The sequence below is a fragment of the Ascaphus truei genome, chromosome 3 (genome assembly GCF_040206685.1).
Source record: "Ascaphus truei isolate aAscTru1 chromosome 3, aAscTru1.hap1, whole genome shotgun sequence".
Taxonomy (NCBI): Eukaryota; Metazoa; Chordata; class Amphibia; order Anura; family Ascaphidae; genus Ascaphus; species Ascaphus truei.
Genome location: NC_134485.1, coordinates 161,448,842 through 161,520,930, shown reverse-complemented (window position 1 = coordinate 161,520,930; position 72,089 = coordinate 161,448,842). Strand labels below are relative to the sequence as shown.

Genomic DNA, 72,089 nt, shown 5'->3' with positions numbered 1-72,089 from the left:
TATTCCCGTCCCCCTCTTCATCATTATATCTTCCCCAGTACCCCTCATCATCATATCTCCCCCAGTCCTCCTCATCATTTGATCTCCCACATCTCCCCCTCATCATCATTAGAAGAATTAGAAGAATCATCACTTGAGGCAGTGGCAGAGCAGGACAACATGTGGTGAGGAGCGCCCTCTAGCAGCAGACACCAGAATAAGGCCTCGTTCAGGGTGCTGGCTTCGGAGGGAGGGTGTGCTTACGTGCGGGCGGCCGTCCGAAACAATGTATTTAAAGTTAATTGTGGTTGTCAGGGTAGCAGCTGCCCTGTCTCCGAAGTACGGAGTTGACGCTGGCTACAGTTTCAATAAACAACCCAAGTTGTTTTTTGAAGCTGCAGCAGCGTCACTGGTACCTCGGCAGCCAATGAAATCATTCTTGAGAATGATTTCAAGACAGCAACTTCGATCCCTAAGCTGCTGTCTGTAGCCCCGCCCCCTCCCTGCCTCAACTCTTGAAAACGTCTGCTGGGGAGGATGTGCACACATCGCCCAGCAGACTGCAGCTCGCACACGCGAACGCCCGCACCCTGAACGAGGCCTGAGAAAGACTTCCGGGTCAGACTGCTGGAGTGTGCTCATCCGTTGCCGTCCTGCTCTGCCACTGCCTCAAATGATGATTCACTTGAATCATCAGGACCCCTTTTATTTTTTGTCATATTTTGCAGAAAAATCACTCTATTTTCAGTAAAATTGGAGCAATTATAGGTCTATTATATTTAAGAATTATTTGATAATCTAATTAATATTCTTTGGAATTGGTGACCTGATAAAGTGCATAGTTACAAACTGGTGTTTAGCGAAGATGACAAGCACATTATAAAGTGCTTGAGACAAGGTAAGAATGATGGTCCAAAACGCTTACATAAAATGTTTCATGATAAAAAATGGTCACTAGAAGGACTGAAAAAACGAATGTGTCGTATCGTTCAAGAGTGGGAGCAGCTGGATCAACGTTTTATCGATTATGCAGTCAGACAGTGGCGTTCTTGTCTTCAGGCGTGCGTTTCAGCAGGAGGACATTTTGAACACACACGTTGAACTCAAACTTTAGAGCAATTTTAGTGTTTCAGATTAGATTACAACAGTTTAACACATTTACAAGCTACAAAGGAAAAACTCTGATTTCTTGTTTAATGAACATTAATGTATCGCAGTGGATCTGCTACTTGTTCACATAATAGTGACATCAATTTAGTTACCATCAGTGGATTGTCTACGTTGTGCTTCTTATATAGTGTTAATCTACATAACAGACCTACAATTGGGCACATTGTCATGGGGATGGAGTAAGAGATATACAAGATATGATGAAACTCGACAGGGGTCCCTTCTCTCCTGAACGTGGTGAATATATAGTGTGTGCTTGTTTCAATTAGATTCTTATACTGTACAGCATCTTGCATTTGTATACTGGATTGTAATATAATATATATAGATATTTTTATTTCCAGCTACAAATTGGAGGAGTCTCCCTGATAAATAGGCCACAAGGGAGGGGGAGGGGGGGGCAGTAGGAATCAGGACTGCCTGGACCTGTCCTTAGTGATCTGGAGCCAGGTGGTCCACCCTGGGGAGAGATGAATCAGAGAGGCAGCTAAGCGTGCAGAGTCCGGGCATGTTCCTCAATCCATTCATTCAGTGGAGCGAGTGAAAAGCTGCTGATCGCTGCCATTGTGACTCACAGGCGATGTGGGAAACCGGAGCCTCCGCTGGCTGCCAAGAGATAAATAGCCCCTGACAGGTCATCCTCTGCGCGTACATCTCATCGCATCTCACACGAGGCGGACTTCCGCAGGTCTGTGCTGGCTCGCTTTCCTATGTGCGATCCCTAGAAACCAGCCCCTCCTCCTGCATCATCTTAATCCGTGTATCTGCTCATGCAAAAAAAGAAAATTGCCATAGGGTTGGAAGGGTTTTCTCTTCTTCCCATTTTAACTGTTTCACAGCCAGGGCAGCTATTAGTACGGTTGATGAGAAGCTTTGCTGCAAAGGAGGGGAGGAGAAAAGGAGGTGATCTGGTGGGTGCAGGAGATGAAGCCACAACACCCTGTTAATCTGGTGATCTAGAAATCATTTTGAGCAATTTTGTCAGGCGTTACCAGTGAAACCTAGCTGGAGCTGTGCATTGAAACTCTTTCCACGTAATTGAAGAGTTAATGGGACACGGATATTTCCAAATAACTTGATTTCATCACGATCATTAAGGATATAGTAGGTCAAAATAAAAAATCGAAAATGATTACACCTGCCAGTTTTAACACGACAGGGTTTATTTGCCAGCTCCTCGGCAGTGATGGGGTTAAGGAGAAGGTTGAAGTGGAATTTGCACTAATTTAAAACGCACTATGTATTTTTTTTATTTTGTATTTTCTGTAATGCAGGAATGCTCAACTCGTCCTCAAGCAACCCCTCCCAACAGGTCAGGCTTTAAGGATATTTCTGCTTCAGTACAGGTGTCTCAATCAGAGGTGATTGAGCCACTTGTGCTGAAGCAGGGATATCCTTAAAATCTGACCTGTTGGGGAGTTTTGAGGACTGCAGTTGCTGTAATGTATGCTTGAGTACAATTCTCTAGAGCGCTTTTACGCCTTAGATGAGATGTGCAAATTGTTCGCAAAACCAATTTGGGGGATAAAAAAAAAATCTCCCACTGCTTTAACTCTTTAGGTGATTGAGGGTTTGGCAGTGCATGGCAAAAAGTCTGCAGTGCATCAAATATTGTGCAGTACGTTGTAGGGTTAAGTAAGCTATAGAAAAGAGTCGGAAGAAATATATCAGATGTGCTGTCGTATCTCTTGTTATTTTTCTTTGCAATGGTTAAGCCCCGGTTGTTCTTGAATAAATGAATATTTTTGTTGCAAACTCACTGAGCACTAATTATGGCAAAAAGGAAATGTGCAGATATTTTCACCCGGAGGTATGAGTAAAAAGCGGGTGTTGGTAACACATGGTAGTTGCACAAAGTATTTTGCCTCTGCGCTAAACTATCTCCTCCGGTGGAGCAGAGATTGAAATGCTATGGATAGTTTAGCAACACTAATTACGTGAAAGAGCTACGTTATATAGGAATTTGAAGTGATTTTCTGAATTTCAGTCATCTCACAAAGCACGTGTTATTAAACACTGTGGTTGCATTGTGCATGTTTCTCCGTACGGCTTTAAACCCCTTAGTGCTGGAGAGTGATTGCAATGCATTACATCTGAAGTGTCTCCTGCGTTGAAAAGGCTTGAGGTGCAGATTCGCTGCAGGCGTTTCTATAACAGTTTATCTAAACAGAATGTTTGCGGGTTTTTAATCAGATGATTATACTGGGCATTTTTGCTATACTTTTATTTTAAAGCGGCAATTTTCCCTAGAATCCTCCTATGGGAATTGTTTACTAAAACCTCCCGGATGCCCAACTGGTGAAAAGTCTGTGCAAAAGAATTGCACAAGATTTAACGTTGATGAAAATGACTCTCGCTTATTTTGCACTGGTTTTGAAGCAAGGAGACTTTAGTAAATAGACCTTGTTGGGTTTAACACCTATAATGTTAGTCTCTTGCTTCCTGAGCAGGTTGTGTGTGTATATTTATTTAACACACACACACACACACACACACACACACACACACACACACACACACACACACACACACACACACACACACACACACACACACACACACACACACACACACACACACACACACACACACACACACACACACACACACACGTACGTTATGGTGAGTGACAAAAACCCTCCACAGCAAAGCAAATATGCAAATGTAAATACAACTGTATGCTCATCTGCATGTCTTAGGCAAGTCTGCAACCCTGCCTTTCCCCATTATCACCCAGCACTTCCACTGCAGCAAGGGATTCTGGGAAATGGCATGCAAATGAGCACACAGTGCCACTTTTTGCTTCAAAAACCATTTTTAACATGGTTCCCTATAGGCTTAAGCTTGCTGCATGGTCACAGCTTTGAGCACAGCCAGGGTTAAGGTGCATACCCAGAAAACCCACCCACAGACAGCTTTTTTTTTTTTTCCCCTCCCGAGAGGGTTGGGGGGTACCCTCCCCTCTCGTTCATCAGATCCCAATCCACTTCAGTGGTTCGGGTGCATGCCCTTGGACTGTCCAACCGAAGTCAGAGCCGCCCTCAGAACGGGTTCCCTGAAGATTTCAGCCCGAAAGCCTAGGTCTCCAGGGACATTGATGCCTTCCTCCGTTAGGATTCAGGACATCCGTCTCTTCCTCCCCCTGGCCCGAGGCCCGCAAGGGAGTTTGCGTCATCTCCCCTCTTTCGAGGGTTGTGCGGGTGCACCCCAGCCCCGAAGGGCTGGTTGTTCGAATGCCATACCCCCTTAGCCGGAAGGCTCAGGGGTTCTGTGGTCCGGGGCCTGGACACCACCACTCAACGAGCTAGAGGGCCAAATGTTTGCCACAGACCTTTCCTACTGAAGCTCCAGATAGGATGGTACTGCATTTGGTGCTGTTTCAACCTTAATGGGTCTCATCAGTGTGGGGTTGGTTAACTGGGTATGCAGAGAAGATAAGGATGGGGTTTACCATACTGAGTTAAGTTATGGTGAGTAAAAAAAAGTGACAAAAACCCTCCACAGCAAAGCAAATATACAAATGTAAATACAACTGTATGCTCATCTGCATGTCTTAGGCAGGTCTGCAACCCCGCCTTTCACCATTATCACCCAGCACACAGCACTTCCACTGCAGCAAGGGATTCTGGGAAATGACATGCAAATGAGCACACAGTATATATATATATATATATACAGGCAGTCCTCGTTTTACAATGCTTCGCTTTACAACGAATGGCTTATCCAACGCTATGCAATGCATACCTATATTCATTTTTACAACGCCAAAATGGCTTATCCAACGCTCTTACGTCGCTTTGCAACGTCGTGTATGTGTGTATATATATACACATTCACATAAACAACGTTGCAAAGCTTCGTAAGAGCGTATATATATAATATTATACTATATAATATTATATTATACTATATAATATATTATTTATTATGTTATATTATATATATATATAATACAGTATATACACTATATAATTTATGTGTGTGCCTGCATAAAATATTTGGTGTATTTTAGTGTTAAAAATGCCTTAAGGAACGGAACCTTTCATTTAAACAGTGTTCCTATGGGAAAACGTGTTTCGCTTTACAACGTTTTGCTTTACAACGCCATTTTGAGTAACGCATTGTGTCGGATAACCGAGGACTGCCTGTATAAAATTTATTTTTAATGAATGTTTTTTGTTTGTGTTTAAAAATCATGATTTGTCTTCATCTATAGCTAATGAGATTACCATGGTAACTTTCAGACTGCACTGGGCTCTAGAGAGAGTTCTATTTTAACCTCCTTGAGTATAAGATTTTACAATAAAGAGTGTTGAAAGGGCATGAAGAGATCTCTAAAAGTACAAAATAAAATGCAAAGACAATGGTGAACAGCATGGGATGCTGCTTTAAACTATTTGTTGCTTAGAGGGTTGCAAGGTGTGTGAGTGTGTGTGATATAGATATATATACAATTAGGTCCGGAAATAATTGGACACTGATACAAGTTTTGTTATTTCGGCTGTGTACCAAAATAAATTCAAGCTACAGTTAAATAATGAATATGGGCTGAAAGTGCAGCATATCAGCTTTCATTTGAGGGTATTTACATCCAAATTGGAGGAAGGGTTTAGGAATTACATCTCTTTAATATGTAGCCCCCTCTTTTTCAAGGGACCAAAAGTAATTGGACAATTGACTCAAAAGCTGTTTCATGGACAGGTGTGGGCTATTCCTTCGTTATTTCATCATCAATTAAGCAGGTAAAAGGTCTGGAGTTGATTCAAGGTGTGGCATTTGCATTTGGAAGCTGTTGCTGTGAACCCACAACATGCGGTCAAAGGAGCTCTCATTGCAAGTGAAACGGCATCCTTAGGCTGCAAAAAAAAAGAAAATCCATCAAAGAGATAGCAGGAACATTAGGAGTGGCCAAATCAATAGTTTGGTACATTCTGAGAATTAAAGAACGCACTGGTGAGCTCTGCAACACAAAAAGGCCTGGACGTCCACGGAAGACAACAGTGGGGGATGATCGTATGATCCTTTCCATAGTAAAGAAAACCCCCTTCACAACATCCAGCCAAGTGAAGAACACTCTCCAGGAGGTAGGCATATCATTATCCAAGTCTACCATAAAGAGAAGACTTTACGAGAGCAAAAACAGAGGGTTCACCACAAGGTGCAAACCATTCATATGCCTCAAGAATAGAAAGGCTAGATTACACTTTGCCAAACAATATCTAAAAAAGCCAGCCCATCTGGAACAGCATTCTTTGGACAGATAAAACTTAGATCAACCTGTACCAGAATGATGGGAAGAAAAAAGTATGGAGAAGGCTTGGAACGGCTCATGATCCGAAGCATACCACATCATCTGTAAAACACGGTGGAGGCAGTGTGATGCATGGGCATGTATTGCTTACAATGGCACTGGGTCACTAGTGTTTATTGATGATGTGACAGAAGACAGAAGCAGCCGGATGAATTCTGAAGTGTATAGGGATATATTGTCTGCTCAGATTCAGCTAAAATTCAGCGAAGTTGATTGGACGGCGCTTCACTTTACAGATGGACAGTGACCCAAAACATACTGCGAAAGCAACCCAGGAGTTTTTTAAGGCAAAGAAGTGGAATATTCTGCAATGGCCGAGTCAATCACCTGATCTCAACCCGATAGAGCATGCATTTCACTTGCTGAAAACAAAACTTAAGGCAGAAAGACCCACGAACAAACAACAACTGAAGACAGCTGCAGTAAGATTCTGGCAAAGCATCACAAAGGAGGAAACCCAGCGTTTGGTGATGTCCATGCATTCTAGACTTCAAGAAGTCATTGCCTTCAAAGGATTCTCGACAAAGTATTAAAAATGAACATTTTATTTATGATTGTGTTAATTTGTCCAATTACATTTGAGCCCCTGAAATAAGGGGATTGTGAATGAAATTGTTTGCAATTCCTAAACGTTTCATACAATATTTTTGTTCAACCCCTTGAATTAAAGCTGAAAGTCTGCACTTCTATTGCATCTCAGTTGTTTCATTTCAAATCCATTGTGGTGGCGTACAGAGCCAAAATTATGAAAATTGTGTCAGTGTCCAATTATTTCCGGACCTAACTGTATATCTATCTCTATATCACACACACACTTCTTGAGCTGCGCCCCCCTGCCCGGCAGCCGCTGCATTTGCGCCCCCCCTTCAAGGACTCAGCGTCAAATGATGTTGTGGGTCATGTGGCGTCACATGACCCTGCGGCTTCATTTGACACCTCGTTGCCATGGCGACACATCAACGAAGACCCAGCAGAGAGCAGGTATGTGAGTTACAGAGGCCTCACGCCTCCCCCGGCATGTGGGGAAAAGCACGGGGCCTCTGTAACCGCCGCGCCCCACTTCCCCCTAGAAATAATCGGGTGCACACCCCTGAACTAATAGATACAGAGCAGACTGCTTCTCCCAACAGAGCAGACTGCTTCTCCCAGCAAACAAACAAAGAAGTTATCTATTGGCGCTAAAATCTATTAAATGGTGAATAGGTGACTTATAATAAGTGCTAAAATAATAGTGACAATTCAAACTCTTAAAGTGAATATGTGATATAGTGAATAAACATGATAAAATAAAATGCAGCTTCAACCCTTCATGTAGATTGCTTTTCCTCAATCCAAAAATGTCAGGTATCCAGGATGTTTGTGGGGAGCGCAAATATATATGTGGAAAGAAAAACACAAGCAAAATAGTGCAAATATGCCTTTAAAAAAAAAATGGGTATTCAGTGAGTTCTTAGTAGAATTCAGAGAAATTTGTACTTACAAATTTCCCAAAGTACACATGTACATAAAGGTATCTTTTATCTCGAAACAGCAGCTTTCACCGAGATGTATGTATGTGTGTTTGTGTGTATATATATAGGTTCTGTTCTATTCCGATAAGGTTCCAGTATATATATATACACACACAGTGGTCGACAAATCACCAAAAAATCTACTCGCCCAACAAAAAAATCTACTCGCCACCTAGTACCAAACGTGTGATGCCTGGGCCAATAGGAGCTCGCCACGATGTTAAATCCACTCGCCCGGGGCGTGCAAATGTATAGGTTTGTCGAACACTGTAATATATATATATATATATATATATATATATATAGCAAATGTAAATATACTGTATGCTCATTTGCATGTCTTAGGCAGGTCTGCAACCTGGCCTTTCACCATTATCACCCAGCACACAGCACTTCCACTGAAGCAAGGGATTCTGGGAAATGACATGCAAATGAGCACACAGTGCCACTTTTTGCTTCAAAAACCATTTTATACATGGTTCCCTATAGGCTTAAGTTTGCTCCATGGTCACAGCTTTGAGCACAGCCAGGGTTAAGATGCATAGCCAGAAAACCCACCCACAGACAGCTGTTTCGACCTTAATGTGTCTCATCAGTGTGGGGTTGGTTAACTGGCTATGCAATGAAGCGAAAGGATGGGATTTACTATATATATATATATATATATATATATACACATACATACATCTCGGTGAAAGCTGCTGTTTCGAGATAAAAGATACCTTTATGTACATGTGTACTTTGGGAAATGTGTAAGTAGAAATTTCTCTGGATTCTACTAAGAACTCACTGAATACCCAGTTTTTTTTGAAAGGCATATTTGCACTATTTTGCTTGTGTTTTTCTTTTCACATATATATCTGCGCTCCCCACAAACATCCTGGATACCTGCTTCTCCCAGCAGTCGTACGCACAGACATGCTGCACTGGGAGATGCGTACAGTCTCCCAAGATTTCAGAACTCTCCCAGTAATTTGTGAACATCTGTCCAGTTTAGACTTTAACCTTTTCAGTGCCCTGGGGCCCGTATGACATAGCTCCACCATCATTGACATCTTTCTTGTTTTTAAGGGAGATTGTGACCACAGCTCTCGGTGAGCTAAGATCACGATCGGAACTGCATCAGGGCAGATAGTTGTCATGTGATCACTACATTAGAAGCCAGGAGGTCCGTGGCACATGTTTCCGGAAACCTTCGTGCCCCTGGAGGGTTAACCATTTGAGTGCTGGTGGGGCCACGGGGCCACGTGACCGCTCTTGGAAACGGTCACGTAACCACGATGGCCCTTAACCTGGAAACGGAAGAGAAATCCTTCTCTTCCATATCCCTTCACTGCAAATTGTATCCCGTGCTCCACAGGAACGCAGGACTCCATATAACCGGGGTGGTGGGGGGAAATGCTTTCCTCAGTCAGGACGTAGCCACAACGTCACAGGCCCCTGGAGTGCAGGACACCATGACATAATAACTGTCTTGGGGCACCCAAAGGGTTAAAGGGACACTGGGGATATCCCGTTACACATGGGCCAGTCCAAGTCTCAAGATATATCGCATTATTGCAGTCTGGTGGTTGGACATTTGCACTTGCCGTTCTAGCACTATATATGCGAAGCGCAACACTGCTATAATATCTCTCTCTATCTCATAAATATTACTTGTGAGCACATTCACATGTCTTAGACAGGTCTGCAACCCTGCTTTTCGCCATTATCTCCTAGCATACAGTGCTTCCACTGCAGCAAGGGATTCTTGGAAATCACATGCAAATGAGCACACAGTGTCACCTTTTGTCTCAAAACCATTATTACATGGAACCCTTCAGCCAATGATTGCTGTTTTAAACACAGCTTTAAAACATAGCCTGAGATGAGATGTAAATCCTGTGAACCCACTCACAGACAGAGTGTTTCGACCTTGTGGGTCTCATCAGTGGGAGGTTGGTTGTACTGTCTTTGCCATTTGAGATACTGAGTAGGTCTTCACCACACATTATTTAGGTTATGGTGGGTGAAAAGGTGACTAATAAAAAAAAAGCTGTGTGTGCTGTGCACGCGCATAGTAAGTGAAACTTCTTTGTCAGCAACGTGTGTGTGTGTGACATACAGATGTCATTATTTAAACATACATGGGTAGTAGCATAAATGAATCGTGTATGCTATAGATATTATATATTTTGCTGTGGTGCAGAGCTGGCTTAGGGAGAGAGGATGTTGGGATCTTGCCTGGAAAGTTGCACGAGCCCCCCATGCAGAGCAGCGCTGCGCACGGTTACCATAGCAACGTGACAACTCAGCCGGCCCGCTTCTCCCCGGCCTCCCACTCGCACCGCTTACCGTCGCTCTCCCAGGTGCTGCCAGCCCCCCGTGCCTATCCTCGGTGACCCGCAGCGTAAGCTCTCCCAGTCCCCCCCTGCCGCCGCCTTCCGCCACCGGTCTCGGGCACTACTTGGTCAAAAATTTAGCACCGTGCAAGAGAAACTGGCGAAGCTACGGGTGGCGCGATGGCTCAAGAGTCATCCTCCTCCAAACCGCTCCGCCTGCTTCTTTAAACAAGATATCTGCAGGGTGTCAGGGGGGGGGGTGCTTGGGTTTGGGTGGGCGCTTGGGTTTGGGTGTGGGCGGGGCTAAATGAGATGGGGTGGGGCTTTGACATCTTTCACCTTTCACTCACCTTGGGGATGAGGCCATTGGGGCCTAGAGTATGTACAGGTATCAAGGTAAAAGAGCAATTCTTTGACATCCAGTCGTGTGGGGGGAACAGCGCCGCTTCTGCGCATCCGTCAGCGTCGCCATCACAACTGCGCATGGCAGCGGGCGGGGAACGGCGGCCGTTAGGAGCGGCGCCGGCGGCTACCGTCGCCGCATGTCAGCAGCCGTGTGGGGGGAGCGGCGGCCGTTAGGAGCAGCGCCTGCGGCTGTCGCCACCACCGCCGCATGTGACAGCGGGCGTGTGGGGGGAGCGGCGGCCATTACGTGACGTCACTTCTGTTTCACATTTCGTCTCCATCTCTCCAGTTTTGTCCCATCATGACTAGGTGCCACTAAAGAAGTTTCACTTCAAAAACCCTCCCCCGTATAAAAATATTACTTTTGAGCATGTATGTGTGTGCACAACACTACATTGTTAATATTAACGTAATAGGCTAGACAGCCATTCCATAGATAATGTTGAAGTGAAAACACTTGTTGGTGCAAACCACTATCAATTTCTAATTTACATCCTAAATTTACTTAAATGAACTGTTCTAACATGTAATTTTTTCTCATCCTGTTCTTATATCAAAAGCTGTTAAAATAAGATGGCTATGCACTGCATTTGTGAAGGATTGTGTGTAAGCACAGCACTGCTACTTTCTTAATAGTGATGTTTTTTAATAGTAATTAGGGGTCTCTCCAAATACAATTTGGTGAGCAGTAAAATTATATTTATACATGTATTGGCAGTAGGATACATTTTAGCTGCACACAATGCATACAGAAAAGACTACTAGTGCTCGACATAAGTATACTTCTGTAACTCTACTTATTTACTGTATTCATGAAGGAGATCTGTATTTCAAGCACATTATAAAAAATGTCTGGCAGCATGGGAGTAATGAAGTGTTCCGCCATTTTGTTTTGGTCATGTACTACGTAGCAATTTATTTTGATCAAATTTGCTAGTTTTTTGTAAAGCATATAAAACCCCTTATCAGAGACATGTGGCAAGGAAATTATGGCAACCTGTAGATCTCATACTGATGTTTATCAGGGAGAAGGTAGAAAAGTGTACACGTATTTCCGAATTACTTTAAAAACAAGTTACAAAACAAAGATACAGATGGACAATTTCCTGATCAGGCCATCTTGGTCCTTTTTAGGGTGTATTGGCCTTTTTAACTCTTAGTTCTGTGTATGACCACACCACGTGTTGCTTGATGGCAAGCAGAACTAAACTGCTGAAACCTGTGCTGACATTAATGCGCGAAACAAATGAAAGCGCCATTTTAAAGGCGTAGTCCCATTTCATAAAATAGAGGGATCCTGGTTTTCCGTGTTTGAAAAAATAATCGTTGTTTATTGTGGGTGGGTGTTTTCATTTTATTTAAAAATAAAAATAATTCAGTGTTGGCAATGAAAACAAATTGACACTTCTTTGAATTTGGTATTTTATTAGGGTACATTTTGTTAGTTTTCTTCCATCCCCCCACCCCGTGATTCCCTTATCTTCTACCTGTGGATGGGCTGCCAGCAAGAGGTGGAATTTAACGGGAGCGGATGCTTCATTTCTGGTGTTAATCGGTTTTAACTGAAAGTGCAAGATCAGTCAGTGTGTTTTTTTTCCGGTTACAACCGGAATCCCTAATAAAAAAATAAATAATAATAATAAAAAAAAAATATATATATATATATATTATACTTGTATTATACATATATATATATATATATATATATACTTGCAGATTAGCCCAGTAGTCATCCTTGCAATATCAATGCTTAGCGTTTATTTAATGGATGGCATTTTTAGGTACCCCATCAAAATATGTTGCATTATGGAAAACTACTGGAGAATATCACAATGATGTAAGTGATTTACGTGAAACAAAAAATAAAGCAATTTTGTCTTTTTTTTTTTTTGCCTTGCTGACTTTGAGAGCCACAAATCTCCAGTCTAAGAGCTATATACAACTGAAAAAGGATTATTTATGAATTACGACTTTCCAGTCTCCCAGCCCCTCCACACACACGGAGTATAAGGGCAGCGGAGGCGACGTACGAAGAGGAGAACGTAGGGGATGGATAGGCACAGCAACCTGGAAAGACAGAAATAGTCTTGTGCAACAGCAAAAAAAAAACAATTTAGGGCTAGAGAGAGCAGCAAGGCGGTTTTACACACTGGCACTGAGCGTTTAATCTGTACAGTACAGCGCTGCATTTATATCACTCCTTCCCGTGCCCATCTGTCTTGTACTGTATGTCTACTCTCTGGGATCCTCTCTTGTCTCTATTAGTGTCCATAAAAAGAACTGTCCTGGGAAGACCCTGATTTAAATCACTGTGCCAGCCCCTTGTGATCTTAAAACAAAGTAACATTATCTACCAATTGAGAACCAAAATAAGTTCTTGGGGGCAGAAGAAACCCAATGTGCAGTGCTGTGTACACTGTAATGCTAAATAACCTTTTTGTTATTCTTGAGCACTTATTTAGTAAGAAGCAGTGCATTTTTGGGTACTGAGACTTGCTTGTTTACCAGATTTAATTACATCCATGTACAGTACCTATGTGATAATGTAAAGACGCCAGGATACAATGCTTCCGAAAACGTCCAAATATTTATTCACGACATTAGTATTTATAAAAAAAAAAATTTTAAACAACGTTTAAACCCACAAGGGTCTTTCTCCGTTGGATGCTGCAATCACACGAGTGCCTAATTATTACAATCATTTAAAAAGATGTTTAAAAAATCAAAATTTTCTTGTTAGTCCATGCACCACGCACTATTATTTATTTACTTTTTTAATATTCTGCACAGCTCGGAATTGACACGATTATTTTTCCACTAGCATTGACTTTGTTGATGCTGCCGTGCCTGACATTGGTATGTGCATGCTAATGTATGTTATGTATGGGCTGGGAGTCACAATAGCTTTCAACTGGTGAGGTAGAGGCTGGGAAGCAGGGTTTGTTATCAGGCTCTTGACAGTGCTGACTCCAGCTGGTCAGCTGCTCTTCACATGAGGATGGGTGAAGGGATTCTGCTCTTAAGGAGGACTGTAGCAGTTAGTGGCTGATAATGCTATGAATAGCTTTGCAACCAGGGAAGCTAGCAGCACCATGCCTTTGCAAATCCGTTACCTGTAATTCTGAAGGCAGAGAGGCTACAAAATAACCTGCGTGTGAAGAGTATGGTTATTGCCCTTCAAGGTGAATTAAGTAGGTCCGCTCCACATCTGACGTGGTATTTGTGGCACACTGTTAGTGGCGTCAACATAACCTCTGTATAAGGAGTCGGTGGGCAGGTCAGCAATATCCTTTTGTCCATTCCTTCTCCTCATACGGCCCATTTTCAATATGCTGTGAAATGGATTTCCACTGAGACGGAAGAGCTTGTCTCCTTTCGAATGAATGGGACTGTAATCTTCTCCAGCACAGAATTGATCGAGCATTGGATCTGTCCGTCTGTCTCCAATTCAATCAGCACAGTCAAAGATTCCCAAGATACTTACCGGTAAAGGTTGCGTGTGGCAGTCCCCTCCAGGAGAAACAAGATGGCAGGCTAATAGAAATCCACAGCGTCACTAGTTGTGGCTTCTTATTGGCCCATGTGATGCAGGGGATTAAACAATGACTAGTAAGCAGGGGGTCCTGGGAGCTGAAAATAAGGTGGCTCAGCTGCAGAGACCCACTGGTTCCCATCCCATCCCGGTAAAAAGGCTTGGGTGGAGGGACATCTGTTTTTTTTTTATTTTTCTTTCCGGCAATTATACGACTAGGGATTTTCCTGAGACAATTCTAGACCGTTCCACCAAATTTGGGACAGTTGCAAACTGTAACGCTTGCGCTCACCACGAACAAGGCGGGACCCCGGTACTGAGGTGGGAAAGTATGAAACTACGCACCCACAGCAGCAGAGGCACACCTGGAGGGTGGATAGTCAAGATATCCGGTCTGGATTGGAGAGAGTGGGTTAGTCGTAGTACTTGCCAAGGTCGTAGGTAGGTGCCAAGTGGGTAGTCGAAGTCCGGAGTGCCGTTGTCTAGGGTCAGTGCCAGAAGAGTAGTCAGATGTCTGTGAGCCGTGGTCAGGGATGGAGAGTAATGGAAGGTCAGAGGCAAGCCGGGGTCAGTAATCCAGAGAATGGTCCAAAGTCTAGCCGGGTCGGTACACAGGGAGACAAGCGGCAACAAGATTAAGCAGTGCACAGGGAACACAAGGTCACCTATGACTATGCTCAGACAAAGTGTGAATGCACTAGTTGAGCATATATAGCAGGAGGTAACCAATGGGACAGAGGGGAGGAGCAGAGGTGTGTGCACAACGGATGCAGGGATAGGCTGTGAACGGTGCATGAGACAGGTGAGGGTGATCAGAGTTGACGCGCAGCTGGAGAGCGGTGCACGCACGTCATGAGTGCGCAGTGGCCGCGCATCACAAGCAGAGGGGCGGATCCAAGCTCCGTGGAATTCCTGAAAGCCCTCCGTGGGGGCATGCGTGCGCTCTGTAAGGTGCGCGGGAGGTTGCACAGCAGGGGGCAAAGAGGATGCACGCCGCGGGGGATGTGCCCTGAGAATTCTTGCAGCAAGAGGCTGTGCAGTGGAGGGAAGGAGGGAGCGTGCCACGGGGGACGCGTTCCCGTTTCCTTACACAAACCTTGATTGCGATGGGTTATCAACAGTGGCGGGTTTCCCATTATTCCAATTGGCCCATGCCTAAATCGCCAACATTTTAGTCCGGCATGTGCGATTCATGCTTTCCGGCCATGCATGGCAACGGGACAATGCTGAGGTGGAGGGCGGCACCAGGTAAGTACATAAGGGCGGCAATTTTTTAAATCCAACACTGGTTATCAATATTTAATATATATATATATTTTAGCTGTCTTTCATTTGGTGCATTCACTGTCTATTTTACTGGAATCTGCAATAACCTTACCAGTAAAAGCAAGAGCTGTGGAGGACTTCCCAAACATCAACCCAGGGCAGGTTACTACTGGAAAATCAACAGACTTCAGTGTCCCCCTGGGTACAGTCACAGGACCCTCTTTATTCCATGGCAACTGGGTCTCTCTGGGATATCTATGGTTGAAGGAGCATCTCAGTGACCATGTCTCTGAGTTTGAAGCAGGTGAGCCTGGTTTGGATCTCAGGTCATCCTGGGACCTTGCGCAAGGTCAATTTACCTCCATTTGCCTCAGGCACCACAATCGTAAATGGCGCCTGCAAAATGTGGTGTACATTGTCAGCGCTATACAGGGAGGAACAAATATATACGGAGCAACAACATTCATATTTACAGTTCCAATTAGCAACATATATTGGAGTTGCAATGAATGGAAATCGCTCAGCCATCTAACTCCTTAATAATTTCTAATGTAATTTTGATAATTTAACCTATTGAGTGCCTGAGGGGCTGCGGCACCAGAGTGCCATGGCTATTCCGGCACTAGCAATCGCGTGACCGCTGATGACGGAACGGAAGGGGAGAAGTCATGCTCTTCCTCCTGTAAGGAAGCGCAGAACACGATCGCCCCTACAGAAAGAAGCAACTAGATTAGGATGTACCTACTACGTCATGGTGTCACGATGTGCTCACCACAAACAAGGCGTGACCGCGGGGCCGAGGTGGGGATGGATATAAACACCACCCACAGGGCCGTCTGGAGTGTAGGTTGGAGTGGTACAGATAGTCAATATACTTGTCTGGGTTGCAGAGGTATGGATCGTTGCAGGTACTATTAGCTGAGGTCCGGGTTGGAAAGAGGAGAATAGTTGTTGTATGGTGGCGAGGTCAGGGTTGGAGAGGTGCGGATTGTCGAAGATAGCATGGGTCAGGAGAACCGAAAAGTGGAGTCCAAAACAAGCCGGGTCAATAAGAGAGCTGCAAACAAGAGGACAAGACAAGACTGCAAGGCTAGGAAGCAATGAACACAACGGAACATTGCATTATGCTCCGCCAATTTGCCAGTGGGGCAGCTGAGCATAAGTAGGAGAGAGCAACCAATGAGAAACCTGTAGCATGGAGGTGCGTCAACAGTGAGGATTGTGGTTGGTGAATTCGGAGCAGGAATCAGGTGAGATGAGGATTCCTGACGAGGTCTGAGGAGAGACCTGTGTGCGCCAAATGCGTGTCCCTGACGTCAGCGCGATCTCGAGGCAGAGGAAGGGCCATTAAGCTCGGAGCTGGTTGTGTGTGTGCGCACGTGAGGAGTTTGACGGGTGGTCCCAGCAGGAGAGGCGGAACCAGCAGCGGAGTAGGCGGGAGCCTCGTCAGTGAGCAGGGGTGAGTGGGGAGTGTGCCGAGGATGGCGTGACTCCCCGATCCTTACACATGGGCCCTGGAGCAGAATAGGACATCTCGCCGCCGCCATTTAGCTACAGATGGACATCTTGCTGCAGCCAGTTAGCCGTCACCACGAAAGTACGTGTATTCGCATTTTGTGTTGTGGGGTTAGGCTTTTAGGGTAAAGAGACTGGGGTTAGGTTTTTAGGGTAAAGCATTTTTAGGCTAAGGGTTAAAGTTAAGGACTTTCCTTGGTTGTGAAGTGACTGGTGGCTAAATGTCCCTGCAGCGAGGTGAGTGCGGCTAAATGTCGGTGGTGACTCGGTCGCTGCAAAACGGCTGTGGCCAAACGTCCTAGACCGCCCCTAGAGTGCCAGACCCCATGACATAGTAGCTATAGCAAACAGCAACCAGAAGGTTGAGATACGTTTAGTAAGCTTGAAAATCAAGGCTGGCAAGCCCAACTCAAATCAAAACAACTCCAAAACAAGGGTGAAGAATAACATCTGAAGTTGCTTTCAACAAATAGTTCACTATGTCATTGCGATTTTTATTTTACTCCTTTTTAGTACTTGGATTTCTGCCAATTCAGCACTGTGCTGGTGCTTTTTGGAAACATGTCATTCACACTGTGATTCATTTCGGTGTTGCAGTACATTGACTTCCATGACTTGCCATACTTCATTAATGTGCAACAGGTCCACTTGTAACCGGAGTAGACTGTAAACCATATTTAAAATGGTGCCCAAAAGATTTCTGCTCTGTCTATATTCAAGCGCAGTACCACTACTTTTCAATGCCTGCTACAGATGTAGCAGACGTTACCTCTACCATTAACATGGTGCATCGCGTTAAAGCTGGTGCATTTATTTAACAGTGGCATTATTGAGGACACGCTTTATTCTGTGTTTTGCGTTCACGGGTGTAAGGACGTCTGCCGGTTTAGGAAATTTGGTCGCTGCCATTTTGCCGTGACCAAGTTACCGCCGGTGTTTAACAGCAAGTGACCTTGCCCGCGGTCCATTTCGCCGCTAAGGTAAATCACTAATCTTAACCAATAATACTATGCTATATCTTGCCCAAAGCGCTAAAACCTCTTTAAATGAACCCCCCTACCCTAACCTCTAAAATCCCCAACAATAACCCCCTACCCTAAAACTTACCTTACCTTAGAAGCGGCGAGGAGGGGGTCCAGCAATGAAGGGTCCCTCTGCGGCCAAACACCGTCAGGGATTTTGGTCACGACAAGACGGACGCGACCAAATGTTCCATTCCAACGTCTGCTACATCTGCACCTTAGACAGAGAGACCATCTCATGGTGGAAAAAGTGGATCTGCCTGTAGCATCCGCAACGAGATTATTATTTTTTTTTCCATTCTGATTCAGATTCCCTGCATGGTTTTGTAGAGAAGCCGCACAGAGCGCTGTACTGAAATGGAAAGGGTAGAAGAGAGGGAGTCAATTAGGCAGCTCTTGAGAGAAAGGAAGCTAAGGTTATCAGTCATTCCAAGTGAGTCATTATGTAGGACCTTCTGGGTGTAGTTAGCATATTCAGGTACATCAGTCTGAGGGATGACTAGGGATTTGTCTGCCACTAGGAAAATAAAGGCTGGGGTGGGGGGGGGGAGTTAAGGCAGCGCGATCTTGTGTGTAGAGGATAGGGGGATAGAACATAGCAAATAAACCTGGTCTATCTGTAATTTGCTCCCAGACATATAATATAGAAACACAGGGAAGCGACCCTTGGCAATGAGTCAAAATGCATACATGTTCAGTGGGATTTCATGCACAGGTTTTAAATAGCCTCTCTCCCCACGCATTTCACTCGCTAAAATTTGATTTCCTGCTCGCCTCCTCGCCTGTTTGAAATAAATCTGGTGAATTGCTAATTATGCCTTGACGAGCGGCTTGTACAACAGTTATGGATCTCCTATAAGAGTTGGGGTATCAGAAGACCTAATCAGATTTTTAGAGGGCTCCGGGGAAGATTGCAGGCAGCTTATAGTTCACAGCATTACATTACACTCTCTGTTAATGAGATATAGGGGAATATATATAAATATAGATATATATATATATCTATATATATATATAGATATATATATATATATATGTATATATATGTGTGTGTGTGTATATTAGTATGTTTGTATGTTTTATAAAAGTGTGTGGCATACATATTTACATATCTGTGTGTATATTTATTGCTTTTATATGTATTTTTATATAAAGAATTTGTGCATCAAATCATTATTGCCATAGTCCATGTTAAGGGACCTAAGTATTTCACAAACTGGATAAAAATGTACTATATGCATAGTTACTATGATATCAATAATATTTGTTTCTTGTGTAATGTGTACAATATACGCAGTACTGCACATGGAATTTTACGGGCAAGAGTCCCTCTCAGACACGGGTAAACCGAGTGACTTGCCCAATTATTGTAAGCGTTGTTGCCATATCTTAAGATAGGGGTGCTCAACTCCAGTCCTCAAGCCCCCCAACAGGTCAGGTTTCAGGATATCCCAGCTTCAGCACAAGTGGCTCAGTCGGAGACTGAGCCTCTGGTTGAGCCACCTGTGCTGAAGCAAGGATACCCTGAAGACCTGACCTGTTTGGGGAGGGTGGGGGGCTTGAGGACAGAAGTTGAGCACTGTCTAAAGGTATATTTGAAACCGTATGTTCATACAGTACCAACAAAAAAACCTATCTATAATGGGGTTAATGTTCTGCACATGTCACACTCCTGCTGTTGGCAGACCATATGATATTTGGTGGAGACATTCGTTGCAGTCTCTAGACAGAAACCGTACTGGTTAAACTTCCCTCGTTTATGTGAGCACCTGGAACATGCCGCCTGTTATCGCCTTTCATGTCTCCAAACGTTCAATGTTGTTCTGCTTTGCCCTTAAAAGACAAATTTGTTCCTGTGGGAGCTTATAAGGTGCTAATTATCATTTTTTTTTTTTGCCTTAACAATTGAGCATCATATGGCTCGGCTATTTATGCATTCCTTATCCGCTCTAGTCTCACACTGTTTATAAGCCGCGTCTTTCCAGAGATCTGAATGGCACCGTAAGATTGTTTGTTTGTTTTTGCCCTTCCAGCGCTGATGGAGTCAAAAGCCACAGCGTGCGTTTTTTTTACATTTATTTAGCCCGGAGTGGGTTATGGTCCGTGAAGCATTTTTAAGATCTTTCACCCCTCTAGCAGTGGAGGAGTTAAGAAGGCAATGAGGTGTCTCAAAAATATTAAGGGGTTAAGAAGTCCAGGCAGCATCTGCAGACCAGTGGTCTGTCCAGCACTAAAGTCGCGAGGAACGTCATCTGAGCATTTCACAATCTTCACCGCTGAAGGGGTTAAGATCGATAAGCAGCATTGCTAAATATTTGTAGTCGAGATGAGCTCTCAACGCACCAATTCTCTTAGTGAAAATTCAGATAATTAAGAGGGTGATCCAGAAGACGTCTGTTGGGGCCACTAATGACACAACTAATTATGAGGGAGCAAATGACATGGGTGACTGTGATTTAAAAAAAAAAAAAAGAGGTAGGCTCTCTCGCCATGAGGGTGAGCTGAGAGGCATGTAGTTAATCGAATCCTTCCCTCACATATTGTATGTGAGCCATTCTGACTTCCCATAATCAAGTGCCCAGGGCGATTAGTAGGTGGTAATGAGAATCCCCTCTGTTCCCCCCACCCCCGCCCATGTCTGCTACTTCCACATTATAGGGCTGCCAGGAATTTCAACTTCCTTCTTCTCTGATCACCTATTGTGAAATCGCTCGCATGATCACGATTCATTTGAAACCTCCAGTCACAACATCTGCCGTTGTTTCGCCTGCTTTCCTCTGTGTCTCAAATCCTCATTAGACTGCAAGCTCCTGTGAGTGGGGAGGACCTCGCTGCATCTGATCTGTGGCTGTCGCTGTTCTGCATGCTGCGCCTGCTGCTGCGGTATTTCACACCCGATGGGACGCGTAGGAAACCTTTTTAATAAAAAATGAAATGATAGCTAATACCCCTGGTTAGCTGTAAACCCTTTTTTGGAGTGCAGGAAGGGGGCTGCGGCGCCCGCTGGCACATCACTAATTCTGGAAACCAAAGAGGAGTCCTGGTAATAAAAATAATAATATGATCTTGTATAGTGCTGCTAATTTTACATGGCGCTTTACAGAGACATTTTGCAGGCACAGGACCCTGCCCTGTGGAGCTTACAATCTGTTTTTGGTGCCAGAGGCACCGGGAGATAAAGTGATTTGCCCAAGGTCACGACACCAGGAATTGAATCATGCTCCCCTGTTTCAAACTCAGTGCCAGTCAGTGTCTTTACTCCCTGAGCCACTCCTTCCGTTTCCCGGTGTGCCAGGTGGTGTTTGGCGTGCAGAACGCAATCGACCGGTTTCTACAAATCAGAAAATGAGGAAATTGAAAGAGGAAATCTTAATGTATTTAATTATTGATATCTTAATTTCATGCTCTGTAGCTGGAGGATGAGAGGTTAAGGTGAAATATGAAACAGATTTTTCACTGAAAGGGTAGTGGATTCATTGAATCGCCTCCCAACAGCGGCAGTGGAGGATAATACAGCAAGGGGAATCAAGATTGCTTGAAATACACAAGGCTATACAGCAAGGCACCGGGTTCCGTTCCAGGGGCCCGCCTTATAGTGAAAATCGCCGGAAAGCGGATCCGGTGATTTTCACTTCTGCGCATGCGCAAACCGCCATTTTTGCCGTTCTGCGCATGTGCAACCTATGGTGTGCGCGTGCAACCTATGGTATGCGCGCGCAACCTGCGGACTGCGCATGCGCGCCGGGCGCACCCGCTGGTTCTGCGCACGCGCGATTTTCAAAACCAACATGGCGGCCCCCTTCTCGGTGCCGCCGTATCAGCGGATCGCCGTGAAGCGCCGAGAAGCGGGGCCCTGCTGTACTAAATATAAAAAGGAGTCTTCAAAGTGTACTCGCAAGAGGCTATATGGATTCCTTGAATATAATTAATGTTTTTGATTATTATTATTTTTTTGTGCCACTTTCTATTCCTGAGATACTGCATCCAGAAAAAGCAGGACCGGTATAAATGTCCACAATGGAGAAGACTGAAGTCAAGCAAAAAGATAAATACGAATGGCTCTTATTTTCAGCAATTTTCAACAATAGGGGAACAAGTTATTCTTGGGGAACAAAGCTTCATCATACAGTAACATTAATTTAACGTTTAAATGCAGTTAATAATTATAATGTGTATTTTGCATAGCACTTTTCTTATGGTTGTATGCGCTTCACAATGACAATTTAGCGCACGGTGCGCAGAGCTGCAAATATAATTTTACAGTCCCTGTCTTGCAGAGCTTACAATCTAGTGCCTGAGGCACAGCCAGATAAAGTGACTTGTACAATATCACCACGCCAGATGGCCACAAAATATGAATGAGCCCGGTGCCTTCATAAGAGCCGTATCTGCACAAAACAAACCTATTTTGTTTCGTTTGCATATATTTAAAAAAAAAAAAAAAATAGCAGCGCAGTGTCTCACAGTTCACAACATTACGTGCAACAAATGACAAGAGGTAAATTGCACTTGACGAACGCAAGGAAAATGTCACGCTAATTATGTGACAGTGCCCTTTTCTTTCACATAATAAATACATCCCCCCCCCCCCACCCCACTTCCTTTTTCTTCCCCCTCTCGTTCTGCAAATTCGTCTTCTGCAACAGCCCATCTCTATTCTGTCCGGAGAGAATTCTTCCATGAGGTCTCACAGGGATACCTTTTCAATTGCACGATTTGGGCTTCCACTCCCTCTACAATAGCCAGGATTATTGCCTCGCAAGCCCAGTTTCTGAAGCGTCTCTTTGCAATTTCTATGACGTGACATTTCAACAGCTCATAAAAAACACATGACTGCAGCCGTGGATAATGTGCAAATTGTGCCACATTGTGGCTCTTAAGAGGTTAAGGGTTAAGTCCGGTTAATGAGGCCCTGGTATTCCTCCACAATAGTCCTCTTTATAATCTTTGTTTCTCCGCCACACTGACTGTTTCTTTCTGTTTCAAGACACGCATTTGGTATGAAGCAATAGCTGCTTTGTCTCGGGCTCTCTGTATATAGGAAGAAAGAGGGACATATTCCTCCCCCCCCCCCCCCGAATATTGCAGTTAAAAGTACAACATAATGTAAGCGCTCAGCCATGTAACAGCTTGTCTGAATATTTTAGTAACTGTTTTGCAAATCAAGATGTGAAAAACACAAAAAGAAATGATATATTACATTTTTGTAGGTGCTCACTCCGTCCAAATTATATCTTTTAAACCAAATATATGGGCGTAAAACACTTTTTCATCCTCAGTCTATTAGAAGTACCTCACAATTACACCTTTAAAGTAGCACGTTTTTGTAATTCCCTCCCTTTTCTGTTTACATGGGTGAAAGTGCTATATTCTGCAATCTGGCATTTTGGCCACGGCCGTCTCGTCGCGGCCCAGTCTCTGCCAGCATTTGACCGCCGAGGGAACCTTTGCCGCAACCACTCAGCTGCTGTATACTCGGCCACCGGGCGCTTCTCCAAGGTAAGTTAATTTTAGGGGTTTTAGCGGTTAGGGTAGTGGTTCAAGGGTAGGGAATTAGGCTAAGGGGCTAACTAAAGTTTTTAGGGTAAGTGGTTTTAGGGTAAGGTGTAGCATTGGTATTAGGGGTTTTCAGGGTAAGGGTAGGATGTTACCTTGGTGGCGAAATGGCTGTCGGCAACGAGATAAGTGGCAGCTTAACACCAGCGGATATTTGGTCGTGGCAAAACGGCCATGACCAAATATCCTAGACCGCTACATTCAGCTCCAGGGACCCTTTGGTTTCCTGAGATACATGCAGATAAATGTAGGGCATTGCTGTCTCCTGCAGGGGAATCAAAATGGTGGATTGAATCGCCTGTGTCACGCAGACCAATAGGAAGGTGCCTTGTTATCCGCCAAAGATTTAAAAACCAGGAAGACGCGTGCTCATATATATAAAAACCAGGAAGAAGCGTGCTTATATATATATATATATATATATATATATATATATATATATATATATATATTGGTGAAAGGCGGGGTTGCAGACCTGCCTAAGACATGCAGATGAGCATACAGTTGTATTTACATTTGCATATTTGCTTTGCTGTGGAGGGTTTTTGTCACTTTTTTTACTCACCATAACTTAACTCTGTATGGTAAACCCCATCCTTTAGCTTCTCTGCATACCCAGTTAACCAACCCCACACTGATGAGACCCATAAAGGTTGAAATCGCTTCTCGGCCTTTTGGCTAAGATCAAGCGAGATGAGTGCTCCTCTTGACCTGCACAGCTATGACCAAATGCAGTACTATCCTACATGGGGTTCCAGTAGGAAAGGTCTGTGGCAAGCATTTGGCCCTCTAGCTCGAGAGGTGGTGTCCAGGCCCCGGACCACAGAACCCCTGAGCCTTCGGGCTAAGGGGGGATGGTATTCAAACAACCAGCCCTTCGGGGCTGGGGTGCACCCGCACAACCCTCAAAAGAGGGGATATGATGTGAACTCCCTTGCGGGCCTCGGGCCAGAGGGAGGAAGAGACGGATGTCCTGAATCCTAACGGAGGAAGGCATCAATGTCCCTGGAGACCTAGGCTTTCGGGCTGAAATCTTCAGGGAAACCGGGCAAGGAGGGCGGGTCTGACTTCGGTTGGACAGTCCAAGGGCAAGCTCCCTATCCACTGAAGTGGACTGGGATCCGATGAGCGAGAGGGTGTACCCTCTCGTGAGGAAAAAAAAAAAAAAAAAGCTGTCTGTGGGTGCCTTGGCCCTTTGGCTTAGATCAAGGCGATATGAATGCTCCTCTCGGCCTGCACAGCTATGACCAAATGCAGTACCATCCTATCTGGGGCTTCAGTAGGAAAGGTCTGTGGCAAGCATTTGGCCCTCTAGCTCGTTGAGAGGTGGTGTCCAGACCCCGGACCACAGAATCCCTCAGCCTTTGGGCTAAGGGGGGATGGCATTCGAACAACCAGCCCTTCGGGGCTGGGGTGCACCTGCACAACCCTCGAAAGAGGGGAGATGATGCGAACTCCCTTGCGGGCCTCGGGCCAGAGGGAGGAAGAGACGGATGTCCTGAATCCTAACGGAGGAAGGCATCAATGTCCCTGGAGACCTAGGCTTTCGGGCTGAAACCTTCAGGGAAACTGTGCACTGAGGGCGGGTTTGACTTCGGTTGGACAGTCCAAGGGCAAGCTCCCTATCCACTGAAGTGGACTGGGACCCAATGAGCAAGAGGGGCAACCCTCTCGGGAGGGAAAAAAAAAAAAAAGCTGTCTGTGGGTGGCCTCTCAGCCTTTTGGCTAAGATCAAGTGTAGGGTCTGTCCTGTGAAGGATAGACCCGTCGTGACTGCACTTGGTCCTCTGGTCATGGCCGGGAAGTGCGGATATGTAACCCGGGCTATTTTATCACGGCACCCCAGGAGTGGTTAACCTGGTGGAGTCAAGTGTTCCCACACGCACTTCGACTTTTGCACGGATAAATTTGCACACCCCTACATTTTTCTGCACTGGCACCCCTTATTGCCTTCCGCTGAGGGGTAGCCATTATTTTTTTACCCGCCAGGCTTCCAGGTCTGGCGTGCACTTGTGCACATTTTGTCGTTTTGTCTGAGCACTTCCTGCACTGCATCACACAGCGCACTGGAGCACTCCCACCATGGATTGTGTTTTTTTATTTTTGGGTTATCAGTCACCTATTTTTCTTCGGAGAATTCAAGACTGTGTGCTGGTCGGTGGTCGCCATTCCCTCGGGAGAAGACTGCGGTGGGCGAGTAGGCGTGAGCTGAAAGCCCTAAAGACCTGGAACCTCCTGCTGCGCCTACTGCACGGGGAGGGGATAGGATGGACGTCGGATTCTTCGGATGACGACGTCGGTGTAACATCAGGACTTTTCCTGGCCCTCGTGGCTGAAGAGGACTGACTATGTCATGGACTTGCAGCTCTCCGGAGCCTATAGTCACAAGTTCTGCGCACCTGGTCTCACTTGACCATGAGCACGGTTTTTAGAGGTGAAATCACTTTTTCACCACCCGGGCTACAAAAAATAAAAATAAAAAGCTGTCTGTGGGTGGGTTTTCTGGGTATGCACCTTAACCCTGCCTGTGCTCAAAGCTGTGACCATGCAGCAAGCTTAAGCCTATAGGGAACCATGTTAAAAATGGTTTTTGTCACTTTTTTTACTCACCATAACTTAACTCAGTATATATATATATCTCTGTCTCTGGAACTAAAGGGTCCCAGGAGGCTGAAAATAACGTGGTTCAGCTCCGGGGGCAACATGCATCCCATCCTGGTGAAAAAAGGAGGGGTGAGACGCTGGTGGGGGATATCTGCTGCTTTAAAACAGACAACACGCATTTCCTGACACAAAATATCATTATCTCCAATGCAGGCTGATAAACCTAATATCGGAATATTTAATACCACGAGCCATTAAAAAGTATAAAACCTCATCATATTTTAGCGTTTACTTTCTAAAACATGAAAAATGAAGGTAACAAGAAAAATACTGTAAGTCATAAAGTGATATGTACATATCCTCTTTGATTGAAGAAAGACAAAAAGACAGATGTATCAACGTAAATCAAGTGCAATTAGGAGTTGGGGTTGACTCGTTGCTCCGTTCTGCTCGCCTTCGCGTCAAATGTGTGAAAGCGTTTGTTACATCTGACGCAAAAAGACCTGGCGGCTTGTATTGACGCAAATGCAAGATACAAAAGTGACGAACAATAACCCCGTGTTTGCTACATCTCAATTGACGCGCAAAAAGCGTAAAACTTGGACCAAAGACCTCGATACAGATGTAATAAAGCTTACCGACTTCGTTGTCGCAGCCCGGTGGGTCTGACACAGCTGTGGGGATCCCATTCAGAAGCACGGTCCCCCTGCAGCGGCAAACGGTGCCCCCGGCCCTGCGAACTTTAGATTTTCCCTCCGGGAACAGTAAGTCTTGCTCCATTTGTACATTGACGCAAAGAGACGCGAGATAAGAATGAAGCAATTGTTTTTTCGCGTTTTATATTGCATTTGATTTATCGGCACAAACATGGGTTTAAATGCTCGCATCTAGAACTTCGACGAGCACTTTATTTAATGAGTCGTTGTGATACTATTTCGTTTTTTTCGTTAACCGCTGACAATTTACAGGATATAGAAACAGATGATGTTTAAATACAGCAGAGTATGGTTATAATCCCTTCCTGGAAGAATTAACATGCCTTTGACGCAGGTGAAACCGGTTTGACGCCCATTGTCAATTCTCCTTGAGGGCCTGGGCAAGTCCCACTTTATCTGTCTATGCGTCAAGCACCGACATTAGTTTTTGGCTGCAAGGGCAAGGACTCATTGTGCCTGGAAAATGCTACGTACAGCTCTGCATACAGAGGCAGCGCTATGTGAGAATCAAATAATATATCACTAATGTCATTGTAACTGCACAGAAGGGAAAATGGTACAACGTCCCCTAGGCACAGCTAGTTTCAGTCATTTGCGTAGGCTTAAGCACCATTACTGCTGCTGCTGCTGCTGCTGCTTCTCTGCGGAGACCCAGAAAAAAATCCATTATGGAGCACCACGAACAGTTGCAGTTGCTGACTGTGTGGTATCTGCTTCATATCAATGTTAACCTTTGTCAGACAACAGAACCCCTATTCAATATGCTGTGAAGATGTCTTCCCTTTGCTTAGGAAAAGATCAGCTGCATTCATGTGAATGTCTCAGCTCCATTTAGTGGGCTGAAATCTTCTTGGGCAAGGGGAATATGGCTTCACAGCATTGAGTAATGAGAGAGAGAGATATATTGTGTGTGTTTCTCCTAAACGGCTACTAACATGTCTGTCGTATATGCAGGGCCCCACCCTGGGTTGCTACAGTATGGGGATCTAGACGTCACGCAGGGGTATTTAAGGAGAAGGGACTATTCTAGAAGGTTAGGTTCCCGGAGGTCGCGGAGCCTCTGGAAAAATAGATAAGTATGTTTATAAACAGCGGCGGATTTAAAAATCTGCCGCCCATATGTACTGCTGTTGCGGCCGCCTCCTTACCTGCCGCCCCCCTCCTCCTTCTGAACCTCAGCATCAAATAATGCCGCTAACGCCACCAACGTAACGTCACAGCACGTCATGTTACCATAGTATCGCAACGTCATGACGGCCTTTGCTGCGATTTCGTGTTGCCTTGGCAACGAGATGCCGTGACGTCATTTGATACTGCGGTTCAGAAGGAGGAGGGGGCGGCAGGTAAGGAGGCGTTCGCCGCAACAGATAAAATGACTTCCCATTCGGTCCGATAGGCCAGAGAGCGCTGCAAAAGTATGTGGGGTGGACATTTTTGTCGCCCTGGCCGAATGGGAAATCCGCTACTGTTTATAAAGTAATAGCATTGGCCCCTCTGTTTATGTTGTAGAAAGGGACCATATTCTTTAAGTTAGGATCCACAAAAGGATGAATGGATTCCTGAATGAGAAAGAAAAAGGAATACGGCATGCTACAGGAAAGCGGGTTCCCGGGTGCCGGCATATAAACTCTAACCACGAATCAGCACTAATATTGATCATGAGTGTGTATGGAAATGGCAGTTCTCAAACAGGCAAAAGGGGTCAAGTAAGGAAGACACTCCAGGATTCCTGTAGGGGCCAAGAGTACTCTAATACTGATGATGATTCCGACACAATAAGGGGGCTGGGTCCCACACCTACTTGGAGCAACGAAGTCAAAGTAGCTTCATTTGAGTGTTAGGAGTGCGCACTGATGGAAAAACTATTTTCATGTATGTCTGTTATAGTAAAAAAAAAGTTGTACTAGATTTTGTGTGTATGAGCTGTCCTTGTGCTTGGGGACACATAAATGACTGTTGTACTTCAAAAGTTACTGTCCCCTATTTATAATGCAACCTTGCTGTCTCATCGCCTAGCCACCTGAATCCAGCACCTGAGTCAAGGTAGCCCATGCCGAGAAGCCATATATATCACACCGATGTAATCCCCCTCAGAAAGTACTTGAAAAAGACAGGTAACTCAATGTATTACTTCCTGGCAAAGCATTTTTATAAATAAATTAAAGCCGGGCAGGGAGGGTTACAAATATATTTATGAATACTAAAGCAACATTTCATGGTGGTGGATATTTATATATTTAGTCTTATCTGCCAGCATGCATTGGTGTTTTCATTTCTCGTTAATAAGAACTCCACATAATACGAAAACAAATCTAGGTTCTGATTAAAATAAAGGGGGATGGAGGGGAAGAGGTAGAGCCAAAGCATTTGCCTAATTGTGGTTATGCTTCGCAGCACCGCTGCACACACTGATTCCTGTTTTATCGCTCACACTCCACACGCAAAATGTCTCTGTTCTGAGAATGCGGAACCCGGCGAGGTGGGGAAAAGAAGGAGAATTGAAGGCTGCAGATAAAGACAGCTGTGCGGAAGGACAGATGTGCTCTAGGGCTGTTTTGCAGCGCCGTACCAAATCCCTGTGAATGAGAGATTTCCGGTCGGCTCGTTCACTTGCTGTCCTGCCCTTGAACTGACAAGTAAATATCTGCCTCCGAACCAGAGAGTAAATCAAAAAGGAAAAAGACGTTGGAGGAGAGAGAATGAAAGGGAGAGAGCGGAGGGAAAAAACCCAGAACGAAGGGAAGATGGAGTGCCGAATCTATGTTTTAGATTGGATAGGAAAGGTTTAGGAATTGCCCTCTCATGAAAATAAATATGCTGCAGCTGCATGATGGAGTATCTGAATACTATGGGGCGGGATTGTTGCTGTCAGGTGTAGCGGTGAAAGAAAAGCAGTCAGCCATGCAACGCCATGGCCATCGTTTAAAAGATTTTGATTCAACAGTCTAAAACGGGGGTGGCCAAGTCCAGTGCTCTAGGGCCGTCAACAGGTCAGGTTTTAAGGGTATTCATGCTTCAGCACAGTTGTTGACTGAGCCACCTGTGCTGAAGCAGGGATATACTTAAAACCTGACTTGTCGGTGGTCCTGGAGTTAGCCCCGCTGGTCTAAAATGTTTTCTTGTTTTTTAAATGTACAGTAGGCCCGTAATCTTAGCTGCGCAAATTCAACAGGCAAGTTTAGACGTGTCAACTGTCACTGATTTGTATTCGCATAGACTTCAGTTACATTTTACTTAAAAAAAACAGTTCTTTTAAAAAACGTCATTGCTTCGGAGGGGGCAGAGCAGCCAAAATTATTTCAGTCTTTGGGGGTTGACATATCTGCTGGTTAAATTAGAAATCACCCCCCCCCCCCTCCCAAATAACACATTTGATTTGATAACATATGTCCTGGTGTGTTCAGACAATCCTCCCCTATACTTTTTTAGCCCTTACAATACCCTTTAATATAGTACCCTGTATGTTATAGGCACTTGCTTGTTTTTTAGGGTAAGTCACGTGGGGTCTAGTCGCGTCATGTGATGGCTACTACAGCGATCACATTTCCTAGACGGGGAAGTGGTCCAGTGGCAATCTGGTGCACCAGCACTCTCATAGTTAATTTGTGTCAATGGCCGCAACCATTTTAAATTCCCAGTGCAGGGAAATTTCTATAATAGTATATCTGCAGAATGTGACTTCAGAATTGAAACGGCAAATGTTCTTCAATAGTAAAAAAAACAAAGTGTGTGTCTGTGTGTCTGTGTGTCTGTGTGTGTGCTGGAGCCCATAATGCAGGAGATAGAGGATCATCGGCATGAGTGGCTCAAACTTGCCATCACTGGCTATCTTCAAGCCAAGACCAGTTACGCAGAATTCGTGACGGACTCTAATATTTGTTCAATCATGAGGGAATGGAGTATGTATTTATGTATGTATGTATGTATGTAGAAGTTCACCAACAAGCAGGTGCCCCTAAGGTATACTCTGTTTGGGTGAAGGACTTCAAGGGACGGGCTGTTAAGCCTGACCCCAAGTATTATAAATAGTTTCTACACTCTGCCAGTTACAGAATTATAATGTGTATCATCGCTGTAGTCAGTGAGTGATTTAGATTATATGTATGGTTATGTGTAAACCTGTGTTATCTTTCAGGTCCTGGACTAATAGATGGAGCACCAAATTTGGTCGGAAGCGAGGTCATTGGGGCTTTCACCCAGGAGAGAGTGTAACAAGACATACCCTTTCTGCCTATCTTTCCCCACCCTGTTATGTAAGTCCTGCTAGCTGCAGGCTGTAAGGGGTTAATCTGTGGGCCTGTTGACCCCCCACCCCTCATGCCCCTCTTATGAGTGACAGAAGTAAGGTGGCGACGCATGGTCTGTGTAAGCTTATCTGGTATAGGTATAGACCATGAGCCCGTCCCTTCTTGTTCCTCCTAGGAGGGAGTGGCAAGTTTAGTCCTGTTCCTGCTCTGGAGGAGAGAGGAAGCAAAGAGCTGTGAGTCTCTCCCATTCTCTCCCAGGGAACATCTGATTCAGCCACAGAGGCCCTGTAAGATCAGGGGCCATCACCATCCAGAGGTCTGGGACCTCTGAGATTCTGCATTGCTTTAAGGAATATCTACTGTGGATGCATGCCATACAATAAAGACCTTTTGTTATCACACTCCTGTCTAAGTATCAGTCCTTGGGAAGGAGGGAGACGGAGACCCTGGAACTCACTACGGCTGGAGACACTAACACCAATGAGAAGAGAAAGACCCTAAGCCTGTCCTGGTCTCCATACCATCGCAGATCCAACTCAGCTTTCCTGATACTAACAGGTATCCGCACCACACACAGGTAGCAGAGGCTATGCCCCTCACACTGGGGGATGGGGGAGGGAGGGCTTTGAGGAAACAGTGCTACAAATCCATGTATCTGTATGAAGCCTTCTACTGTTGCCAGGTGTCCAGTATTGAACCGGACTGTCCTGTATTTGAACACTGTCCAGTAAAAAGGAGGTAATACTGTATATGTATGTGTCCGGTATTACCTCTCTGTACATAGTGACCTGACAGACTTGGGGGGCCATGGGATTTCCCAGAGCAGGACTGTTGCTAGGGGGCTGGGCAACTTTCTCCATCCTGATTGGCTGCTGCTGGGTGATGCAGCCAATCAGGAGGAAGTGTTAGGAGATTGGAATTGGGGGTGGGGCAACGAGAGGAGTAAACAGCATGGAGCGGAGAGAGGTGTGTGTGTGTATCTCACCTTTCACCATTGTGTACAGTATTTTTCGAGAAGCCACCTGGCAACCCTATGTACATACAGTTGGGTCCGGAAATAATTGAATACTGATACAAGTTTTGTTATTTCGGCTGTGTACCAAAATAAATTCAAGTTACAGTTAAATAATGAATATGGGCTTAAAGTGCAGTCTATCAGCTTTAATTTGAGGGTATTCACATCCAAAATGGAGGAAGGGTTTAGGAATTACATCTCTTTAATATGTAGCCCACTCTTTTTCAAGGGACCAAAAGTAATTGGACAATTGACTCAAAAGATGTTTCATGGACAGGTATGGGCTATTCCTTCGTTATTTCATCATCAATTAAGCAGGTAAAAGGTCTTGAGTTGATTCCAGGTGTGGCATTCACATTTGGAAGCTGTTGCTGTGAACCCACAACATGCGGTCAAAGGAGCTCTCAATGCAAGTGAAACAGGGCATCCTTAGGCTGCAAAAAAAAAAGAAAATCCATCAGAGATACAGTGGCGTGAAAAAGAAAGTACACCCTCTTTGAATGCTATGGTTTTACATATCAGGACATAATAACAATTATATGTTATATTATATGAACAACAACAACACATGACATATTACACTGTCGACAAAAATAAAGCCAAAATGTGTGAAAAACTAAGTATACCTTATGAATCAATAACTTGTAGAACCACCTTTAGCAGCAATAACTTGAAGTAATCGTTTTCTGTATGATTTTATCAGTCTCTCATATAGTTGTGGAGGAATTTTGGCCCACTCTTCTTTACAACGTTACTTCTGTTCATTGAGGTTTGTGGGCACAGCATTTCAATCAGGGTGAGGTCTGGACTTTGACTGGGCCGTTGCAACACTGATTCTTTTCTTTTTCAGCCATTCTGTTGTAGATTTGATGTTGTGCTTGGGATCATTGTCCTGTTGCATGACCCAATTTCGGCCAAGCTTTAGCTATCGGACAGATGGCCTCACATTTGACTCTAGAATACTTTGGTATACAGAGGAGTTCATGATTGACTCAATGACTGCAAGGTTCCCAGGTCCTGTGGATGCAAAAACAAGCCCAAATCATCACCCCGCCACCACCGTGCTTGACAGTAGGTATGAGGTGTTTGTGCTGATATGCTGTGTTTGGTTCTCACCAAACGTGGGGGTGTGCATTATGGCCATACACCTCCACTTTGGTCTCGTCTGTCCAAAGGACATTGTTCCAGAAGTCTTGTGGTTTGTTGAGATGCAACTTTGCAAACCTGAGCCGTGCTACGATGTTCTTTTTAGAGAGAGGCTTTCTCCTGGCAACCCTTCCAAACAAACCATACTTGTTCAGTCTTTTTTCTAATTGTACTGTCATGAACTTTAACATTTAACATGCTAACTGAGGCCTGTAGAGTCTGAGATGTAACTCTTGAGATTTTTGCAATTTCTCTGAGCATTGCACGGTCTGACCTTGGGGTGAATTTGCTGGGACGTCCACTCCTGGGAAGATTGGCAACAGTCTTGAATGTTTTCCACTTTTGAATAATCTTTCTCACTGTAGAATGATGGACTTTAAATTGTTTGGAAATGGCCTTATAACCCTTCCCAGATTGATGGGCAGCAACAATTGCTTCTCTAAGATCATTGATGTCTTTCCTCCTTGGCATTGTGTTAACACACACCTGAATGCTCCAGACCAGCACACTGCTAAAACTTCGGCTTTTATAGAGGTGGTCACACTTGCTGATGATCAATTAATCAAGGGCATTTGATTAGCAGCACCTGTCTGCTACTTAGCATCTTAATTCCTATGGAAGCAGTAAGGGTGTACTTAGTTTTTCATACATAGCTCCTCCATTTTGACTTTATTTTTGTTAAATAAATCATGACACGGTGTAATATGTCATGTGTTGTTCATCTGAGGTTGTATTTACCTAATTTTTAGACCTGCTAATGAACAGATAATTGTTATTATGTCCTGATATGTAAAACCATAGAATTCAAAGAGGGTGTACTTTCTTTTACACACCACTGTAGCAGGAACATTAGGAGTGGCCAAATCAACAGTTTGGTACATTCTGAGCAAAAAAGAAAGCACTGGTGAGCTCTGCAACACAAAGAGGCCTGGACGTCCACGGAAGACAACAGTGGTGGATGATCGTAGGATCCTTTTCATGGTAAAAGAAACCCCTTCACAACATCCAGCCAAGTGTAAAACACTCTCCAGGAGGTAGGCATATCATTATCCAAGTCTACCATAAAGAGAAGACTTCACAAGAGCAAATACAGAGGGTTCACCACAAGGTGCAAACCATTCATAAGCCTCAAGAATAGAAAGGCCAGATTAGACTTTGCCAAACAATATCTAAAAAAGCCAGCCCAGTTCTGGAACAGTATTCTTTGGACAGATGAAACTAAGATCTACCTGTAGCAGAATGATGGGAAGAAAAAAGTATGGAGAAGGCTTGGAACAGCTCATGATCTGACGCATACCACATCATCTCTAAAACACCTTGGAGGCAGTGTAATGGCATGGGCATGCATGGCTTACAATAGCACTGGGTCACTAGTGTTTATAGATGATGTGACAGAAGACAGAAGCAGCCGGATGAATTCTGAAGTGTATAGGAATATATTGTCTGCTCAGATTCAACGAAGTTGATTGGACAGCGCTTCACTTTACAGATGGACAATGACCCAAAGCATACTGCGAAAGCAACCCAGGAGTTTTTTAAGGCAAAGAAGTGGAATATTCTGCAATGGCCGAGTCAATCACCTGATCTCAACCCGATCGAGCATGCATTTCACTTGCTGAAGACAAAACTTAAGGCAGAAAGACCCACGAACAAACAACAACTGAAGACAGCTGCAGTAAAGGCCTGGCAAAGCATCACAAAGGAGGAAACCCAGTGTTTGGTGATGTCCATGCGTTCCAGACTTCAAGCAGTCATTGCCTGCAAAGGATTCTCGACAAAGTATTACAAATGAACATTTTATTTATGATTGTGTTCATTTGTCCAATTACATTTGAGCCCCTGAAATAAGGGGACTGTGTATGAAAATGGTTGCAATTCCTAAACGTTTCATAGGATATTTTTGTTCAACCCCTTGCATTAAAGCTGAAAGTCTGCACTTCTATTGCATCTCGGTTGTTTCATTTCCAAATCCATTGTGGTGGCGTACAGAGCCCAAATTATGAAAATTGTGTCAGTGTCCAATTATTTCCGGACCTAACTGTGTGTTGCACATTTTATGAAGTTCTGTACTACTTTTTAGCGCTGATATTTTTGACGCAAGACTGATTTGAGAAAATATGTTAAAGGTGCAATTCTCCCCCCCCCCCCTAGTTTTTTTAATGCCCTTTAACCCTTTGGGTGACCCAAGATATAGTCACTAAGTCATATGAACTGTCAGTCTGTGGTCATGTATTGACTACATCAGCGTTTCCCAAATGGTGGGTCGCGACCCGGCACCGGGCCACGGCACCAAAATTGCCGGGTCACAGCGAGGCTGGCTCCCGTCTCCCGTGCTCAATTTAAAAAAAATGGCGGCGATTTCCCCCTGCGGTGCCGCGCGCTTGCGCAGGGCCTGCTCCCTTCCTGCCCCCCTGCTCCCTTCCTCCCCCCCGCTCCCTTCCTCCCGACCGCTCCCAACGTGGGACGGAGGAGGAAGTACCAGCTCCTCTGCGGCCCGCACGTTACGTGGGACGGAGGGGGAAGTTCAAGCTCCTACTGTGGCGTGCATCCCCCCGCAGCCAGCTTCCCGAGCTCACCTCCCGTGGCACCCCCTCCCGAGCCCACCTACCGTCCCCCCAAGCCCACCTCCCGTCCCGGGCAGCAGGGGATATCGGGGGCAGCAGGGGAAAGCGTCCGGCGGCAAGGTAAGTCACCCCACCCAGTCACTGCCTCCCACCCAAGTGCCCCTGGTCCCCCTTCACCCACCCAAGTGCCCCTGGTCCCCCTCCCACCCACCCAAGTGCCCCTGGTCCCCCACCCACCCAAGTGCCCCTGGTCCCCCTCCCAGCCACCCACCCAAGTGCCCCTGGTCCCCCACCCACTCAAGTGCCCCTGGTCCCCCTCCCACCCACCCAAGTGCCCCTGGTCCCCCTCCCACCCACCCAAGTGCCCCTGGTCCCCCACCCACCCAAGTGCCCCTGGTCCCCCACCCACCCACCCAAGTGCCCCTGGTCCCCCACCCACCCACCCAAGTGCCCCTGGTCCCCCACCCACCCACCCACCCAAGTGCCCCTGGTCACCCACCCACCCAAGTGCCCCTGGTCCCCCACCCACCCACCCACCCAAGTGCCCCTGGTCCCCACCCACCCACCCAAGTGCCCCTGGTTCCCCACCCAAGTGCCCCTGGTCCCCCTCCCACCCACCCACCCAAGTGCCCCTGGTCCCCCACCCACCCAAGTGCCCCTGGTCCCCCTCCCACCCACCCAAGTGCCCCTGGTCCCCCTCCCACCCACCCACCCAAGTGCCCCTGGTCCCCCTTCCACCCACCCAAGTGCCCCTGGTCCCTAAAAAGTGCCCCTGGTCAGTGCCCCATGTCCCCCACCCACCCACCCAAGTGCCCCATGTCCCCCTCCCACCCACCCAAGTGCCCCTGGTCCCCACCCACCCACCCAAGTGCCCCTGGTCCCCACCCACCCACCCAAGTGCCCCTGGTCCCCACCCACCCACCCAAGTGCCCCATGTCCCCTCCCACCCACCCACCTATGTGCCCCATGTCCCCTCCCTCCCACCCAAGTGCCCCATCCCTCCCACCCACCCACCCAAGTGCCCCATCCCACCCAAGTGCCCCATGTCCCCTCCCACCCACCCACCCACCCAAGTGCCCCATGTCCCTTCCCAAAGTGCCCCATGTCCCCTCCCACCCACCCAAGTGCCCCATGTCCCCACCCACCCACCCACCCAAGTGCCCCATGTCCCCACCCACCCACCCAAGTGCCCCTGGTCCCCTCCCTCCCAAAAGTGCCCCTGGTCCCCAACCCACGTGCCCCTGGTCCCCTCCCTCCCTCCCAACCACCCAAGTGCCCCTGGTCCCCTCCCTCCCAACCACCCAAGTGCCCCTGGTCCCCTCCCTCCCTCCAAACCACCCAAGTGCCCCTGGTCCCCTCCCTCCCAACCACCCAAGTGCCCCTGGTCCCCTCCCACCCACCCAAATGCCCCTGGTCCCCTCCCTCCCTCCCACCCAAGTGCCCCTGGCCCCCTCTCCAGTCACTCACATCCGTCGTTGCCTTTAATTCACTGTTTGTGTCTGTGTGGGTATAGGGGAGAGCGAGTGTGTGTGGGTATAGGGGAGAGCGAGTGTGTGTGTGTATCTGTATCAGTGTGTGTGTGTATCAGTGTGTGTGTGTATCTGTGTGACTGCGTGTGTATCTGTGTGGCTGCGTGTGTGTCAGTGGCTGCGTGTGTGTGTCAGTGGCTGCGTGTGTGTGTGTCAGTAGCTGCGTGTGTGTGTCAGTGGCTGCGTGTGTGTGTATCAGAGGCTGTGTGTATGTATCAGTGTGTGTGTCAGTGGCTGCGTGTGTGTGTATCAGAGGCTGTGTGTATGTATCAGTGTGTGTGTCAGTGGCTGTGTCTGTCAGTGGCTGCGTGTCTGTCAGTGGCTGTGTGTGTGTGTATCAGTGGCTGTGTGTGTGTGTATCAGTGGCTGTGTGTGTGTCTATGCAGGCCCTATAGGCCAGTATAGGCGATAAAATTTTTAGTGGGTCACAAAGGAGAAGTTCAAAAATAACCGGGTCACGGAAAAAAAAGTTTGGGAAACCCTGGACTACATCATGCCCAAGAAGGTGTTTCTCTTTAGCTAAGATCGCGTCCTGTGTTCCCGTGGAGTGCAGGACGCAATCTAACCAGTAAGGAAACGAAGGAGGAGGGTCTCCTCCTCTTCCGTTTCCTCAAATGGCCACCACGGTCGCAAGACCGCTATTGGAAGTGGTCACATGACCGCACGGTGACAGTGTTCTCAGCAACCACGACCGCTCCAACACTCAAAGGGTTAAAGCAGATTACCAGTCTTCATTTTGTTTGTTTTTCTTAGCAGTTTTTTATTTTCATTTTAAAAGGCCTAAAGCCAGCTGTAGAGTGTTCCCATAGCAATTGCTGCTTTTTATTCTCACTTTCCCCACTTCATCAGGCGGTACAGACCTGTTTGCCATGCCGGCTACAAATAATCTTATCAGAAAGAAATGTCATCTTCATTTTCTTAGATAATGTTCTTTGTGGTCTACTAATGACACTAAGTGAGGAGGGACTAAGCAGCCATATTAATTTAGGTTTGGGGCTCATTGTTTTGGAATAAAATGCAGTTTAAAAAAATAGGGGGGGGTGCAAACAGACCTCCTACTGTACAGTATTGTGAAGAAATCGTCAAAAAATAAATAAACTTGCATGAAGAACGTTACTTTTAAAGAGGGGCTAAGAATAATAGGAAGGACGTATACCGGGACAGGAAAAAAGTGACAAAGAGCGAGAAAACGGGGGAGAAATGCAGGCAGATTCCATGCATCAATAACCCAAATAATATATTCCACTTAGATCTGGGAGCTCCGTTGTTGATTTAATGATGCTCTAACTACGTGATTTGCCTTAGTAGAACAAGCTGGATATTTGTGGACTTCATGAGGCCCAGATAGCAAAAAGACTTCGATCACCCTTATTAGTTTCTTTGAGGAGGTAAGTAGGAATTTAGACCAGGGTATTGCCGTTGACACGGTGTACTTAGATTTTGCGAAGGCTTTTGATACAGTTCCACACAAGATTAGTGTACAAAATAAAGCAAATTGGATTGAAAACTGGTTGAAGGACAGACAACAGAGAGTTGTCATAAATGGAACTTTTTCAGGTTGGGCTAAAGTCGTGAGTGGAGTACCTCAGGGATCGGTACTGGGACCCCTGTTTTTTAATTTGTTTATCAATGACCTTTAGGTTGGTATTGAGAGCAAAGTCTCCATCTTTGCTGATGATACTAAATTGTGTAAGGTAGTAGAATCCGAGCAGGGTGTAATTTCTCTTCAGAAGGACTTGGAGAGACTGGAAACTTGGTCAGGTAAATGGCAGATGTGGTTTAATACAGATAAATGTAAGGTTATGCATTTGGGAAGCAAGAATAAACAGGCGACTTCCAAATTAAATGTGGATTACATAGGAGAATCCTTGATGAAGGATTTAGGAGTGCTTGTTGACAGCAGACTTAGCAATAGTGCCCAACGTCATGCAGTAACTGCAAAGGCAAACAAGATCTTATCTTGCATTAAACAGGGAATGGATGGAAGGGAAGTAAACATAATTATGCCCCTTTATACAGCATTAGTAAGACCACACCTTGAATATTGAGTACAATTTTGGACACTGTCATGTACGGCACACCTGTAAGTAGATGACCAGCTTATGGGACAAGGGTTAATACACCGCTCTCTAGCTCAGGGGTGCGCAAACTGGGGGCTGCAAGATTTTCCGGGGGGAGGGGGGTGGCGTTTACAGAGGTCCAGCACTCTTCCCCAAAGCATTATAATTAAATGCCGTGTGAGCGCACGTGAGGCTTTGTAACTCCCTTACCTGGTCTCCGCGGGGGTCACATGATAGTGTGTTGCCATGGCAACCCTACGCCACATGACGTTATGATGTCAGAAGACGCCAGCGAACAGGTAAGGGGGGGAGAGCAGGCAGGGGGGCAGCTCTAGGTGGTAGACTTTTCACCTTCGCAAAGGTCTCAAATTAACAATATCTCTCCTCAATCTGTCCCCATATACCATCTGTCACGAACAGCACGCACGTGACTTAGATATGCAACCAGGGTTAATACACACAGCTACTCTAGCCAACTCGCCTTTCTTCTGCACACAATACTTTCAATTAGTTAATATTAACCCCTGTCCCATATGCAGGCCATGTGCTCACAGGTGTGCCGTACATGACAAGTGGTGGAAACAGTGGGATAACAATTTTTTTAAATTTTTGTTAATATCCCTGTGGGACAAACAAAACACTAAAAAGTGACGACCACTGCAGTAGAATTGAGTGTGGCTTAGCCCTGGAAATTGTCCGTGGGTCAAGGAACCCAGGACTATCAAATTCTGAGGACTCCAACAATTCTCGGCTTGCCAGTGCCCTAGCTGTATACTTGCAAACTACTCTCAAGTACCTAGGACCAGTAGATGATGCAATGCGGTTGCAGGTCATCATCCAGTTCCAAGAGCGTGAGACTGAGAGAGAGACAAGCTTTCAGAACGCAAAGCAACGAGATATGCTGCAGAACGCGAAGCAGAAACAGAGGAAACTGCCGAGTGCAAGAATGAGAGAGAAAGATACGCTGCGAATCTAAGGCACCAGCTGGAACTTGCCAAGCTCCAGAGGGAATCGCCAGCACCAAGCAGCAGAGATTCCAGACCTTCCAAACCTCGTATGGAGCATTTCCCAAGCCTGGGAAAAGATGGGAACCTGAACACTTTCCTGCGTGGTTTTGACCTTCAGACTGCATCAATTGCCACGTGATCAGTGGTCAACATATCGTATCCTAAATTGAATGAAAGAGCCATTAATGTCTTCGCTGATCTTCCTGCACAACTTGACAAAGATTATGAGGCACTCAAAGCTGCATTGTTTCACCATTTCAACATTACCCCTGAAATCTACAGGCTAAAGTTCTGAGCACTTCAGCGAGGTGGTACCGGCGGCTTTTCTGAGGTGGTGGGGTATCTGACATCTTTTTTCAAGTAGTAGGTTGGGGGCCTGGAAATTGAAAGCTTTGAGGAGTAATTGTGCCTCATAGTTCATGAGCAATTTTAAACCCTGTACCCACCTGAAGTGAGAGAGTGGGTTAAGGACAGAGGTCCTAAGTCAGCCACCAAGGTAGTCCATCTTGCAGATTCCTAGGTGGCTAACAAGAATCCAATGGTTGGGAAGGAGGTATATCCAGAGAAACCCCGCAACAACCTCCTTTTAAGCCTGCTAGGGATTCATCTCGGGGAGGGGGGTTGGATGGTTCGCCCACCTGTGCAGGGGGATACCCACCAGTATTTTACCTGTCAATAGCAGCGGCATATCAGCACCAACTGCCCAGACAGGAAGAAGCCTGTCACTGTCTCTGGAGGGTATCGCCCCTCATGAGCGTGCCCAGGCAGTGCCGTTTTAACGCATGGGCATGCTGGGCAGTTGCCCGGGGGCCCCACGAGCATAGGGGCCCCATGCTAATCTATGCACAGACCAGAATTTAACACTAATTTTCCGATCACCCGCCTCAATATTCAAATCTCCCGCTAACTTGGTAGAAGGAGAAAAATTACGACTTGTAGTGGAGAGTTGGCAGGGCCCAGTGCACTGCTTTGCCCGGAGGCCTATAATGCTGTTAAGACTGCCCTGTGCCTATGTGGTGTCTGGGATGGAGGAGAACAGAGATGCCCACTTGTAGCCAGTCACTGTGGGTCAGAGTCTGACCCAAGGACTGAAGGACTTGAGTGCTACGGTTACCCTGGTGCAGCCAGGGGTGGTGGGACCTAAGGAAATCATTCCTGGGTGGACTCTGCAGTTGGGGATGGCGGGAGGAGGCCAGGATGATTTGCCTGTGGCAAAAGTTTACCTGGATTGGGGTGCAGGTAAGGGTATGCAGGAAGTGGGGATGATTGATGATATTCCTGCTAATGTGTTACTAGGAAATGATCAGGGAAAAAATATTTCCCTGTATGAGACCACAGTGACCCTACCACAGGCTATACCAACACAGGAGCCTGCGGCACAAGTCCAGGTACTGACATACACCGGGGCTCCGGGGGAGGTGAGTGATGAGGGTTGTGCCGAAGTTTGGGACACTGGGGACCTCCTATTAGATCCCATCATCACAGATTAGACTGTCCTGGGGGACCTGGGGAGTAGTGATGTGCCAGGACAAACCCATACTGCTGAGGAAGTGAGGCAAAGTCAGGCCTTTCAGAATGCCCAGGAGACAGACCCTACTTTGGAAGCCATGAGAGGTCTTGCATTAAAATCCCTCTCTGAGTCGGACAAGGGGCGGGTGTACTGGGATAAAGGGATGATGTACAGGGAGACTGCTCCTAACAGCAAACAGGAATCCTGAACTGCTGACAAGCAGCTGCTAGTGCCTGGAGAATTTCAGGAACAGTTACTATGGATAGCTCATGAAATCCAATTGGCAGGACACTGGGGTGACCAAGACCAAAGCACAATTAGCCCATAACTTTTACTGGCCTAACCTGGGTACAGATATGGCTGTTTACCGTCACACCTGCCATATGTGTCAAAGGGTGGGGAAGATTGGGTATAACGGTTGTGCCCCTTCCAATCATAGGGGAACCCTTTGAGCGTATAGCAGTAGACATTGTGGGTCCCCTAGCTATTCCCAGTAGCTCCGTAAATAAGTATATCCTTACTGTGGTGGATTATGCCATGAGATACCCCGAAGCCGTAGCCCTCACCTCCATAAGGGCGGACAAGGTTGCAGATGCCTTACTAGGCATTTTTTCAAGCGTAGGGTTCCCTAAGGAGATGCTCACTGACCAGAGCATGCAGTTTATGTCCAATCTAATGCAGAGTTTCTGCGAGAAAATACAGGTAGAGCAGCTCAAATCCAGCCCCTACCACCCTCAAACCAATGATCTGTGTGAGAGATTTAATGGGACCCTTAAACAGATGCTGAAAATATTTGTGGAGTCTCAGGGGAGAGACTGGGAGAGATTCCTGCTTCTCTCTTTTTGAGCTATACGGACACAGGGTCCGGGGCCCCTTAACTTGATCTGGGAAGAGTGAAAGGGAAAATTAAACACCCTGAATGAAACATTTGTAGTGGAGTTTGTACTGAAGTTTCGCGATAAGATGCAGAAACTAGTGGGGTTAGCCAAGGTGAACCTGGGGGATACCCAAGACAGACAACCGCTTGTATGACCGAACTGCCAGGGAGAGAGTATATATCCAAGGTTGCCACCTTCTACTGAAGGCCAACCCAGAGAAAAAATGTAAAATGTTTTTCTCTCACCTGCAGTGGCGGCGTGTCCCAGCATCCTCCTGCATATCCCCCCTACAACTCCTATAAACATGGCTGCGTGGTGTAAAATGATACCGCGTTGCCATGACAACGGGATGCTACATGACATGATGTTTCGCGGCGTCAAGTTGTCATGGCACCGTAACGCCACGTAGCATCCCGTTGGCATGGCAACGGTTGTCGCATGCCTCTGTGACACGGTGTCCCGTTGTGATGGCAACGCGGTGTCAAATGACGCCACACAGCCTTGTTCACTGGAGTTGCGGGAGGGAGGGGGGATGCAGGAGAATGTCGGAGGATGCCAGAGATGCCGCCGTACTCCGCCACTACAGGTAGTTTCTGGGTCAAACCCGGAGTGGTGGCAAACCTGTATATAACATAGGTCAGAAAGTGGTTGCACTCATTTCCCTGTGGCAGAATAAACTTCAGGCCGCTTGGGAGGGGCTTTTTACGGTGCTACTGCGCCTGATCAAAGTAAATTGCGTAGTGACCCAGGAGGATGGTAGGAAGCGACAGAAGGTGTGTCATATTAACATGATCAAAGCCTATCATGCACTGACCTCTTGCTTGACTTATTAGCTGCAGCCAAAAGGGGATGGGTGAGTACAAGAGGATGATGTCACTGAGCAGCTCACCGAGTCTCTAAGGATCAGCTGTACAGTATGCTACAACCCTTTGAGCCCATATTTACAGGGAGGCCAGGGAGAACTGCCTTTGCTACACATGCAGTATATACAGGGAGCCAAACCCTCCTCAGACAGACAGCCAGCCTCCAGAGTTTCCATGGAAGTGTAGCAGGACATAAATAGGGAGATAGGCTAAGTCCCCGGCGGCGTGCACGATACACCAGACACTAACCTCAATCAGGCAGGCCCCAGTGTGTTCTCGCGTGTTGACTCACAAAGTGCGGTGGCGTGTCAGCCAACAGGGGACACAAGAAATGTGTCTTCCTTCCCGTGCGGCAACGCATCACGTGGTTTGCTGGGAGCCAAAGCAGGGCTTGAGGAGAGGCTTCAGACTAATTGCTTTTTGACTCCTCTTTCCCCCGGATCGCATACAATAATGCATTCTGAACTGGTACAGCAGTCTTCCCAAATTAGTTTTTAGACATTCAACAGCAAGTGTTTGCTATATTGTCAGACGGCTATGAACGAATGAGCTAGTAATTAAACCGTACTGTGTATTTCTGTGTTATTTTATACGGACTTTTGGGCTGAAATCAACAGACTTTTTAATAGGTCCAGCCCCAGGTCTGACATCGCCTCTCCTGCACAGGATGAAAACAGTTATCCACGCCTCCCATCGCTCCCTACAGATCGCAGATTGTGGTTTTAAGCTGTGCAAGTGCCACCAGGCGAGCGTGCAGCAGGCCAACTCCGGAGCCATAGAAGACATGCTGGAGCTGTCGGTAATTAAAAAGTTTTGGTCTGCCCCAGTAGTCCTTGTACCCCAAAAGATGGGACCACCAGATTCTGTTTACATTACCGAATGACATCACGGCTTCCTATTGGACCGCAGGGCGCGGGATCTTTGAATCTCTGCCATAATGTGATCCCTGCTACCCAGCTGGAACTGCTACCAGCACCACCTACGGGGGTCTGTATCTATGGAAGTAGGGAATCCCCAAAGCTGAAATTAATGGGGTTCAGCTCCGCAGACCCCACAGCTTCAATCCTGTGTTTAAAAAAAAAAAAAAAAACAATTTGCCTCTTTATACATGCTATTAGAGAAGAGATAACCATGGTTCAAATGAGTATCTCCAAACTTGCATTATCAATACCTGCCGTAGACCATGTGTTTATCATTAAAAATCCTCCAGGACACTGCGTAGAGAAAGCGAACCGCAAATACAATGAGCAACTGGGAAAAAGTGCAACTACTTGCCACTTTTTACATGACTTCCGCTCCTCGCTCCCTTTTGATAAAAAGCCCTCTGTGCTGAACGAGCTTCACCTCTCCCTTTATGCTATTTCTACCCTCTTGGTCAGGGGTGGCCAACTCCAGTCCTCAGGGGTCACCAACAGGTCAGGTTTTTCATGATATCCCTGCTTCAGCACAGGTGGCTCAGAAAGACTGAGCCACCTGTGCTGAAGCAGGGATATTCTGAAAACCTGACCTGTTGGTAGCCCTTGAGGACTGCCCCCCCCCCCCCTCTCTAGGTCTACATGATGCTGCTCTATAATAATACCGAGACACTGGCTTCAGAATTGCATGTGAAGACCAAGCCTCCATATTTCCAACCTTTGGATAAAGACTTTGATGGGAGTACCGCCCCCACACCTTTTGTTGGCCTGAAAGATATCAGTGATTTGTAGCGTGTCTGAATACAGAAGGAAAAGCAGTGGGTGGGTGGATGATAGGGGGAAGGTATTCTTTTTAGCACCAAACCCGTTTGCAGGGAGTAGAAAGCGCGATGCCTCATGCTACACACATCGCAGATAGAGCCAAAGGAAATTGGAGCTGACACCCTTTCTGTTCAGTGTTACTGCGCGCAAGACAGCTACGGTGGTTTTCTAAATCAGATGGTGATTGAAGATACAAATGTATTTCTCTCTCCTTTATTCAATATGCTGGGAAGCTGTTTTTTCCGTGCTGGAGACGGTCTTCGTACCATTCATTTGAATGAAGCTGGTGTGCCCATGCGAGGGGGAGACAGGCTGCATGGCATCTAGAATGGGGGACCTTTATGCATTCTATACTAGAACTATACAACTATCTATCAAAACTGAGATCATGGGGAATAAAAGCACTATATTTGCAGTTCAACAACTTCCCCACAGAAGATAATGGAAAGGTGCATAAAGAAATAAGTAAATGTAACATTTTTGAGGCACAAACGAGTTTTCTATAATTTTTAAGAGAAACTACTGATTCTATAAAAACAATTACATTTTTTAAAGGAATATTATGGCTCTCTAGTTTCACAGATGTTGAAAATATGGCATTTTAATCCGAGGTTTATCATGAAATTATACGTACTATCACATGAAATCATATCCAAATGGATATACACCTCACATATATAATATTAGTTGAATATACATGCCTAAAGCAGCAATCCCCCCCAGATGCCTATATAAGTGTAGCCCTCTTTCCTGCTAATATAGAAAGACTTAGGATGACCAGTTGTCCCTGTTTAGCCGGGGCAGTCCCGGTTTTTCATGTGCTGTCCCGGTTTTGACGAGGTGCTGCAAGCCGGGCCTCCCCTTCCCTCAGCACTGCCCCCCTCCCTTCTCTCCTCCAGTAATGCTGGGCCCTCCCCTTCCTTAGGCTCTGCCCCTCTGTCCCTCCCTTTAGGCTCCACGGACCTGCCAGTCTCTCAGATGCACTGGCTACCTATGCTACCAGCAGCCCATCCCCGGACCCCAGGTAACCCACATGCCCCCTTATACCCCCCTCCAAGGCACCTTACCCATCCCAAGGGGTGGAGAAGCCTTATTTTTGTGTGTGTTTGCAGGGGTGGGCTTATTGTGTGTGTGTGTCACTGTGTGTGTCACTGTGTGTGTGTGTGTCACTGTGTGTGTGTGTGTGTTACTGTATGTGTGTGTGTGTCACTGTCTGTGTGTGTGTGTTTCACTGTCTGTGTGTGTGTGTGTCACTGTCTGTGTGTGTGTGTATGTCACTGTCTGTGTGTGTGTGTATGTCACTGTCACTGTGTGTGTCACTGTCACTGTGTGTGTGTCACTGTATGTGACTATGTGTGTCACTGTGTGTGTGTGTGTTACTGTATGATGTGTGTGTGTGTGTGTCACTGTCTGTGTGTGTGTGTGTCACTGTCTGTGTGTGTGTCTGTGTGTGTGTGTGTGTGTGTGTGTGTGTGTGTGTGTGTGTGTGTGTGTGTGTGTGTGTGTGTGTGTGTGTGTGTTTCACTGTCTGTGTGTGTGTGTATGTCACTGTCACTGTGTGTGCCACTGTCACTGTGTGTGTGTCACTGTCACTGTGTGTGTGTCACTGTGTGTGTGTGTGTGTCACTGTCTGCGTCACTGTGTTTGTGTGTCACTGTCTATGTGTCTGTGTGTCACTGTGTCACTGTCTGTGTGTGTGTCACTGTCTGTGTGTCTGTGTGTGGCTGTATCCTCCCTTCCAAATTCCGTTAACATGGCTGCGCGACGTCACGTAATGCACATTGCCATAACAACGAGACGCTTCCTGACATCACACGGCATCAAGTTGATATGACAACGGGACGTATTATGGCGCAGAGGCATCGCGTGATGCCACATTGTCATGGCAACATGTCACCGTCTGACGTCAGTGTCTCGTTGTCATGGCAACGGGTGCGTCACGTGAGGTAATTTGTTTTATAAATAATTTTTTTATGTGTCCCGGTTTTTCATTTTGAAAATCTGGTCACCCTAGAAAGACTACTAATGCTGTATATACCTGCTGGCTCAGCGAGATCTGGGCCTTCGCTAACTGGGAGCCTGGGGTAACAATATGTACTTGGCAGCACCTCCACTTACCCAGGATCCCCAATATGTAAGATTCCCCTAGGCAAGAATAATGATAATAAGCAACAACGTTGTAACCTTTTACTAGTAAATGAATGCAAAACCTAAACATACACATATCACACATATAACACAGTGCGTGAATAGCTGGTACGTAGCAATCAGACACCTGTGGCCTTGCCACACTTCAACTGGAGCAATGTCCCCCTTCTCCCACCACCGCATGCACCCCACACCGTGTCCAATTTACTGGACCAGTCCCTTGGTGACTCAACCCTGTGTCCCCAAAGAACCCTCCCCAAAGGCGGGATCAGCGCCTGCAGGTACCGGTGTTGGTGCACTTATTTATAATACCATCTGACCGCGTCCGAAGTCCTTTGCGAGGAGGAACGGAAGAAACTGCAGGAAGAAATAATCAACATGTTGAACTTCGCAAAGGATCCGCCGATCCAGCGTAGTCTCCTACGAGTAGTTGCTTGTCTCCAGCAGCGTGCTCCCAAACCACTGACAGCACAGCAGCGCAGAAAGAATACTGTGTCCCTGTCTGCTAGTACAATAAAGGGTATGCTGTCCCTATTTATGGCTGTTCCCTGCAGTACCACAAGCTAGTGGTGACTCAGGGTCTGCAATAGGGCCTAAGGGAAATCTCTGGCCTATGCAGGTGGGTCACTGACCCCCTGCAACACACACCTCCTCTCCCCTTGCTTCCCCGGGGCGCACTGCTAGCGTGGTCTCTCCCCCACGCTTCCCTTTCCTGCCTGCTCACAGTCTTCTCCTATTCACTCTCCGGCATCATGCGTCCCTGCTGAGGCTCATGGGAATTGTAGTCCCAGCTCAGAGCCTTTCTTCTATTGGCCAGCCTTCACGCGCTATTCACTGTGCATGCGCAAACTTCCTCAGGGCCTCCCGTCGCGCATTGGTACTGCGCATGTGCGAGACACAACATAGCGGCGCCCTGTACTATCGGGCCACCACGGAACCTCCGGAACTCTCCCTGCACAGCCCCCACCACCACCCCCCGTAGCAGAGGTACAGGGGGGGCCAGGGGAACACCACTACATCCTCCCCCTGGTGGAATCCAACGTCCCCGCTTGGGAACGTAAACCAATGTCACACAATTACACAATAAAAATGCATATATGGAATATAACTTATCACTGTATACTCTATATGAGATTATACATTTCATTGAACATTTCAATCACAGATCTCACTTTACTGCGAGCTCACTGCTGAGCCTCATAATGGGGTGCCCCGAATTGATCATAAGTCATTCGCATGGGAGGTTGACCAACTCTTTGGCTTCTACGCAGCTAGCTGTTCTTCAGTTACCCCTTCTGGAGAGTAACTAATCTCATTTTGCAACTCAATCTCTTCCCTTGAGGGGCTCAACGTTTCAACACAGTCTCTTTGAGGCACAAAGCATGGGCTCTGTGGGTCTAAAGGCTGGCTCATTGGAGTCAGCTTATCTGGTGTTGGACCAACGGGCCCTTTACCTGTAACTCCTTCGGGAGATGCCCCAGCGGTCGGAAGGCCCCTTTGAGAGGTTCCCTCCATAGAGTCCTCAGAGGTGGTATTAACTACAGTCTCTGGACCATCCTCTGTAACATCTGGCTCCCCATCTAGCGAAACAGTGGGTACTTCCAACTCTGTATCTCCTACGTGAGGTATAGGAAGGAGATGATTTCTATGCCATACCTTTACCCGGCCTTCTGAGTCTTTGATACGGTATACCGGAAGGCCAGGCATCTGCGACTCCACTTCATATACACCATCCCTCCAACGGTCGGCCAGTTTATGCTTTCCAGCAACGCCCAGATTTCGAAGCAGAACAGCATCCCCTGGACGAATTTTTTTATGCCATACTTTATGATCATAACGTCTCTTATTATTCGCATTTAGTTGAGCCGAAGCTTTCTCTGCAAATTTATATGCTTGTTGCAAACTATCTTGTAATCTTTGCACATACTGGAAATGCGTCCTGTTGGGTACTCCATGAGTAGATATTCGCAGGCGTACATCTACGGGTAGCCGTGCTTCTCGTCCAAACATCAGAAAATACGGTGTATATCCAGTAGACTCATGTCTAGTACAATTATAAGCATGCACCAAAGTCTCTACATGTTTACTCCATTCAGTCTTTTGTTGGCCTTTCAGAGTACCCAGCATGTCAAGCGGTGTTCTATTGAACCGTTCCGGCATAGCATCCCCTTCAGGGTGATAAGGGGTCATCCGAGACTTGGTGATATTCAGCAACTTCAGCAATTCTCGTATAAGATTACTTTCAAAGTCCCGGCTTTGATCCGAATGCAATCGATTTGGTAGTCCATAATGAAGGAAATACTTCTCCCATAATACTTTGGCTACAGTTGCAGCCCGTTGGTCTTTAGTAGGAAAGGCTTGGGCATATCTAGTGTAGTGGTCTGTGATCACCAATATGTGTCCGATACCTCGGGTGTCAGGTTCAATGCACAGGAAGTCCATACACACCAGATCCATAGGTCCTGAGCTTTTCAAATGAGCCATGGGCGCCGCCCGGGTGGGTAGTGTTTTTCGTTGTATACAGCGGGTACACCGCCTACAGTGTATCTCCACAGACTCTCTCATTTTAGGTCAAAAGAATCGATCACGAAGTAGCCCGAATGTTTTGTCAATACCGAGATGGCCGTGGTCATCGTGTAATGCTCGGAGGACTGTGGGTTGCAGGATCTTAGGTAGAAATAACTGCCGTCTATCCGGATGGTTGTGATACGGTACTACCCTATACAATAGACAGTTATCTAGCTCAAATTTGTCCATTTCCTTCATGGGCAGGGCTACCATTTCTTTAGGGGCTCGTCTGAGTACCGAAGGGTTATCTTGTTGCAGAGCTTGCCGTTCTATTCCTACCACTGGATCATGAATTTGATATTGTAATAAATCTTTCCAAGTAATAATCTTGTCCGGAGTTATATTCATTCCTTCTGGATGGCAGTATGCCCTTGGAATAGCCTTTGGTTGACACCCTAATGAATCCGCTATCCTCAATTCAGAAAAGGCTACTTGGTCACCTATGACCGCTGCTACAGAGCACAAAGCCTGTATGCCGGGTTCCGGAATTTCTTCCCAAACCTCCTCGTCCAGAGTAGGATTTAGCCCTGGTCGTCGTGATAGGGCATCCGCACAAATGTTCATAGGTCCTGGCTTGAATTTAAGGTTGAATCGATAATTTGAAAGTGCCGCTAGCCAACGGTGGCCGGTAGCATCCACCTTGGCAGAGGTGTTGATGTATGTCATAGGGTTATTATCAGTCCGAACCTCAACGTGAACGCTGTACAAGTAGTCATGCAGCTTATTCACGATAGCCCATTTGAGGCCATTAAACTACAACTTATGTACCGGATAGTTTCGTTCACTAGAAGGGGAAGCAGGGGCAATAGGGAGAGGCAGGTTGTTTCTGAGCTGACACATCCCAATAGATTTGCCATGTTGAGTGAAGATATTGGGAATGTTGGGGCAGAAATGGCAAGGCTGGGGGAGACTAATTCCTCTAGCAGCCAGGGGAATAGTTCCTCCAGCACAGAGGGGACTCAGGATGCTCAGATACAAAGAAAGATTGTGGTGGTAGGGGACTCCATTATTAAGAAGGTAGATAGGGCAATCTGTTGCCAGGACCGCATGAACCGAACAGTTTTTTGTCTCCCGGGTGCTCGGGCTCGGCACATTGCGGATCGGGTAGACAGATTGTTGGGGGGGGCTGGGATTGACCCGGCGGTCTTGGTACACGTTGGCACCAATAACAAAGTTAGAGAAAGATGGAGGGTCCTAAAAAAGGATTACAGGGATGTAGGCCAAACGCTTAAGACAAGGACCTCCAAGGTAGTATTTTCTGAAATACTACTAGTGCCATGCGCTACCGCAGGGAGACAGTCAGAGATCAGGGAGGTTAATGCATGGCTAAGAAAGTGGTGCAGGAAGGAGGGGTTTAGGTTTTTAGAGCACTTGGACTCCTTTTCTGAGAGGTGCCATCTATATTCCAGGGACGGATTGTACCTCAATGAAGAGGGATCTTCTGTGCTAGGGGGGAAAATGCTAAAAAGGTTGGAGGAGATTTTAAACTAGGATGGAGGTGGGAGGGGAATGAAACAGATAATGAACTAAATGGAATAGATGAGGATACAAGGTGGTATGGAGGTAGAATGGGGGCAAGTGCAAGTTTGACAAGCAGTGAGACACCCATAGTAAATACAGATAATACTAGAAAACTTCTAAAGACTAAACAAAGCGGGCGCAGAAAGGAAGGAGCAGATAAGATAATAGTACAGGCTGAAAAAAAACTGAAATGCATGCTTGCTAATGCAAGAAGCCTGACAGATAAAATGGGGGAGCTTGAATTAATAGCTGCAAGGGAGCAGTATGATATCTTAGGCATTACTGAAACATGGTGGGATGAAACTTATGACTGTACAGTTAATTTAGAGGGTTATTCTCTTTTTCGGAAAGATCGAACAAATAGAAGGGGAGGTTTATATGTTAAACCGGATCTAAAACCTATTATAAGAGATGATGTTTATGAAGGGAATGATGAAAATGTAGAGACTTTGTGGATAGAAATTAGCAGTGGAGGTAAAAGTATAAAGAAAATGTTTGTGGGAATATGCTATAAATCACCAAATATCTGTGAGATTGAGGAAGCTAAAATACTTTTGCAAATGGAGAAGGCATCAAAACTGGATCATGTTTGCATAATGGGGGATTTTAATTATCCAGACATAGACTGGGGCAATGAGATTAGCGTTACAACAAAAGGGAACAGGTTTTTGGGGGTGCTTAAAGACAATTATATGACCCAAATTATTGAGGAACCAACCAGGAGAGGGGCAGTTCTGGATTTGGTCATATCAAACAATGTAGAAGTAATAACAAATATTCAAGTCCTGGAACATTTGGGTAACAGTGATCATAACATGTTCTCATTTAAATAAATTATCAATAAACAGATTACTTGGGTTCAACAAAGACCTTCAACTTTGGAAAGGCAGATTTTAATAAACTGTGGTCTAATCTAGTAGTAATACAATGGGATGATGTTTTTGCAGGGAAAAATGTAGAAGATAAATGGGCAGTCTTTAAAACATTGTTAGAAAAGCACACTTATTAGTGTTTACCCTTGGGTAATAAGTATAAAAGAAATAAGTCAAAACCAATGTGGCTAAATAAACAGGTAGGGGAGGAAATGGACAAGAAGAGGAAGGCGTTTAGATTCTTTAAGTCAGAAGGGAAAGAGACATCGTATCAGAATTATAAGGAATGTAACAAAAATTGCAAAAGGGCAATCAAATTAGCAAAAATGGATAATGAAAAAAGGATTGCAATAGAAAGTAAGGTCAACCCTAAAAAATTGTTTAAGTACCTTAATAACAAAAAAATGAGAAAAGAAAATATAGGACCCTTTCAGTGTGAGATGGGTAGGCAGATTATTGGAGATAAGGAAAAAGCTGAGGTATTAAACAAATTCTTTGCCTCTGTGTTTACCAGGGAAGAATCAAGTTCAATAGTAGTGTCGCAGGAGGAAGCCACAACCTCCATATTAATGAACAATTGGTTAACTGAGGGAGAAGTTCATAAGCGACTTGAAAAAATTAAAGTTAATAAGGCACCTGGCCCTGATGGCATACATCCAAGAGTTCTCAAGGAGTTAAGCTTAGTAATAGCAAAAGCATTATATTTAATATTCAAGGACTCCATTTCCAGAGGCTCAGTACCACAAGATTGGCGTAAAGCAGATGTGGTGCCTATATTTAAAAAGGGAGCTAGATCACAACCGGGAAATTACAGACCTGTAAGCCTGACTTCAATAGTAGGGAAACTACTTGAAGGTTTAATACGGGATAATATTCAGGAATACCTAATGGAAAATAAAATTATTAGTAATAGTCAGCATGGATAGATCTTGCCAAACTAACCTTATTTGTTTCTTTGAGGAGGTAGGAATCTAGACCAGGGTAATGCCGTTGATGTGGTCTACTTAGATTTTGCAAAGGCTTATGATACGGTTTCACACAAAAGGTTATTGTACAAAATAAAGAAAGTTGGACTCAGTAATAATATATGCACCTGGATTGAAAACTGGTTAAAGTACAGACAACAGGGGGTTGTCATAAATGGAACTTTTTCAGGTTGGGCTAAAGTCGTGAGTGGAGTATCTCAAGGATCGGTACTGGGACCCCTGCTTTTTAACTTGTTTATTAATGACCTTGAGGTTGGGATCGAGAGCAAAGTCTCCATCTTTGCTGATGATACTAAATTGTGTAAGGTAATAGAATCAGAGCAGGATGTCATTTCTCTTCAGAAGGACTTGGAGAGACTGAAAACGTGGGCAGGTAAATGGCAGATGAGGTTTAATACAGATAAATGTAAGGTTATGCATTTGGGATACAAGAATAAAAAGGCGACTTACAAATTAAATGGAGATATATTGGGGGAGCAAAGGAATGGAAGCAGGCACACGGTCTTACTAAAGGTGCAGTTTATTGTGCCACCAAAGGTCCAACGTTTCGGCAAATAGATTGCCTTTATCAAGGAGAGGGCTACAGAACATGTTAAACATACCACAATATATACACAAATGGGTACTCACCCCCCCATGATCACTGCTGCCTTGCTCCTGGATGTCAACGCCCCCATCGTGACGTCAGGGCGCCAGCGCGACGCAGCGCGATGACGTCATGCACCACCAGGGGAGGAGGGACAGCCTCCCCAATGCCTACCAGCGGTGTGCATGTGCTTCTACATATGACGATATATTGGGGGAATCATTGATGGAGAAGGATTTAGGAGTGCTTGTTGACAGCAGGCTTGGCAATAGTGCCCAATGTCATGCAGTAGCTGCAAAGGCAAACAAGATCTTATCTTGCATCAAACGGGCAATGGATGGAAGGGAAGTAAACATAATTATGCCCCTTTACAAAGCATTAGTAAGACCACACCTTGAATATGGAGTATAATTTTGGGTACCAATCCTAAGAAAAGACATTATGGAACTAGAGAGATTGCAGAGAAGAGCCACCAAATTAATAAAGGGGATGGACATTCTAACTTATGAGGGGAGGCTAGCTAAATTAGATTTATTTACATTAGAAAAGAGGCATCTAAGAGGCGATATGATAACTATATACAAATATTTTCAGGAACAATACAAGGAGCTTTCAAAAGAACTATTCATCCCACGGGCAGTACAAAGGACTCGGGGCCATCCCTTAAGGTTGGAGGAAAGGAAATTTCACCAGCAACAAAGGAAAGGGTTTTTTTACAGTAAGGGCAGTTAAAATGTGGAATTCATTACCCATGGAGACTGTGATGGCAGATTCAATAGATTTGTTCAAAAAAAGGTTGTACATCTTTTTAGATGGAAAAGGTATACAGGGATATACCAAATAAGTATACATGGGAAGGATGTTGATCCAGGGATTAATCCGATTGCCTATTCTTGGAGTCATGAAGGAATTATTTTTTCCCCTTAATGGGGTTTTTTGTTTGCCTTCCTCTGGATGAATAAGCATAGATATAGGATAAAGTATCTGTTGTCTAAATTTAGCATAGTTTGAACTTGATGGACGGAAGTCTTTTTTCAACCTCATCTACTATGTAACTATGTAACTATGTAACTAGGCATCAGGCTTCGACTGGCATACGCCACTGGTCGAAGTTCGGTATCGTATTTCTGGTGCAGCACCGCTCCTAACCCGTTGAAACTAGCATCCACATGCAGGACATACGGTCGATACGGATCTGCGTACGCCAACACTGGAGCCTGTGTTAAATTAATCTTTAGACCCTGAAACGCCTGCTCGCATGCAGGAGTCCACTTGTCCCCGAAGGGTGCTTGAGCGGAAGTGGCTTTATGACCCGTGTCCTCGGGGTAGATTTTGAGAAGGTTGTTAATGATCTTCGCTTTGCATGAGTAGCCTTCCACAAATCTTCGGTAATACCCACAAAACCCCGGGAACGAGCGTAATTCCATGACGTTATTGGGCCGCGGCCAATTCACCACTGCTTCTATCTTTCCGGGGTCGGGAGCATTCCCTTCGGCTGAGACAATGTGACCCACATAAGTCACTGAGGTGCGGCAGAACCGACATTTGTCCATAGACAGCTTAAGCCCTTCGGTACTGAGTCGGTCCAGCACTTTCAACAGCCTTTCATCATGTTCCTCCAACGTCTTTCCGAACACTATAATATCATCCAGATACACTAAGCATTCCCTGGGATTCATATCTCCGATGGTTTTTTCCATTAGACGCTGAAAAGTGGCTGGTGCACCACATATTCCTTAAGGCATACGCGTGAACTGATAAAACCCTTATGGGCAAACGAAAGTAGTCTTCTCTTGATCTTCAGAGTTCATGGGCACTTGATAGTACCCTCACCTTAGATCCAACACACTGAACCACTTACTCCCGGACAGAGTATTCAAGAGGTCTACGATCTGCGGAAGGGTATACTGATCTGGTACAGTACGATTGTTCAAGGTTTTATAGTCAACACATAGACGTACCGTCCCATTCTTCTTTTGCACCACCACGATGGGCGAAGAGTAAGGGCTACGCGATCCCCGGACAATACCGGCATCCTCCATTTCTTGTAGCAGTTTTCTCACATCTTCCACATCCCTCGGGGTGATGCGACGGGATCGGTCTCGGAAAGGAGTCGTATCGTTGAGACATATGGTATGTTGAGCGCTGCGGCTACACCCCACATCCATATCACTGGTAGAGAATACCTATCATCTGGTTTCTAACTTTGTCTGCAATCTTTTTTTCCATTCCGCCGTCAAGGGGGAATCTCCGAAGTCAAACGCCAGTTGAGGAACAGCAGTAGAAACGGTAGCTGCCTGTGATATAACTTCCATCTTTTCTTCCGGAGTGACAGGATATATTCGGCCCAACTGCTGCCCATAGTCTATGGGCATGGTATAGGGAGAAAGGTTCTTAACATAGACCCGTACTCTGTTCGGTATTTTAAACGGCCATTCTTGCACTGAGGCCAGTAGCTTGTATCCGCGCTGTTGATCATCATTTGCAGTACACTCCAGTGAGAATAGTCAATCCGCCTTGCGCCTCTCTGGGTAGCAACAGGTGACCGTCATCATCTTTCCTCCCCCTGGGGGAATCTCCGTCAATCCGTAATCGATATTGTACAGGACCCCATGCTCTTCTTCGGCAGCTATCCTGCAGCTTTCATCTTGCAATGCTGGGCACGCTGCTAGCGCCAACAAGGGTAGTTCGCCCGCCTCCTGTAAGTACATACGGATCACGGCCTGTACTATGTCGGTATTGGTTCCCATGATTATAGGGGCACTGGGGTGTTCTTGGGGTTCAGGGCACACTAACGCTTCCACCTCCATGGGATGATGCTTGCCAGTGTTCAACTGTGGAATATCCAAACGCACCCGTACCACTCCATCAATAGGATAATCTTCATGGCTCAATCCTCTTAATTATATTCAAATTTGATTTGTTGCATTTGCACTTGTTATCTGTGGGGATCTTAGCGCCTATTCAAATCACCTGGGTTCAATCTTCTTAATCTCATCGTGTCCGCAGACAGTAGGGGTAACCGGTGAAGGTGCTGATCATTGAAGGGTCGATATACAATGGTTACTTGCGAACCAGTGTCCAGTAACGCAGACGCATAGATGCCTTCAATAACGACATTTACAATGGCCGGCGGTCCGACGGGGCTGCCCATCAGTGGCGGTGCCGGCACTTCATTAGTCTCTGAGATAGCACCTCCTTCGACCGCAGGGGCGGTTTCAGCGGTCAATGTGGTGCACAGCATGGATTTCGCAGTCCTGGATGCCATCTTCCTCTTTATGGGACAGAAGGAAGAGATGTGGCCCATCTTACCACAATGAAAACACTGAACATTACTCCTAGCGGACTCTAAGGTGGAGTCCTCACAGTCAACTTCACAGTCCTCAGGATCCCCCTTTTCTCGACTCACCTCCATTGTGTATTTCACTCTAGCCTCTCCCTTCTTAACTTCCTTGGAGGTAATTCCGGCTTTCTTAACGGTGCTCATCTCCCAGCCTAACAGCACAGTTTCATGAGCCTGTACTCGGTCCATAAGTTCGTCAAACGACAAGGCCTGACCCGGCACTAGACAGCCGCTGACTCTTACTGCTACCGGGTGTAATGATAGGAGTCCCCTCAGGAATTGCGTGGTTCGGAGTCCATCGAATTCCTCCTTACCAGCATCCAGAGATCCAGGTGTAGGCGTCTAAGAAAGTCAGACACTATTTCTCCCTCTTTCTGGGCAAGTGCGTGGAATTTGGCCATCAAGGAGAACGAGTCCACCGGTGTTCCGTAGGCTTTGGTGAGGGCATATAGTACTCCATGTGTGTCCACATCCGGATGGTCATCTCTGTAGCAATGCACTATATGGGATGCGGGCGGCCGCAGGCATTCAATAACCCGCTGCCTTCTTACTGCGTCAGTGCAGGCCCATTCGGGCAGTACTTGCTCCGCATGATCCATCCATACCTCAAACCCCACCTCTCCTACGGGCATCGGTTTGTCCATGGAGAACACCTTCAGTCTCCTGTACTGATGCGAATGGGAAGATTGATATATGGCCTCTACCAGCACAGGTACACTGACGTCATTAGGCATAATATTTCCCACATAAGGGCTACCTGAGTCGAGCTTGGACATACTGCTTCTACTCAGGGAGGGCCGGATAGTGGACGGGGTAAAGAACACTCCTAGACCAGTGGCAGCGGGCCACGTGGGGGTTAGGCTGCTCTTTGGAGTACGGAGAGGGAGTATACATTACTGCAGATGATGGCCAAGGAGTTTCTCTCTGTGGCGTGGACATAGCCAGGGGCGTGGCTATGCCCACATGGACCAGTGACCAATGAATCCCCGGGTCGTCAGGTAGGGTTAGTATAGGTGGTACGGCTTCTGGGCATATTTCCTGTTCAGTGGCTAATAGGACTTTCCGCCACGTTTGGTCAGCATCATACTTATGGTCCATAACTTGGGCCGTCACCAAGGACGGGAGTTTTCTTGCTTGATCCCCTATGGTGCCCAAGGATGTAGCAGTAGGGACATGCCCAACGGCAATGGCACAATTTATAGGTATCTTGTATTGTTGGGCCCACTTGCACACCTCGGTCTGGGAAGGCACAAACATGGCACAAATGGATAGCACAATTTAGATACTGATTAGGCCACCCCAGGTCTGAGATCTCAGCAGCGCCTCCAAATGTAGCCCTCTTTCCTGCTGATATAGAAAGACTACTAATGCTGTATATACCTGCTGGCTCAGCAAGATCTGGGCCTCCGATAACTGGGAGCCTGGGGTAACAATATGTACTTGGCAGCGCCTCCACTTACCCAGGATCCCCAATAAGTAAGATTCCCCTAAGCAAGAATAATGATAATAAGCAGCAACGTTGTAACCTTTTACTAGTAAATGAATGCAAAACCTAAACATACACATATCACACATATAACACAGTGCATGAATAGCTGATACGTAGCAATCAGACACCTGTGGCCTTGCCACACTTCAACTGGAGCAATGTCCCCTTCTCCCACCTCCGCGTGTACCCCACACCATGTCCAATTTACTGGACCAGTCCCTTGGTCACTCAACCCAGTGTCCCCAAAGAACCCTCCCCCAAGGCGGGATCAGCACCTGCAGGTACCGGTGTTGGTGCACTTATTTATAATACCTTCCGACCGCGTCCGCAGTCGGTAACTGAACTTCGCAAAGGATCCGCGAATCCAGTGTAGTCTCCTACGAGTAGTTGCTTGTCTCCAGCAGCGTGCTCCCAAACTACTGACCGCACAGCAGCGCAGAAAGAATACTGTGTCCCTGTCTGCTAGTACAGTAAAGGGTAGGCTGTTCCCTGCAGTACCACAAGCTGGTGGTGACTCAGGGTCTGCACTTGGCCCTAAGGGAAATCTCTGGCCTATGGAGGTGGGTCACTGACCTCCTGCAACACACACCTCCTCTCCCCTTGCTTCCCCGGGGCGCACTGCTAGCGTGGTCTCTCCCCCACGCTTGTGAAATAGGATAAGGGAATGAACCCAATAGACCTGATGCTGCTAAAGTCTGATATAACTAGAAATGGGAGTAAACCAACAGTCCACTAGAAAGTGTGTGTAGCAGATCACCATAAGCATCAATCATAAAATAAGAAGCAGTATAAGAACTCACCCTGGGCGGGGGGCCCGTTGTGCAGACTCTGGCCGGGTGCGAAGGATGAAGCATCCAGGGACACTCCACTCGCAGACCTCTTTGCGCCACAGCTGCTGCCCTTGCCCACCTGGTGTCACTGGTATCTCCGTGTGGTTAACAGTGAGTATGCCACGTTGCAATCTGGGTAACCCGCTGGGGTGCTGTCGGTGACGTCGTATCTGTCCTTGCGCGTGCAGTCCGGGTATCCTCCCTCCGTCTTAACGGCTTCACAGGATATTTGTCGGATCCCGCTGAGTAGTCGCGCTCACGCTGTATCCTGCTGATGGAGGAGTGCTGGTGCTGGTGCGTCTCTGCGAACACTGCAACCACTGCGCTCCGGCGTGTCCACGTGGGTGGGAAGGGAGTGATGACGTCAGACCTCCAGACGGGCGAATCTCGCGGTGATATGCCTGCGTGCACCAGCCTTGTAGTAGACGAAGTGAAAGTGGTGGAGAGGCGGTCACAGCAAAAAGTCAGGTTCAGGAACAGTTGAGGTTAAAAACAGCTTTATTATCTCAGAAGGGGATGTACAGCATGTACTAATAAAGCTGTTTTTAACCTCAACTGTTCCTGAACCTGACTTTTTGCTGTGACCGCCTCTCCACCACTTTCACTTCTCCCCCACGCTTCCCTTTCCTGCCTGCTCACAGTCCTCCCCTCCTATTCGCTCAACGGCATCATGCGTCCCTGCTGAGGCTCATGGGAATTGTAGTCCCAGCTCAGAGCCTCTCTTCTATTGGCCAGCCTTTGAGCGCTATTCACTGCGCATGTGCAAACTTCCTCAGGGCCTCCCGTCGCGCATTGGTACTGGGCATGTGCGAGACACAACATGGTGGCGCCCTGTACTATCGGGCCACCGCGGAACCTCCGGAACTCTCCCTGCACAGCTCCCACCACCACCCCCCGCAGCAGAGGTACAGGGGGGGGCAGGGGAACACCACTACATTCTCCCCCTGGTGGAATCCAACGTCTCCGCTTGGGAACGTAAACCAATGTCACACAATTACACAATAAAAATGCATATATGGAATATAACTTTTCACTGTTAACTCTATATGAGATTATACATTTCATTGAACATTCCAATCACAGATCTCACTTTACTGCGAGCCCACTGTTGAGTCTCATAATGGGGTGACCCCAAATTGATCATAAGTCATTCTCATGGGAGGTTGACCAACTCTTTGGCTTCTACGCAGCTGTTCTTCAGTTACCCCTTCTGGAGAGTTTAACTCCTATAATATATAATAAAGTGTTATGTAGTGTTAAAAATCCTGATTTTTGTCATCTTTAGTATTGGAGGTGTTACCGTGGCCTCCTATAGACTGCACTGAGCTCTGGGAGAACTCCATTTTAACTTCCACTTAATATTTATAACGCTTATATCTCCTGAACGAAGCATTGGAATTTAAAATGGCAGCTTTGGAAAGGGCAAGAAGAGATGTAAAAAAAAAAAATCCCTGTGCCTTAGGTACCAAAAAAGATTGTAAGCTCTTCAGCCCAGGGACTCATTGTAACTACAAAAATATTTTAGTAATACACAATCTTAGCCAGCTCAAGCCCAGATATTGTGCTCAAAACCCACAATATGTTATTTCTATGTATATTAATTTGGAGTGCCTCTGGATGTGCATTGGGGCTTGTTTTTTATTGTAGTATACACAATTATGTGTGTACATTGTCAATGCTGAATAGGAAAAAAATATTATTATTTTATTGACCACAAAAGAATTCCGGTACAGAGTAACAATTTGTGATTTCATGCTTGCAAGTGGGCTGCGTCGGAAGAACCCTTTAACTTTCTACTTTTGTGACACCAGATGAATGAGACTCGTAACGTAACTTTACCATACATACAGAATATGAGAGAGATGACCCTTTGTAATATGGTGTAAAGCTGGAGATGAGTTAAGTCCCATTCATTTGAAGGGGACAAAAATCTTCTGCAGCACAAAGAGACAGCTGCACAGCATTTTGAGCAGGGGCCAAATAAATGTGTGTGTGATATATCTAATTTGTGTGATATATCAATGCCCTAGTAGGGGGGGAAGTGGGAGGAGGGGGGGGGGGAGAATCTCTACTTATGTAAACTTCAACAAATCATTCAGCTTTAAATAAAGACATATGGTAGAAAAGAATGTTTGCTCCCATTGTTAGTATGCCAGCCACTGTCAATATATTTAGTTGGTTGATTGACACTATATAAATTTAATGAAAACGTGCCGGAACGCTGTAACCCAGTTTGCCTGAGGTCCCCCACTAAAATATCCGTGTGTGTATATGTGTGTATACACATATAACTTTTGTTATTTCGGCTGTGTACCAATGAATATGGGCTTAAAGTGCAGTCTATCGGCTTTAATTTGAGTGTATTCGCATCCAAATTGGAGGAAGTGTTTAGGAATTGCATCTCTTTAATATGTAGCCCCCTCTTTTTCAAGGGACCAAAAGTAATAGGACAATTGACTCCAAAGCTGTTTCATGGACAGGTGTGGGCTATTCCTTCGTTATTTCATCATCAATTAAACAGGTAAAAGGTCTGGAGTTGATTTCCTGGTGTGGCATTCGCATTTGGAAGCTGTTGCTGTGAACCCACAACATGCGGTCAAAGGAGCTCTCAATGCAAGTGAAACAGGGCATCCTTAGGTTGCAAAAAAAAAGAAAATCCATCAGAGAGATAGCTGGAACATTAGGAGTGGCCAAATCAACAGTTTGGTACATTCTGAGCAAAAAAGAATGCACTGCACTGAGCTCTGCAACACAAAAAGGCCTGGACATCCACGGAAGACAACAGTGGTGGATGATTGTAGGATCCTTTCCATGGTAATGAAAAACCCCATCACAACATCCAGCCAAATGAAGAACACTCTCCAGGAGGTAGGCATATCATTATCCAAGTCTACCATAAAGAGAAGACTTCACGAGAGCAAATACAGAGGGTTCACCACAAGGTGCAAACCATTCATAAGCCTCAAGAATAGAAAGGCCAGATTAGACTTTCCAAACAATATCTAAAAAAGCCAGCCAGCCCAGTTCTGGAACAGCATTCTTTGGACAGATGAAACTAAGATCAACCTGTACCAGAATGATGAGAAGAAAAAAGTATGGAGAAGGCTTGGAATGGCTCATGATCCAAAGAATACCACATCCTCTGTAAAACACGGTGGAGGCAGTGTGATGGCATGGGCATGCATGGCTTACAATGGCACTGGGTCACTAGTGTTTATTGATGATGTGACAGAAGACAGAAGCAGCCGGATGAATTCTGAAGTGTATAGGGATATATTGTCTGCTCAGATTCAGCCAAATTCAGTGAAGTTGATTGGATGGCGCTTCACTTTACAGATGGACAATAACCCAAAACATACTGCGAAAGCAACCCAGGGTTTTTTTAAGGCAAAGAAGTGGAATATTCTGCCATGGCCGAGTCAATCACCTGATCTCAACCCGATTTGACAAGAGACAGGGGGTGCCCAATGCTGCATCCAATTGACAAAACATATAAAGTAAAATATTTCAATAATAATAATTGGTTATTTAGTTAACCCTTTGGCCAAAGGCGTCATAAGCCTGCATACCAACGTCAAGGTATAACCAAAATAATGCAGGTCCTACACGACACTGTGAACCCTTCCTTTTACCTCTGTGAGAGGGGAAAAAACCATAATGGGTCTTGTTCCTGCAGCAAGTGAAATGACCTTCCAAGTTAAAAGGGTGAAGGAGGAGTGAGCTCTGGGGGGAGGTGCCACAGCCTCCAAAGAGACATAGGTTAAAAACCCCATCACAACATCCAGCCAAGTGAAGAACACTCTCCAGGAGGTAGGCATATCATTATCCAAGTCTACCATAAAGAGAAGACTTCACGAGAGCAAATACAGAGGGTTCACCACAAGGTGCAAACCATTCATAAGCCTCAAGAATAGAAAGGCCAGATTAGACTTTCCAAACAATATCTAAAAAAGCCAGCCCAGTTCTGGAACAGCATTCTTTGGACAGATGAAACTAAGATCAACCTGTACCAGAATGATGAGAAGAAAAAAGTATGGAGAAGGCTTGGAATGGCTCATGATCCAAATAATACCACATCCTCTGTAAAACACGGTGGAGGCAGTGTGATGGCATGGGCATGCATGGCTTACAATGGCACTGGGTCACTAGTGTTTATTGATGATGTGACAGAGGACAGAAGCAGCCGGATGAATTCTGAAGTGTATAGGGATATATTGTCTGTTCAGATTCAGCCAAATTCAGTGAAGTTGATTGGATGGCGCTTAACTTTACAGATGGACAATAACCCAAAACATACTGCGAAAGCAACCCAGGGGTTTTTTAAGGCAAAGAAGTGGAATATTCTGCCATGGCCGAGTCAATCACCTGATCTCAACCCGATTTGAGCATGCATTTCACTTGCTGAAGACAAAACTTAAGGCAGAAAGACCAACGAACAAACAACAACTGAAGACAGCTGCAGTAAAGGCCTGGCAAAGCATAACAACGGAGGAAACCCAGCGTTTGGTGATGTCCATGCATTCCAGACTTCAAGCAGTCATTGCCTGCAAAGGATTCTCGACAAAGTATTACAAATGAACATTTTATTTATGATTGTGTTAATTTTTCCAATTACATTCGAGCCCCTGAAATAAGGGGACTGTGTATGAAAATGGCTGCTATTCTTAAACGTTTCATACGATATTTTTGTTCAATCCTTTGAATTAAAGCTGAAAGTCTGCACTTCTATTGCATCTCGGTTGTTTCATTTCAAATCCATTGTGGTGGCATACAGAGCCAAAATTATGAAAATTGTTAGTGTCCAATTATTTCCGGACCTAACTGTATATCTATCTATCCCTCAATTTGTGCAACTTCAGTCAACACAAATTCGCACCTATGTGGTTTTGTTTTTAATAGTAAAATTTAAAGAAGCAATGAGGGTTGGTTCACACGTGTGCGAAGTACGATGCGCAAGAATTGGTGGTGTGGTGGTGCCTCTCGCTATTCTGCTGTTTGGCGCCCGTTTTTCCCATCTGCCCTTGTCTTGCCCAGTAGTGCGCACGTCCAAACACCACATCTCATCATTGGTGAGTGTTAAACTGCTGTGCTCTTAATCATCTCGATGTGTACAGCACTTATTCCCTCACCTGCTGTCTCTGTAAGTTTCCCCTCAAACTTCTTAGATTGTAAGCTCTTCAGGGCAGGGATTTCCTTTCCCATTGTCTGATTTTTGCTGCACTTATTGTATTATTATAATTCCCTGTACTGTATTCTTTGTGAAGCGCTGAGTACACGTTTGGCACTATATAAATAAAGACATACAATACAAATAAAGACATACAATACTATACAGTACCGGGGAAGTGATGGGAGTACTCAGTAATAATGTTCAAATAATTGCAGGAGTGCAAAAATTGGACTTTTGGAGGTCTGGTTAATGCAATTCCCCATTTTCTCAAATAACCTTCGGTTTGATTTTCATGAATTCCATTAGCATTTAGTTTATCAGAAACGCATCCTTCGCACAAATAGTGTATGTGTGTGTCTAATATATATATATCTCATCTTCAGACCTGGATGACAGTCTCCCCAATGATCTTCCAGGTACTGCGGTTGCAAGCCTCTCCTCCATGTTCCTCCAACAACTTTTCTGATTTCAACCTCCCCCATATAAATTTTGGGGTGTGTGTGTGTTAGACTCAGTGAGAGTTGGGGTGACTGTCCCCAAATTTATCTTTTTATTAGAAATGTTTTGATTCCTATCAGTGAGACACTGGGAGAAGAAGTGGCTCAGGAGTAAATACACTGACTGGTACTGAGTTTGAAGCAGGGGAGCCTGGTTCAATTCCCGGTGTCGGCTCCTTGTGACCTTGGGCAAGTCACTTTATCTCCCTGTGTCTCAGGCACCATAAACATAGATTGTAAGCTCCAAGGGGCAGGGACCTGTGCCTGAAAAATGTCTCTGTAAAGCGCTACGTAAAACTAGCAGCGCTATACAAGAACATGCTATTACCGGTATTATTATTATTATTATATGGGTCTGAGACTGCGCTGATGTCGGTCTCCCTGGTGAATTTCGATCTATCCCGCTGCCCCACCCTTCTCCTGTGATCCAACGAGGTAAAACTACAAACACATAAAACAAAAAACTAAAAAGGAAGCGCCAGAAGAAAGCCTGAATCAATAAAGGTAAAAAACACTTTATCTAATAAAATAGATGGGTAAAAACTTACATTACATATAAAACAATGAAACTGGCAAATCCCCACACCGCGGACAGATGATATACAGGCAGTCCCTCATGCAGATGACAAACAGCAAAAGAATAGTACCAATAGCCAGATAGGGAGGAACCACAATTTGGAATATATACTGTATGAGACGATTTCACCATAAAGTATGTATATATAATTGTAAGCCCCGCTGAGTTATAGTCAGTAAAATGTATATCTGTATTACTTTAAGAACTTGTTATGTGCAATGGTCAGCATATTTAATGGAACTGCATACCCCATGGGGAGAAACAGCATACACAGCTTGTCCAAACAAGTTGGGAGTCACTTGACGGCATCTCTCTCTTGGGACTTCTTTCTCTTGGGGATAGCTGTGGCCTGGATGCTCGGGTCTTAGTTCTGCTGTCACCGTGACCTTGCTGTCCAGCTGCAGAATGAGGAGGAAATCCCAGAACAGAGTACAAACCTGACAGTTTGGCCCTAAACATAGTGTGGTCAAAAGCCAAGCATCCCCACTTCATAAATGAGAATGATAACCGAAAACCAGCACCATTATACTGGAGTAATCTAGCCCAGCATATGTGTCCTGCTGAGCTGCATCAGGATCCTGTCACGGATCTGTAAGTTCTGCCTGTAGAACAGTTTGCCTGATTTATATCTCTCAAGATATAAAGCCCAAGAACTGTGCATAACTCATCAGTGGAGATCAAAGCATCCATAACTACATATTCTGTTGAAAGACGGCTTACTACTCAAAATGGATTCTAAGTATAACTGCTTCAGTTAATTTCTGATGCTCAATTCCATATTTGACTTGTATAAAAAAATTACCTCTAAGTTACTCTGAAGCTTAAACAACCTTTGTGACAGAAAGGGGCCCAGGTACCAGTATAATAAAGTTTAAGCTCGGCCCCTGCCATCCTTCTCTGGGGCTCATCTGGCCACCAGCCCCCTGAGCTACCCTGTTTTTACATTCCCGGTAGCCCTTTGCATCCCATGAAAACTACATTATTTATTCCTGAAGTCTATAAACTGTACTAAAGTGTAAAAATGTGTTTGTGCACAATATTAAGCATAGCCGAGGTTTCCGGACATGCAGGGCTGAGAAACTCTTTGTGCAGCTCACATGTCCTAAGAACTGGGTAGTGCTGGATGGGGAGGTGAAGTGCAGGGACAAGAATGATGGCAGGGGCCGAGATCAGGCCAGGAGGCCATCCGCCCCGAAAAGCGTAGCATTTGGCTGCTTCCCCAGCCAGAGCAGCGCCAGCCCAGCAGGAAATATGCTGCCGGCCATAGAAGCCATTGCCAAGCTCCCGCTGGTAGGCTCATTCAATCTCGGCCTCATGTTTCTCACTCCCCCTAAGAATTTTACCTTGGAGGGGGGGAAGCCTTCAGTCCCAGACAGACGAACCCTCGGCTGTAGCTGATCCACCGCTGGCATCCCCACCGCTGGCTGCTTCTAGGGTAAGTTTTATTACTGTTTAGGGTAGGAGGTTAATTTAAGAGGTTTCGCGGTTAGGTTAGTGGATTAATTTAGGGGTTTTAGCGGTTAGGCAACGATTTTTTAAGGGCTTGTGGTAGGGTTTTTTGGTAAGGTCTTAGAGTATGGAGTTTAGGCACTTACCCTTAGTGCGAAGTGGACAGTGGCAGCGGGGTGAGTCGCGTTGAAATGGCTGTGACAAAATATTGTAGACCGCCTACAGGTGGGTTGTTCATGTAATGTGAGCTTGAGATAAAAGGTGGCACTGTGTGCTCATTTGCATGTCATTTCCCAGAATCCCTTGCTGCAGTGGAAGTGCTGTGTGCTGGGTGATAATGGTGAAAGACAGGGTTGCAGACCTGTCTAAGACATGCAAATGAATATACAGGAATATTTACAGTTGCTATATGCTATACTGTGGAGGGTTTTTGTCACTTTTTATTACCCACCATAACCTTAATAAATGTGGTGATTACTTACTCTTTAATCTCAGATGAGCAAATGTCAGCAACCAACCTCACACTGATGATACCCATCAAGGTTGAAACATGTCTGTGAGTGGGTTAACTGACTTTGCATCTCCCAAGTCCTTGCTTAAAAGCTTTGTTTAAAGCAGCATGCATTGGTTAATGGTTGTTCATGTAATGTGAGCTTGAGATAAAGGTGGCACTGTGTGCTCATTTGCATGTCATTTCCCAGAATCCCTTGCTGCAGTGTAAGTGCTGTGTGCTGGGTGATAATGGTGAAAGACAGGGTTGCAGACCTGTCTAAAACATGCAAATGAATATACAGGAATATTTACAGTTGATATATATATATATATATATTATTATTATTTCGATATAATGTAGATATAATTTAAGTTATGGTGGGTGAAAAGGTGACTTAAAACCCTCCACCATATGGCATATAAAAATATTACTTGTGAGCACATTCACATGTCTTAGGCTGAGTCCATGCTCCCTGCTTGCTCGCTGAGGCGCGCTGAGGGTCAGGGAAAGCGGGTGCTTTCCCTGTCCTTGCGGTGCTTCCGCACGCGCCGTCAGCGGGCCGTCAGGGGGCGGGCGCGTCACTGGCCGGGGGCGGGCCAGTGACGTCACGGAGCTGGTTCGCCCTCATTGGGCGAACCGCTCACGTGACCGGCCTGTCGCGCCGGCAAGCGGGGGAATTTTAAATTCCCCTAAGACCTGCGCTTCCGCAAGCGCGCGGAAGCGCAGGTGAGACCCTACTAAAGCCGCTCTAATTGCGGCTGTAGGGGCTCAGTGCTGAGCGGGAGCGCGCCTCAGCACGCTTCCGCAAGCAAGCGGTTAACATGGCTGAGGCCTTAGACAGGTCTTCAACCCTGCTTTTCCCCATTATCACCTAGCATACAGTGCTTCCACTGCAGCAAGGGATTCTGGGAAATGACGACATGCATATGAGCACACAGTGCCACCTTTTGCCTTAAGACCACATTACATGGAAAACCCTTAAGCCAATGCATGCTGCTTTAAACACAGATTTTGAACATAGCCTACTATGTCTCAAAATGCAAAGCCAGTACAACTAACCTCACACTGATGAGACCCACAAGGTCGAAACAGTGGGTTTATTGGCTTTGCATCTCATCCCAGGCTATTTTTAAAAGCTGTGTTTAAATCAGCATGCATTGGCTTAAGGGTTTTCCATGTAATGTGGTCTTGAGACAAAAGGTGGCACTGTGTGCTCATTTGCATGTCATTTCCCAGAATCCCTTACTGCAGTGGAAGCACTGTATGCTAGGTGATAATGGCGAAAAGCAGGGTTGCAGACCTGTGAATATGCTCACAAGTAATATTTTTCTATGCTATATAGTGGAGGGTTTTTAGTCACCTTTTCACCCACCATAACTTATAATATATATATATATATATATATATATATATATATATATATATATATATATATATATATATATAGTGCTTGAAAAATCCATTAGCCCACGGTGAGTGGATTTTGTGAGCTGGTGAGGCGGTGGCAGAACTGACTGAAGATGAAGCTGGCGGTGGGAGAAGATGATCACCATGTCAGCAGGGCAGCAGATGTGTTAGATGGCGAAAGGCAGGCGGCAGCCGCAGAAGAAAAGCCGTGTAGGAGCGTGCCCCTGCGCTCCGACCAGGAAGTCTTCAGTAAAGTCTGAAGACTTCCGGGTCGGACCGCAGGGGCGAATGTGTTGGAGCAACATGGAGAAAAGAGGATTGCAACCACAGTACCTGGAAGATCATTGGGTCTTCATCCAGTGGTGGGTCGACAAGTGCTGAAGATGAGGATATAAGCGGGAGCTTAGTGATCTCTGGCAATAGTTCTTTGTAACGCATTGCCAAAGGCTGTGTCAACTGGCCAGATGGACAAGTTTTTCATTAAACTGAGCTATGCATTCCCACCAAAGACTGAAACCTTTCCCGGTGGCTATATTTTAATGGGGTAGCACTTCCCATTCTACAAATGGTTCCCTGGTAAATTAAAACAAAGATGAAAAGTTTTTTTTGTGTGCCATGCTTACTGTTGTGACTCCCCTGTCATCGTTTATTCTAACCTCTGCTATAAAACTCACACCTCGCAATCATCCTCTTTTATGTTAAAATTATAACTGGATAAATGAAACGTGTTTCTGTGCCGGCCTCAAGGGGGATTTGGGATTTGATGAAAAATGGTCCCCGACTGTGGTATCAAAGTAAAGTATTCATTATGGGAGGGCTAGCATAGATTCCTTTTTAACCTCTTCGTTGCTGAAGGGATCTATTACACGCTGATCTGATGTCTTCTCCATTAGTGACAGGGCAGGATTTTGAAATAGACAAAGTCCTTTCATGCACATGTCGATTTTAAATATGCATGTCTCAGCAGATTTCTAAGTCCTGTGCCTTGGGAATAATTAGGAGGGAATAGAAAAATTCCCTGTTCCGCAACCTTTCTCTGCGGGCACAAAAGTGTATGGTTTGTAATTGATGGTAAATGCATGCACTATGGAGGATCATTACCATTTATTTAGATTTAAGATTATGGCACATTAATGAAGTTGGCGAATTCTGTGGCGCGTTCTCCGCCTTGCTTTGTCAATGGATTACTGGTGTTTGCTGGTATACTGGAATGATGATAATTTGAAACACAGAAACTGAGAGCTGATAAGTACCACTGGGGCCCATTTAGTATACCTACGGTACTTATTAAGTATTCATAAATCCCACCTAATAAAATGAATTTTCTACTGTACATTCCATACCTGTCAACTACACATTTTCAGGACAGTTTCATCCAATAATAGTTTTGTGATATTCACGCCCCTTAGCATTCTGGGATTTGTAGTACTGTTCTTCATTTATAATCCTTAATGGTTACTCAAACGGTATTATGCATGGGGCTGCTGTACTTTGTAACTACACTGAACTTGACAGGTGTATCAAATGTATGTAAAGTGCACCATAACACATAAAATATTCTTCTATCTGTCCAATTGCATTAGCGTCACGAGGAAGAAACTCATTCATTGTTTTCTTATGTAGCGCACTTTCCCCATCCCTGAGAGATGTGTGGCTACGGTGTGTGTATATGGTGCAATACCTGTGGTGCACAGGAGATCTGAGTCTCCGCTATTGGGAACCTGGGGTATACCTGAGTCTATGTTCGGTCGGTAGCGCCTCCACCTGTACAGGATTCTATGATGTAGAATAACCCCGCTACAGGACCCGCATACAATAAAACACACACTTATGAAAGATAACAGTTTTACTTAACATAAATAACATAGGATATATCTATACCACCAACCAGGCCATGCACGGCTGTACTCTCCAACGCTCCCCTCCCCCACCCAAGGTGTGTGTGACAGTGCTGCCCCGCTATAGTGTTTGAGTTGGTGCACTCATGCGTTGGGTACCTGCTGGGTGATGCCACACCCGGGAATGCTGAAGCCACGATGCTGGGATCCATGGATCCGATGCTGATACTGCGAAGCCTCCGCCTCTACTTTGGGTGGGTCCTTCATGGAGTGTGCCACTGTAAACAATGTCTTTATTATTGTAGGGTGGTCTGTGTCCTAGACCACAGGCCGCAGCCACCGCGCGGCATCTCCCTGTGTCCCTAACACTAATACTGCTAATCAGGGCAGGGTCCCTATCTGAGGGGCAAGTCCCATTCGCAGCCACAAACTATGTGGGAGTCGGGGCCTAGCTGGGGCATAATAGGGGGTATCTGGCCTAGTGCAGATGCCACTGACATCTGCACATATAACTTACTCCTTCCTTGTTCCAGCTCCAACTGCCAACTCTCCTAACTGTCAGCTCAAACTTCAAGCACACCCAAAGTTCCAATCTCCCCTCAGGAGATTCTAGCAGCCCTATTGGCTGTCTGTGTCAGGTGTTGTGCAGCCCCTGGGGCTTCTGGAACCTTTGCAAGTGCAAACCTTTTCAGCGCATGCGAGCGCACAAACAAAATTGCTGCGCCCTTATGGCTACCCGCCTGTAGAAGAGGTGAGGAGAGCTAAAGGGAGGATCGGGCTACACTTTCATTTGACACAAGTCTGTTTTGACTGTTATAAAAAGAAAATTACTAAAAAACATCAAGAAATGCA

General features: G+C 45.8%; 1 long non-coding RNA gene across 1 annotated transcript; it reads right to left on the bottom strand.

Moving 5' to 3' along the window:
- Positions 1 to 12,123: 12,123 nt before the first annotated feature.
- LOC142490988 (uncharacterized) lies at positions 12,124 to 71,780 on the bottom strand. The gene is made up of 3 exons (XR_012800203.1): positions 71,397 to 71,780; positions 18,123 to 18,384; positions 12,124 to 12,764 (listed from the first exon to the last, which is right to left on the bottom strand). It is a non-coding gene; the product is annotated as an uncharacterized LOC142490988 (long non-coding RNA).
- Between the last annotated feature and the right edge of the window lie 309 nt (positions 71,781 to 72,089).